This window comes from Raphanus sativus, chromosome 7 (genome assembly GCF_000801105.2).
Source record: "Raphanus sativus cultivar WK10039 chromosome 7, ASM80110v3, whole genome shotgun sequence".
Lineage (NCBI taxonomy): Eukaryota > Viridiplantae > Streptophyta > Magnoliopsida > Brassicales > Brassicaceae > Raphanus > Raphanus sativus.
In genome coordinates, this window is record NC_079517.1 from 24,668,549 (window position 1) to 24,728,182 (window position 59,634).

Consider the following 59,634-nt stretch of genomic DNA (forward strand, 5'->3'; position numbering starts at 1 on the left):
AAGTTGCTGACTCATAGAGAGGCGAAGAAACTATAGAGAGGTCTCAGAACTGAACTGCTGTTTCAAAGTCTTCTATTGTGGAAGAATCACGTTCTGCAACAAGTGTGATCACACTATCACCGGGTCCAGAAGCAGTTGTTTCAGAAAATCATGTCAAGACCTCGTTAGGGAATGCAAAGATGGAGTTGTCTGATCTAAATGGAGCAGAGTTAGCTTTAACCTCAGAGAGGTGTTTGTGTTTCTCAAACTCAGCCAGAAGCACCCAAACTGCTTGATAGATTGTCAGTGGGAACAAAAAGGTTGGAAAATAGGAGCAAGAAGACGACGATTCCAAAGACTTGGTGGTTCAAATTTAAACGTCAAACATTGACATTGGAGTTGACTGTTTCTGATACTATGTCTGCTGGTTCTAACAGTGATGTGATGTGGAAATGTATGTTCGAGCAGGCTATATTGCAGAGCACTTGGTGCAAAGCAACAACATGTGTGAAGGAGAAGAAACATGCACACAAACTGTTTGGTCCAATGATTCAAAAGGTTCAATGCAAGAAGCAGCAGAAGAACCGTAAATGCTGGATGTTTAAATTCAAAGGCAAGCTAGAGAAGAAACGAAGACTGGACGTTCAACAGAACGCAACTGTAGACAACGATAATCAAGTCACAGTCCACGTTTTTTGACTTGGTGTATGATAAGCCTGAAAGTCCGGAGATAAAGCAGAAGAAATTTTCCAAAAGTCGGTGGTTCAAATTCAGAAAGAAGCGATCCAATAGTTTCATTAAACTTTTTCAGACTGGAAGTCATGTTTGTGTTACAGTGCTGAGTCTGAGATACAAGTGGTGTTTGAGCATTGGAAGAAAAATAAATGCCCTAAATCATGGATGTTCAAGTTCAACAACAGTTTAGAAGTGAAGGAGTTACTACAGAATAAGCTTTTGGTCCTTGAGAACGTTGAAGCTGAAAGTCATAATTCTGAGGTAGAGCATGATGGTGCTGTGACTAGGAAGCAAGCGTACATAGGCAAGAGGTTCCTGACTATATCAGAGTTGGTGCTGTTAAAACTGGTGGTCATTTGCTACTTTCCAAGAGGATATGGATCAGGAGTAGAAAGAGGTTTTAGTGTTGATGCTGGTACAACTGCAGTAGTTGCGTATATGGGCTGTGTGAAACAAATATTGCAGACATAAATCAGGTGGAGGAGAACATTTCTAAGCCGTGCTTGTTCAAATTTAAACAGAGGGTATGTTTACAAGAGAGATTGGACAGCTTGTTCACGAATTATTTTTTGTGTCACTTGGGAAATATGGCAAGGAGAGTCCACTTTTCTGTGTGGCATTACTGGAAAAACAAGACACTGCAGCAAGTTCCTCACAGCTTATACAGTTGGTGGGATTGGTTTGTTACAGATGAGATGAGGCCATTACAAGTGTTCCGCAAGTGGAGAAAGGTTCAGCTAATGATGACAGATCAAGACACTGACCAGATAAAAGAGTTGCTCAGTAAAAGTCTGCAGACAACTGATACGTCTAGAATTGACAATGAATACACACTGAATACAAAAAGAGAACGAGTCAGTCTCTTTTCTATATGGCACAGATGGAGAACCAGAAGATGCGTTCCCAGACAGTGTGGTGTTGCAGCAGCTCTATTCACAGCTCGTGGTGAAGCTAGCACTTGCAGAGCTTTAGGTAAAGCCAGACTTTGCAGAGCTTGAGGACAAGCTCTATTTGAACCGGGGGGTAATGATAGATACCCAATACAAGAGCTGACGTGGCTGTTGGTTGCTTATCAAACAACTTACAAAGTAAAAAGACATTGAACTGAGAATTATATATGTTACTTGACTCGAAAGAAGAATAATTATTTTTCTAAGAAAGAAGAAAAAAGGACCCAACGGCCAAAAGAAGTCCAAGAAAAAGACTATGAACTACAAGGCTTAAAGAACTACTTCTGCTCGACAACCACAGGTATACTAAGACTGTGAGATGGATGGATTGAACGACCAATTGCTGAAAAGGGTCTCCTAAGATAAGGTGGTTTATTTTTTCATTGGATGGAAAGAACGACCAATTCTGTGGAATTAGGTCCTAAACCTAGACTGAAACGAAATATGTTCTTTATGGAAGAAAAAAGATCCAAGGAGTTTATGTATGAAAAGAAGGTCAATGGTTTAAAGAAGTGACAAGGCAAAAGTTCTTGACAAAGATTGTGATTTTGTTGTATGGAAAAATGACTGACGGCTTAAAAAGTAAGGCAACGGTTATTGTAAATCGAAAAAGTTATTACTTAATCACACGGCTTAGACAGATTATTATATGTCAATGTAAAATATGAATCGAAAGCAGGTTCATGACTTTACACCACAGCTTAAAGGTGTTAAGATAGGATTGAAAGTCTGTAGACAAAGACTATATGGGATCAATTTTCGATTATTTGGATGGAATGGAGGGTAAACGGAGGGTTAAGAAATTCTTTAGACAAAGATTATGAATCGGAAACATATTCCAATATTCCATATAGTCACCACAAGGCTTAGAAAAAGTCCTTGGATGGAAAAAACGACTAAAGTCTTAAAGAAGACTTGTTGGGTGGTAAATAACGACCAACACACGTCTTAAGAGTTAAGACAAGGAATGTAATGAAAAAGCAAGGTTTCCTTACTTACTTTAAATACCCACGGCTTATAAAATTCTCTAGACAAAGACCCATACCTAGTCTGATTTTTTTAGACATGTGATACGAGCCGTTTGTGATCTCGTAACTGGTGCCGTGATTACACGTGAACAAAAGAAAGATAAATAGCTAAGCTTCCTTTAACCCTAAGCTCTCTTGGAGATTAAGGTTAATTGTTGGAAGTTCCCTCTTTATTCATCATAGAGAACCATTATATAGGTTATGACATATCATAACCTAAATAAATAAAAAAATACTTATAAGTTTAATTAAAAGGAAAACACCTAAATCTTAATCTAACGTAAAACATAAACCATTAAAACCATAACTCTTGTTCTAAACCATATGTCATATCATTACTCCCCCCCTCGACTAGGAGCTTGTCCTCAAGCTCCAGGTATGCCTCTAGCAGCTTCTCTTCTTCCTCCCACATATTCAGCAAACTCTTCTTCATTGAATGGTTCATCCTTTTGATCATCCCCGTCTGTGACAGGCATTATATGAAAAAGGACAGGGTTACAAACATGATCTCTAGTGTAGAGTTCATCGCAATTGAAACAAAGTCCTTTTGCTTGACGTTCTGCCATTTCTGCTACAGTCAGTTTCTTCCAGTATTGTTATAATACATCATTCCATACGAGTCTCAAAACCACACCATTTAAAATGGTTTATGGACGAGAATGATACGAGCCGACTGCGCTCGTGTAACTGGAGCCATGATTAAAGGTAAGAACAGAGATAACTTGATTGCAAAGCTTCCTTTAACCCTAGTCTCTCTTGAGAATAAGGTTAATGCTGGAAGATGATTCTTTATTGATAGTTAGATGTCTTTATATAAGACTTACAAATCGTAGCCCTACTCAAGAATGGAAATTCACTTAAAACATTTTAAAGGAAAAACACCAAAACTCTATTCTTCATGCTTTAATGGAAAACTACTTCTTCTTCATATGGTATGTAATACCGTAACGCGTATCATTACTCCCCTCCTCGACGAGGAGCTTGTCCCCAAGCTCCATTTCTGGATATGCTTCCAATAACTTCTCAGCGTCTTCCCATGTCGAGCTAGTTGATTCATCCTCTGTCCATTTAACCAATATTTGACGAGCTCCTCCGCGCATGCGTGCTCTCAATAGCTTGATTGGTTTTGGTGGCATCACTCGTCCTTGTAGAATCGGTGGTAAGTTAGGATTTTCTTTTCGGTGTTCCCCTTTATGTTCCTTAAGAAGTGAAACATGAAACACATCATGAATTTGTGTTGTTTCCGGAAGACGAAGCCGGTACGAGACGGAGCCAATACGAGCTAAAACTTCAAAGGGTCCATAAAACTTGGGGGACAGTTTGTTGAAAGACTTCCGAGCTACTGTCAACTGTCTATACGGTTGAATCTTCAACCAAACCCAGTCCCCAACCTTGAACTCCAACGCCCGATGATGATTGTCATATACTGTCTTCATTCTGTTTTGAGCGTCCAACAAACGTTCTCTTGCCATGGCTAGGAACTCATCTCGTTTCTCTAAAGCAACATCGACCGCTTCCACCTGAGAACTCCCTGCATTATAATCCAAGAGTCGGGGTGGTTCTCGTCCATAAACCATTTTAAATGGTGTGGTTTTGAGACTCGTATGGAATGATGTATTATAACAATACTCCACCCACGGAAGCCACGTTAGCCATTTCTTTGGTACGTCGCCGGTGACACATCGTAGATACATCTCAAGGGTCCTGTTAACAACTTCTGTTTGCCCATCTGACTGGGGTCTGTAAGCCGTCGTGAAACACAAGTTAGTGCCCAGAAGTTTAAACAACTCTCTCCAAAAGATGCTGCGAAAAACCTTGTCCCGATCAGAAACTATTGTTTCTGGAATTCCATGTAAGCGAACAATATCGCGAAAGAACGCCTCTGCGACCGAGACTGCTGTATAGGGATGACTTAAGGCGATAAAATGAGCATATTTTGAAAACCGGTCGACGACAACGAGGATCACTGTTTTTCCCGAGACTTTTGGCAATGCTTCGACAAAGTCCATTGAAATATCTGCCCAAATTCTCGTTGGTACTGATAATGGCTGCATCAATCCTGCTGGTTGCAGCGTTTCCCACTTATTTTGTTGACAAACTTGGCAATTACTTATGAATTCTTGAACTGACTTCTTCCAACCTTTCCAGTAGAAGTCGCGCCGGATACGATCCATCGTTTTCTGCACCCCTTCATGACCAAAGTTATGAAAGCTAGAAACCACTTCCTGAACCAAAACAGAGTCGGCATCAATATAAGCTTGCCCCTTCCGAAAAATAAGACCATTGCGAGCTTCCCAAATTGTTGACTCCTCGCCTCGAATGATCCTATCTCTCAATTCCCCGAGCTTTGTACTCTGATCGATTTCTTGACGAAGTCTTGTGAGAATGCTTTTGTCTGGGCTGTGTAGAGCATATACCTCACATGATTCGTCTATCGTGGTCTCGTTCCGTCGTGATAATGCATCAGCTAACTTATTGGTCATACCCGAACGAAACTCTACCCCAAAGTCGAATCCAAGTAATTTGCTGATCCAATGAATCTGCGGAGAAGTTGATAGACGTTGTTCCAATAGAAACTTAAGACTGTAGTGATCCGTCCGTATCACAAAATGTCGACCCCAGAGATATGGTCGCCAATGAATTATTGCTTTAGCCAACCCAATCAATTCCCTTTCGTAAGCAGCCAGTTTCATGTGTCGTTCTGCCAGCTTCCTACTATAAAATGCTATCGGGTGTCCATCTTGTTGCAAGACTGCCCCGATGCCACTTCCTGATGCATCACATTCGACAATAAAATCCCTTGTGAAGTCAGGAAGTGCTAAAACCGGAGACTCAGAAAGCGATTTCTTTAAGGCTAAGAAAGCTTCTTCCGCTTCTTCATTCCAACTGAATCCAATTTTCTTAAGCAGTTTAGTCAAGGGAGCAGCTATAACTCCATATCCTTGAATGAATTTCCTGTAATACCCGGATAGCCCAAGAAATCCTCGCACTGCTCTTACTGTCTTTGGTAGAGGCCACTTCGTAATTGCCTCGATTTTTGACTGATCGACTTTAACTCCCTCGTTCGAGATCACATGGCCTAGATATCCCACTTCTGTCTTTCCAAACGAGCACTTTGATCGCTTAAGTAGCAATCCATGTATTCATAATATCTCAAACACTTGCTGCACATGCCTTAAGTGGTCCTCCCATGTCCGACTGTAAATTAGAATGTCATCGAAGAATACTAACACAAATTTCCGAAGCACTGTCCGGAACACTGAATTCATAAGGCTTTGGAAAGTAGACGGGGCATTTGCAAGACCGAAGGGCATGACTAGAAACTCGTAATGACCATGATGTGTTCTGAATGCTGTTTTCTCCACATCCTCCTCAGCCATGCGGACCTGATGATATCCTGCTGCAAGATCCAGTATGGTAAAGTAGCGTGCTCCGTATAACTCGTCAAGAAGCTCGTCAACTACCGGAATTGGGAATTTATCCTTAACTGTGATCTTGTTGAGTTCTCGATAATCTATGCAAAAACGCCACGTCTTATCTGACTTCTTTACTAGCAACACCGGTGAGGAGTATGGAGAATGACTCGGACGTATTATTCCATTCCTGAGCATCTCCACACACTGGCGTTCTATCTCATCTTTTAGAAGGTGCGGGTACCGATAGGGCCTTACAGCCACTGGGTTGGAGCCTTGAAGGAGACGAATCTTGTGATCACAATCTCTTTTTGGAGGAAGTTTAACAGGTTTATCAAACACCTGATCGAACTGCTTTAATACTCGTTCAAGTTGATCTAGTACCGAATCCGCATTAAGGGTCCAAATCTGTTGAGAAAGTCTAGGTTCCTGAGTAGACAAGGAAACGTCATACTCTCCGGGTGTCGTAAATACTTCGTCCATATCTTCTGAGAACCAATCCTCCAACTGCCTAGTGTCGCCGCGAATGGCGTGCAGAGAAGCCTCCCCCTTCCCCCGAGTTATGGCTTCGCTGTGCCATGTTATCTTCTCCAGCCCGTGTTGAAACTCAACTGTTTTGTTCGGACCGTCCCATACAACTCTTCCCAAGGCGTTTAACCAGCGGATACCAAGAACCACATCAAACCCAGTCAAGGGAATAGCAAAACAGTCGGCTTTGAAACGGTGTCCTTGCACGTTCATTGATACTCCATGACACAGAGCTGCAATTTGGCACTTGCCCCCATCGGGAAGCGATACAAACCGTCCTGGCCGTCGATTCATTGGGATGCCTAGCTTCTCCACCAGACTACTCTTAATAAAATTATGGGTACTTCCTGTATCAAGTAAAATCCAACCAACATCTTTGTTTATGTCCGCTTGAACCTGAAACGTTCTCTCGGTGTGCTCCCCATTCATCGCATTTAGTGAAATCTCAAGTTCCTCATCGTCTACGAGTTCATCATCTTGGTTCTCTCCATCCCTCACTATCACAATATGAAATAAAGCCGGACTACAGACGTGCCCGGGATTGTAAAGGTCGTCACAATTGAAACAAAGCCCATTGGCTTTTCTTTCAGCCATCTCCGCAGCTGTCAATTTTTTCCAAAATTTCTTTGGTGGCGTAGCTGGTTTTGGCGCCAATGGTCGAGTTGTTTTGATGTCACGATTCTCCTGCCTTGCTCCTTGCCCATAGTTTTTGGTTGGCGGAGCTAGATGGCCCCCGAATGTCCTGGTCCTTTTGTCACTATCGATCTTATATTCGTTATCACGAGCGAACTCCATTGCCTCAAAAATTGTTTCTGGTCTCAAGTACTCAACCTCCTTCCTTAGACTATCAGTTAATCCCGCACAGAACTGCCATAGTTGTTGATCACCCGAAAGCCTTGTTTGTCGGCTTAGACATTCTTCAAACTTACTGCAGTACTCATCCACTGTTCCGGTGTGTCTAAGATTTGATAATTCTCCGACGGGGTTTACTGCATCTGCTTTTCCAAATCGACTTTTGCAGGTCTTTTTAAACTCTTCCCAAGACAGCCTATGCGTTACCAATCGTCGCAAGTTGAGGTTCCAGTGGTACGCTTGCCCTGTTAAAACAAAGGTTGCGTGTCTCACTTTCGCATCATCACTGAATATCCTTTGATCAGCAAAGAAATCATCACACTTTTGTAACCATTCCATAGCATCGGTGGTCCCATCATACGGTGGAAACTCTATTTTGGCTGCTTTCACACATCTTCTTTCGAAATTGTTGCTTCTGTCCTCATAGGTGTCGTGATACCCTCTCTCCATCAACCCTTCTGAGTTCCGATAGTCTTGAAAATTTGGATATGAATCGTGTGGTGCAGCTCCAATTGGTCTGACATTCCAGTCTCCTCCTCCATCTTTTCTCCTATTCCCTCGTTCTCTCCCTACAGCTCGGTTTGGCCATGGTCCCCCGGAGAATCCATATTGTTGGCCTCATCCATAAGCAAGGGTGTTCTTACACGAGTGAATTGGTGCCTGGGGGATACCAGCTTCAACTGTTTGAAACAAGACCCCTTTACTTCCCTTGATCCCACTCAAATTTTCAACTTCGGACAGCTCCTCTGTTGAGAATTTGACTGCAGATCCTTGTTCCTGAAGAACTCCCTTCTTCTTGTCATCCCGCGCTGAAGGTCGTGCTTCAAGAATGGCGGTATGACTCTCCACTATTTCCGTCAACGAACTCAACTTTGCATCGATCTTTTCCACCATGCTCGCGAGCTGCTTCAATATGTTGCTATCATCTCCCATTGAATCGTTCGGCTCAGATACCAAATTGATACGAGCCGACTGCGCTCGTGTAACTGGAGCCGTGATTAAAGGTAAGAACAGAGATAACTTGATTGCAAAGCTTCCTTTAACCCTAGTCTCTCTTGAGAATAAGGTTAATGCTGGAAGATGATTTTTTATTGATAGTTAGATGTCTTTATATAAGACTATTACAAATCGTAGCCCTACTCAAGAATGGAAATTCACTTAAAACGTTTTAAAGGAAAAACACCAAAACTCTATTCTTCATGCTTTAATGGAAAACTACTTCTTCTTCCTATGGTATGTAATACCGTAACGCGTATCATTCGGCACCGGTTACGAGATCACAAACGGCTCGTATCAATTTGGTATCAGAGCAAAACGATTCTATGGAGGCCAAGCTCGATAGTATACTAGCACAATTGGCGGCTCTAACGGAGGAGGTTCGATCAACAAGAGCGAAAGTGGATGAACATGATAAGCTGTTGGAGAAACTCGTGGTAGAACCAAGAGGTGCACTTGCCGCCAAGGTGAACACCACAAACACTGAGCAGAGATCAGCCGTCAAGTTCTCTGCCGACGAACTAACAGACGTTCAAATAATGAGTGGGATTAAAGGTAAAGGGGTTACCACACAAAACGAAGTCGTTGGAACCAGCTCAAGAAAGAACTTACCCTTCAATAGAGAGAATACGATGAAAGAACATCAATATGGCTTCTCAGGGGGTCCTTGGCCGTCTAGGGCAGTGGGCAGAGAGCGGGGACATCAACGTGCTGATGGAGGAGGAGACTGGAATGTCAGACCTATTGGAGCGGCACCACACGACTCTCATCCAAATTTTGGAGATTTTCGAAATTCGGAAGGGTTGTTGGATGGAGGATATTACGAAACTCGTGAGGAAAGAAACAACAACTTCGAAAGAAGATGTGTGAAAGCAGCCAAAATAGAATTTCCACCATTTGATGGGACAACTGATGCTATGGAGTGGTTACAAAAGAGTGATGACTTCTTTGCGGACCAAAGAATATTCAGTGATGATGCCAAAGTTAGACAAGCAACTTTTGTTTTAACCGGACAAGCGTACCACTGGAACCTCAACTTGCGACGATTGGTTACACATAGGCTTGGATGGGAGGAGTTTAAAAGGATCTGCAAAAGTCGATTTGGAAAGGCAGATGCAGTAAACCCAGTGGGAGAATTGTCAAATCTTAGACACACTGGAACAGTGGATGAGTACTGCAATCAGTTTGAAGAATGTTTAAGCCGACAAACAAGACTCTCGGGTGATCAACAGTTGTGGCAGTTATGTGCCGGTTTGACCGATAACTTGAGAAAAGAAGTGGAGTATCTTAGACCAGAGACAATTTTTGAAGCAATGGAATATGCTCGAGACAATGAATACAAGATTGATGGTGATAAACGAGCTAGAACGTTTGGTGGACATATGGCTCCACTATTTGGACATTTAGTCCAAAACACTGCACCAAAAATGCTAGAGAAGAAAGAGCATGACAAAGAAGCTCATCAGACCCGAAAGGAAGAAGCTAAACATGCTCTACAAAAACAATATTGGAAGAAACTGACTGTAGCAGAAATGGCAGAACGTCGAGCAAAAGGACTTTGTTTCAATTGCGATGAACTCTACACTAGAGATCATGTTTGTAACCCTGTCCTTTTTCATATAATGCCTGTCACAGACGGGGATGATCAAAAGGATGAACCATTCAATGAAGAAGAGTTTGCTGAATATGTGGGAGGAAGAAGAGAAGCTGCTAGAGGCATACCTGGAGCTTGAGGACAAGCTCCTAGTCGAGGGGGGAGTAATGATATGACATATGGTTTAGAACAAGAGTTATGGTTTTAATGGTTTATGTTTTACGTTAGATTAAGATTTAGGTGTTTTCCTTTTAATTAAACTTATAAGTATTTTCCTTTTTTATTTAGGTTATGATATGTCATAACCTATATAATGGTTCTCTATGATGAATAAAGAGGGAACTTCCAACAATTAACCTTAATCTCCAAGAGAGCTTAGGGTTAAAGAAAGCTTAGCTATTTATCTTTCTTTTGTTCACGTGTAATCACGGCACCGGTTACGAGATCACAAACTGCTCGTATCAACATGGTAGATGGAAAAAACAACTAATGTCTAGAACAATACTTTGTTGGATGGGAAAAGCTATACAAACGGCTTAAAGAGTCTAAACGGCTTACCAAAAGTCTTTAGACCAAGACAAAAGGGGCTTTAGACAAAGACCAAATGGGTTGGCTTTTAGGCATGCTGGAAGGAAGAAACGACTAATGGCTTGGTGGACAGGGAGAAAATGACCAAAAGCTCAAATAAGTCTTAAGACAGACTGAAACGAAAAAACAGTTTCTTACTTTACTTACTACTTACCTATGTCTTTAGACCAATTGTCTAAAGCAGTCTTAAGACAGAGTTAGTTAAAAAACAACTAGAGCTGATATGTATTGTCTCTAATTGCTTGATAATGAGCTCAAAGATTATAAGAAAACTCTTTCTTATTATCTTTAGAAAATCAGTCAAAACTTAACATACCCAAGTGGCACTGCAACTGCTCATCTTATCAACAGCTTTCATACTCCTCAAGGAGCCAAAATAGCCAAGTATGAGATTTTCACTTTCCTAGCTTTTCATTGACTTGGGCTCTGTGTGTCAGGAGCGAGTAAGTGTGTTGGGAAATTCTTCTCCTTAAGCTTCTTGTGGGGTTTCTTTCAATGGTTCTTTACTGCAGGTGAAAACTGTGGGTTTAATAGCTTCCCTACCTTTGGACTCAGATTATGATATTACCTGAAGCATTGTGTTTGGCTTATTGTCCTGTCTTTGAATCATAAGCTGGTTTATTGTCTTGACAGGTTCTACTTTAATTTTTCAGCAACATATGTGGGTGTTGGTATGATATGCCCATACATAATCAACATATCTCTGTTCTTTTGGGTGGATTTCTATCTTGGGGACTTATGTGGCCTCTTACTGAAACAAGAAAGGGAGATTGGTTCCCTTCTAATGTTGACTCTAGCAGCATGAACGGTACAAAGTGTTCATTGCTGTTGCTATGATCCTAGGAGATGGTGCATACAACTTTTGCAAGGTGTTGAGCAGAACCCCTTCAGGACTATTAAAGCAGATCCGTGGTAAAGCCTCAGAAGAGCCTCCTGCTTCCCCATTGACTCCAAAGATATCTTATGACGACCAACGTAGAACAAGATTCTTCCTTAAAGACAAGATACCTTCATGGTTTGCTGGTAAAGGATATGTGGTTATAGCTGCAGTATCTACAGCTATACTCCCTCTGATCAGCTTAGATGGTACTACATTCTAGTCATTTATGTCGTTGCTCCAGTCTTAGCTTCCTGCAATTCGTATGTGCCGGGCTGACTGATTGGTAACTAGCATCAACCTATGGGAAACATTCCATCTTCACGATCGGAGCATGGGCTGGTTCAGACCATGGTGGTCTTCTTGCTGGCTTAGCGGCTTGTGGAGTCATGATGAACATAGTATCAACAGCTTCAGACCTGACGCAGGATTTCAAGACAGGTTACTTAACACTGTTGTCTCCAAGGGCCATGTTTGTGAGCCAAATGATTGGAAAAGCAATGGGATGTCTGGTTTCTCCCTGCACCGTTTGTAACTGTGTACAGAAGCATGGCCAAAATTGGTGTTGAAGGTGTTTCATCTCTTCCAAGAGACAGCCTTGTGTTGTGCTATGGGTTTTTTGGTGTAGCCATACTGATAAACATAGTTAAAGATGGTCTTGGGAACAGATGGGGAAGGTTTGTTCCTCTTCCCATAGTTAAAGCATGTTTTATACATAGCTCGGAGAGGAGAAGATATACTTTTCAAAACATGATGAATCCATAGCCGGAACACTTTCTAACTAACGGTTAGCCAGTGAAGTGATTGCCAGTCTTGTAGCAATCTCTCGTTCCACTAACACAACGTATAAGTAAATGAGCATCAATGACGGAGCGGAAGTACCGTCTAGTAACCGATAATGCAAAGGTAACGTTGATTCTTCGAATACCCGTTAGCTAAGCCTTCTTAAGTCTGTTGAATCCTCAAGGATTAACCAGAAACAAGGATTCAAGAGTTTGTATAAAACAAAAGCTCTGAGTTTATTAAAATTCAATGATCAAAAGTTATCTCTCTTACAAGCCAAGAGATCAATATATATAGGTATTGAAAATACTAAAACCAAAAGAATAAAGGAAAAACAACACCGACATGAAAAAAGGAATGCAAAATAAAAGGCAATAAGAAACCTAAAGTAAAAAAGAAATAGGATGCTACGCTGCATCAGCCCCCCCCCCCTATGAGAGATTCGTCCACGAATCCGGACAGTAGGACATCATCGGGCTCATGCTTGAAGAGGTGTTTAACGTTAAAAACATCGGCCGTATGGATGTGAGGAGGCAACGCCAAACGATATGCATTTGCATTGAGCTTCTCAATAATCTCGACGGGTCCAATCTTACGTGGTTTTAACTTATTGTACTGACCCACCGGAAAACGTTCCTTAGTAAGAACTGCCCAAACAAAATCACCAACGTCAAAGTTTACCTCACGTCTATGTCTATCGGCAGCACGTTTGTATTTGATAACAGTTCCCTGCAAATTGTCTTGAGCTTTCGCATGAATGCTGGTTATTTCGTTGACAAGGTCCATAGCTCTTCCATGGAACTCGCCCGGTTGAGGAAGAGATGCTAATGACAAAGGTCCACGAGGAACCACCCCATAGACGACCTGAAAGGGACTGAACCCGAGGCTTCTATTATTAGCGTGGTTGTGAGCGAACTCTGCTTGACACAAAACCGAATCCCAAGTCCGTGCGTTATCTCCCACCAAGCAACGTAACATGTTGCCTAAGCTCCGATTGGTTACCTCCGTTTGACCATCAGTTTGTGGGTGGTAAGCGGAACTCATGTTTAAGCTTGTCTTGAACAACTTCCAAAGCGAACGCCAAAAATGGCTAATGAATCTAGAATCCCGATCAGAAACAATAGAAACAGGAAGGCCATGTAATCTATATATTTCGCGAAAGAAAAGCAAGGCAACCTGAACGGCATCCGTCGTCTTCTTACAAGGGATAAAGTGAGTCATCTTAGAAAACCGATCAACCACCACGAAGATTGAATCGAAACCACGCTGAGTGCGGGGAAGACCAAGCACAAAATCCATGCTAATGTCACTCCAAGGTTGAGTAGGTATCGGTAATGGCAAATAAAGACCAGCATTGGTAGCTGTACCCTTACCACGAAGACATGTAGTACAACGAGCCACAAACCTCTCGACGTCACGACGTAAGGAGGGCCAAAAATAAGAATCTGTAACGAGCTTAAGAGTCCTGTCCCGACCAACATGACCTTCATTATGCAATTCTTTAATAAGCTGAAGACGCAGACTGCAGTCAGGGACACACAGTCGATTGTTTTTGAAGATAAACCCATCCACCAGTGTATAATCTGAACGGACTGCATGTGTTAGATCCATCCAAATTGGCGCAAAGAACTGGTCTGTTGCATAAAGTGTGGCAAAGATCTCAAACCCTGGAACAGAGACAGAAAGAGTCGACACCAAGGCATGGCGACGGCTCAAAGCATCAGCGACCTTATTTAATTTCCCAGATTGATGCTTGATGACAAAAGTAAACTGCTGCAAGTATGCTGTCCAAGATGCATGCCTTGAAGAGATTTTGTCTTGCGTGCCAAGATATTTTAGAGCCACATGATCGGTATACAAGATGAATTCTTTGTGTGCCAAATAGTGACGCCAATGTTTGACGGCCTGGACAATAGCATAAAATTCGACGTCGTAAGTGCTGTAACGTTCACGAGCTCCAGCCAACTTCTCACTATAGTACGCAATAGGCCGACCATGCTGACTTAACACAGCTCCAACACCAAGCTTGGAAGCATCACAATGTAATTCAAACAGTGCCTCAAAATCTGGAAGGACGAGAATAGGAGCAGTGGTGAGTTTCGCTTTAATAATCTCAAATGCCGCAGCTGCTTCTGATGACCATGAAAACGAGGTTTGCTTCATGCAGTCTGTAATCGGAGCCATGATAGTACTAAAGTTAAGGACAAATCTCCGATAGAAGGATGCAAGCCCGTGGAAGCTGCGAACCTCTGTGATAGTGGAAGGAGTCGGCCAAGAAGCAACGGCCTCGACTTTAAGGGGATCAACTCGTAATCCTGCTGCAGAAACCACATAACCAAGAAACAATACTTCCGTCACCCCGAACTCACACTTCTGCTTGGCGATGAAGAGCTTTTCTTTTCGTAATGCCATTAAAACATCACGCAGATGCTCCAAATGTTCAGCTAATGTCGTACTGAAAATAAGAATGTCATCGAAGTAGACGACCACAAAACGCCCAATGAACGGCCTTAAGGCTTGATTCATCACTCGCATGAACGTACTGGGCGCATTGGATAATCCAAAAGGCATCACCATCCATTCAAAAAGACCTTCCCGCGTCTTAAACGCAGTTTTCCACTCGTCACCTGGTCTAATTCGAATCTGGTGGTAACCGCTCTTAAGATCTAATTTGGTAAAGATGGATGCTTTTCCTATTTGATCCAAGAGATCATCAAGGCGAGGGATGGGGAAGCGATAGCGTGTTGTAATCTTGTTGATAGCACGACTGTCCACGCACATACGCCACGACCGGTCTTTCTTAGGAATGAGTAACGCTGGAACAGCACACGGGCTCATACTCTCGCGCACGTAACCTTTACTCAGCAATTCCTCAACTTGACGTCGCAGTTCCTCGTGTTCCTCCGGACTCATTCGATAGTGAGCTCTGCTCGGTAATGAGGCATTAGGAATGAGATCTATATGATGCTGAATATCCCGAAGCGGAGGTAAACCCGCAGGTAACTCGTCTGGGAAGAGATCCTCAAACTCTCGTATTAATGAAGAAAACGCTGGCGGACAGAGAACTGGAAGGGATGGAGTTGGAGTAACCGCAACCAAAGCAAATAATGGTCGTTCCTCGCATAGTTCCTGCTCGAACTGTGATTTGGAGATGACCAACAAATTGTGTTTAGGCACGGCTGGAGGAGTGGTGACGTTCTTTGCAGGTTCCGTGTCTGGTGAAGGGAGGAGGGTGATCTTGCGACCCTCAAACATAAATGAACTTGTGTTTGTCTTGCCATTATGGATTACTTCCCGATCATATTGCCATGGTCGTCCGAGGATAATATGAGAGACATCCATGGGTGCTATGTCGCAGTATAACTCGTCTTTGTAGAAAGACCCGATCGAGAGAGAAAGAAACGTCCGTTTAGAAACGTATACTTCGGCCCCTGTCTGCATCCACAGTAATCGGTAAGGATGTGGATGAGGTTCAGCCTTGAGAGCCAATTTTCGAACAGCTTCCTCCGACACCACGTTTGCAGAGCATCCGGAGTCAATCACAAATCTACACACCTTGCCTTTGACGGTGCAGGTAGAGCTGAACAAGGCAGTTCTAAGCCAAGCTTCATCTGTTTTGGGGGCTAAACAGTTGCGACGGATCATTAGAAAAGTTCCGGTGTCTCCACTGACTTGTTCTTCTTCCACATCTTCCTCCTCTGTATCATAAATTGGGTCACCTATAGCGTCTTTCTCATGAGCAACTAAGCCGCGACGACCCTTTTGAGGACAAGCTGTCTGTATATGACCTCTTTCTCCACAAGTGAAACAGCGCAGAGCATTAGGTCGAGAAGGACGTGTCTCGGCTGCCTCTGAAGTGGCTTCGGTTTGTTGTTGAGTAGCTCGAGGCCCTGCTGTTGAATCACGACCTGCAGATGGTTTTGAATCATCGGTAGTGGAGTTGCGGTTTCGCGAACTGGAGGGCCATTGGTTGGACCCAAGGCGGGTTTGTTGATCTACCAGAACGGCACGCTGTCGTGCTTCAGAGACAGAACCCGGGTCAAATTGGTGGAGCATGTTTTGGAGTTGAGGACGTAGCCCAGCTATATAACGAGCAACGAGCTGATCTTCCGAGTCGTGAATATCCACTCGTGTAAGCAACTGGTAGAACTCATTAGAGTAATCGTCCACAGAACGCGAACCCTGGCGTATGTTGTGAAATTTTTGAAACAAAAGACGCTCAAAATTATATGGGATGAATGTTTTCCTCATATGTTTCTTAAGCTTGTCCCATAGTATTATTTTTTCTTTACCGCGCCGAGAACGTGAGAGCTTAAGTTGGTTCCACCAGGAAGCGGCGTGACCACGAAAACGAGTTGTGATCAGAGAAACTTGTTTATTGATTGGTATATCTTTGAACTCCAAGAATTCATCGACAGTGACAAACCAATCAAGGAGGTCTTCTGGTTGAGAACCGCCGTGAAACTCAGGAAGTTCGAGTTTGACACCCGACATCCAACGATTATCCTCGGCGTGTCCATGTTGATGACCACGATCACGGTGATGTCGTGGATGGTTGAGATGATCACCAAACGGGTTTTCTCCATCTGTGTCGTCATCCTCGTCTACATAAGCAGGATTGCGGCGGCGGTGTTGACGCTGGGGAGCTGCGTCGTTGTTGGCTGGATTGGCTGCGTTGGCTGCAAAGGCAGCTTGAACACCAGCCTGAACTCCATTCTGAATTGCATCCGCCATTGTACGGCGAAGGTTGTCGTGAAAGTGTTCCTGGAAGTCTTCCAAGAATTGCTGGAATTGAAGCCAGTCGTTGGCTGGTTCTTTTCCTGGTCGGGGAGGCATGTTAAGATCGTAACGACGATAAGAATCGATGTTCCAAGTCTCTGATACCAATTGACGGAGCGGAAGTGCCGTCTAGTAACCGATAATGCAAAGGTAACGTTGATTCTTCGAATACCCGTTAGCTAAGCCTTCTTAAGTCTGTTGAATCCTCAAGGATTAACCAGAAACAAGGATTCAAGAGTTTGTATAAAACAAAAGCTCTGAGTTTATTAAAATTCAATGATCAAAAGTTATCTCTCTTACAAGCCAAGAGATCAATATATATAGGTATTGAAAATACTAAAACCAAAAGAATAAAGGAAAAACAACACCGACATGAAAAAAGGAATGCAAAATAAAAGGCAATAAGAAACCTAAAGTAAAAAGGAAACAGGATGCTACGCTGCATCAATCAACCAAACAAGTTAAATGAGAAGAGTATTGAGCTGCACTACTGTCTACTACGGTTCAGAAAACAAGAACACACCGCTATGTTTACAAGGCAAGTAGAACATAAGCATACATTATTATTAGGAAAATATGCAAAAAAAAAAAATCAATTGTAAAGAGTAAACTAGTTTTTATTGATGGAGTGGGCTAACGCTGCATTTGACAAACGGGTTAAGTCTCTTCAACCACTTGGATTTCCTCTTTTTCTCTCCTGCTTCACTTCTTGTTTAACTCATCTTTCTCTTCTTGCTCTTTCTCTTGCTCTTATCCAACCCAAAGCAGCTCGGTGAGGATACATTTTCATAAACACTAGACTCTCTCGATGACTGCAGCGCATACACTTGGCGGTCAAATTAAGTGAGAAGTTCAAAAGCTTCTCTGAAATTTTGTTCACCGCGAAGCAACTCTTCCTGCGCCATATCTCTTTCCAAGTTTGCGGTCACGAGCTGCGAGACTAACTCGTCAACGTTCTGCTTATCACAAGCTGTGATCTGCGTCTGTTCAAAAGACAAGATGCTCTCAACTTCAGAACTGATGTCTGTATCATTGTCATGAGAAACAGGTTTAGGGTTTTGTTGTTTGGCTTGGTTGTAACGGTTCAAGAGAGTGGCGTAACCGTCAGAGAGATCTTGACAGAGTGAGAGAAGGAGAGGACGTCTCTGGTAAAACCATTCAGCACGCTGAGAGAAAGTTTCACCGGTTTGGTTATCTTCAAGAGCAGAGATGCGCATTACTTGCATCCGAGACTCAATCTCTGTGTTCATTTTAACAACAACATACGAAAATAAATTGAACATTACATAGAGAGATATATAATCACACACACACATAAAGAGAATTTGAATAAGTGTACCAGAGAGAGAAAGCAATTGTGGAAGAGAGGTATCCATGGATGTTGTTTAGAGGAAAACAGAGAATGTGGGGGAAGCTTCAAGAAAAGTCAAAATCCCACATGTTTGGAAACTATAAAAGAAAGAATAAGCAGAAGGCATAAATCAGTGAGATGATGATATTAATTGGACCTAATTGCCATAAATATCCAGAAAAGGTAAGATGCAGTAATATCAATTTAAATTTTTACAGTTTTAAACAGTTTTAATTTACATTTTTACGTTCAAATATATTTTTCTTAAATTCAATAGTTTAAATATTTATATATTTAAAAAAAATTATTTCACATATAAATTTTAGTGCATTGTAAATGTTCGCATTAATGTTCTGGATATATTTTAGATTGTTTAATATTTTTTGGTGTATTGTAAATAATTATTTTGTGCTTTCAGATATAACTAGATCTTTGTCCGCGCTACGCGCGGATTATCCTATTATATATTTTGTAACATATATAAAACTACAGCATTGTTTGATTACAAAAAAAAAATTGTTTGATTAGTTCCAGCGAGTAACAAATTTTGTGTTTATTTAAAGCAGCTTATTTTATGATTTAAAATAAAGTTATTTACAGTGTTCTTTTCACTATTATTTGTGTTTTTAATATGTTATTTATACTATTATTTGAAAAAAAAAATTTTCTTCTGTGTCACGTCCTCCAAAATTTTATAGTTTTACTTATTTATCATATTCTCCATTATTTGATAATTTTATATATTTATCATGTTCTCAATAATTTTAATTATTAATTTTGATTATTATCATATTTTAATTATTTTTATCTAAGTTATTAGTTTGAATAGTCTGTATTATTATTTATCTTTATTAAAAACTGTAAACATATGATGTAGGACAGCCAATCTATATTGTTTTTACTATACATTTTTCTAATATATATTGGTTGTTTTTATTTTGAATGTGTGTTTTCGACTAAAATTAATATCTAACTGATATAAGAGCTAAGAATCTTTTTTTTTGTATTCGAGAGTTTATATTAAAAATCAGAATGACTTACGTTGTTGTTATTATTAAAGAATAATTATATTTATTTATTATCTAGTTGATCATAAATAAATAAATTAGTTAATTATAATAGAAATTAAAAATAAGAAAGGGAAATACGTGATGATTTTAATGTTTTGTTAGATGTATTATGTTGGAAATCATTATATATCTATCGAATAAATTAAAAAATATTATTAGTATTTCAACTTTCTTTTCTTATTATTTTTTTTAATTAGTGTAAAATTTTATTTTTCTAATTTTTTAAAAAAAATTTACTGTGTTTTCAAAATTTATTTTAGTAGTTTCATGCGTAATTATAGTTTAGAAAGGTAATTTACAAATGTAATGAGAGTTTAAAAAATGAAATTTTGATTTCTTAGTCTTTTTAGTATACTTTATTGTATGTTTGATATGTAGCTTAATCTTATAGATTCTAGTGGTGTTTTAAAAATATAATGAAACAGAAAAATAATCATAGAAAATTAAAATGGTTAAAAATTAAAATTTAATTAGTATGGTAGTCTTTAAATATATAATGCATATTTTAATAATTATTTATAAAATGATTGAGTCCGCATATGCGGGCATAGCACTTAGTTGTTTATTATCGTGTCTATATAATTATCTGTATTATGGAGTTTTCAAATTTAATTTTTTTTTGAATATAAATATTTATTCAATTTAGAGTGATATTTGTTACTCCAAAAATGATATTATGTTTCAAAAATATCTTTATTTCCTTGTATTCATTTATATTATATTTTGGTACTTCAGTGGACGTCGTTAAAAGTATTTATTAAATTCTGTTTATATGTTTTTATGACAGTGGAAAAAAATCAGTTTTGATGTACTCATACAGTCAGTTTTTTTTTTTGCCAATTTGTCTTTTCATCTTTTCAGTTTGATGACTAATCATGCTTAATCATCGTTCATGCATCTAAGAAACGAAACATACACTTGCTTGAAATAACATTGTTTAAGAACTCTGATACTAAATTATACTCTATATAAACGCTTAGTATATCACATGGGAGAAGCTAGAGTCTGAAAGTAGAAACTTAAAAAGGAAATTACAGCGACCATGAAGGCACATTGACATATGAAGAGTATTTGTGACCTGACTACAAAAATACATTAGACATGCCTGTATGAAAGTAAATGTGATCTTTAAGCTGTTACAGTCAAATTGCGAATGTGGCAACATACCTGGGTAGCAAGTTAATCATATAAGCATTCATCCCCGACTTCTTCACCTTTACTGGAGGCTGCTCTTAGTTCGTTATGTTCACATAATTGTCTCTTTCAATACATAGCCTTTAAACAACCATCTAGATAGATATCCACAAGCAGAGTATGAAGTGGGCAGAGAAGCACGGTAAAATGTGATACTAACATGTTCTGGTGTTGTCTATGTTGTGGGCTTGATCCATATAGTATATGGTGTTTTGTATGGTTAAAAGATGTGACACACTGCCGTCAAAAAGGAATCTAACACCCCGAGAACTCAATCCCCAACCATCAACAATATCTTCAGGATCAGACCATAGGAGGTGACATAGCACCATCATGTGGTACTTATTGCTTGCTGTCTTTTGGCCTGATAAGCCATACATGAGTACAGCTTAGTCGATTTGATTTAACCAACTCTACCAAGTATTAGCTGATATAAAACATTGAACATCATGCTATTTATAATTTTTCGTTCGCTGCACAGTGAGGCGAGAGATCAAGTTTCGCTTATACAACGGTTCTGATATCGGTCCTAAATCATTCCCGATGCTACCACTGTTGCTGCCTTGAAGGAGACTGTCATCTCTCAGTGGCCAAGAGGTCGGTCTGTTCTTATTGTCTTTTGAGATTTTGTAAAGGCTTGAATGTTTCTTGGATCAATGCTTCTAGTTTGATTAATATGAGACATCATGCCCTCTCGAGTCTTGAATAGCTAGAAAAGGATCACTGTCATAAATAGCAATGTTGTGCTCAACCAACTCTTTGTTACAGATCAACCCTACTTGTCATTTGTTCTGTCTGTGCTTGATTCGAGCTAGAGAAGGAAAATGGACCGAGGGCAGTGAAAGAGGTCAAGTTGATAAGTGCAGGGAAAGTTTTGGAGAACAGGAAGACGGTTAAAGACTACCGAAGCCCTGTCTCTACTTTAATAGACGCTGTTACCACAATGCATGTCATCATCGAACCTCTGTTTAAAATAAAACACAGCCTCTACTTAAAAGCTTTTCAAAACTCATTTCTCGACTTGACATTTGTTTCTTTTATATATGTTTGGAACAGAAAAGAAGCCTAAAGATGGTGATCCCAAGATGAACAAATGTGTATGCTCAATCATGTAAGAGAGAGTGACAGATTTGTTGTTTGGTTTTAGATTGTTTACTGATGCAGGATCAAAAAAAGTGTTGAACGTTTTTTTAAATATAAAAGTATAAAATCAAATCTCTTTTCTAGCTTGCTGCAAGTGATGATTCAGAACTTGTTGAATACTAAGAGACACAAGTAAATTACAAGACCAAATCGTTTCTATATTCTTAAAACACTGTTTTATTCCATCATCTTCGTTGGTCTTTTTAACAGCACCAACAGAGACTAAGAACTGATCAAGAGAAGAGAGAGTTCTCATGTCATCCGGAGGAAAATAGCTTGCAGCTTTACCCATCAGTGAAGTGAAGAGAATAGAGAGGGAAGGAGGACGGTTTACATATCTTTCACCTAGAAGATCATCCAGAAACCCAAATGCAGCTAGAAACTCTGACCTCCCTGCGTTTACCGGAGCCTCGAAATGAGCTGGTATTATCTTCTTAAACCTCCACTCACTCGCTATCTCATCAATCCAGTCCCTCGCCTTCTCAGGGACTTTGCTAAAGACCAGAGTGTTGACAATGGGCGAAACGATCAGCTTCTGTGACATCTGTGCAAAGCTTGCATTTGGTTCCAAGAGATTCGAAGGACCAAGAAACAGGATTTGCAGTACCATTCTCTCCCATCCTGCATAGTTATTAAGTTTAACAAAGAGAGGCTACATCGAGATATTTTTGTTTGAATTTGAAATTCAAGAAAGTTGTTAGCAGAGAGACCTTTTTGGCGGGTGTTTGGGGTATCAACAACAGGGTCATTAGGTACTTGTTTGCCATTGCTAAGTATCTTCACAGCTAGTCCGTTCTTAGCAGAAGCCAGCAATGATTCGCTGCTGATACTTGATGGCGGCTTCCTCGGGACGAAGATCACAGCATCAGTGACTAACAGAGTTCTTGAACGTTTATGGTAGAACGCTACTTCCACATACGGTCCAATTCCTGTTTATATATTATTATTATTATCCCATAAGTATATGATTTTTCAACAAAGAAAAAAAACAAAGATTGAAGGAACGTACGTACCAACTTCAGGAGAGCTAAGGGCTTTCTGCTCGATCTCGACATCTCCAACTTGTCCTTCCCAAAATGAGCACAACTCCATAGCTTTTATCCCTGCTTTTTCTCTTGAACCTCATCTAAGTTTCTTCTTCACTGCTAGCACAAACGGCTTCGTGTTTAAGTGCCCAATCCTCTTCACTCTTATCTCCCTCCACTCAACAAATCCTCATTCTCATTCCAGAACTGCCACATCAAAGTAATATGATTAGTTAAAATGGCATACAGATTTATATTGTTTTTGTTTTGTACCTTAATCATCTCTTTTCGAGCCTCTTGAAACTCGTCGTTCACCTTTTGCTTTCTCCGAGTTGGGATCGTCGATGGTGAGGCCGGAAGAAACACCGGTTTGCCGATGTGTTTGCTCGCACCGGAAGAGGAGTCCGCATCGTCGCCTTTTGCTTTACTCGAATTAGGATCACCGGAAATCGTCGATACTACGTAGGAACTCATCACAGTAGACTAATGAGAGAGACAACCAAGTTTGATCGAAACAAAATTCGGATTAAGAGTTTTATAAAGAAAAACGGAGTGAGAGAAGAGAAGAGAATCCATAAATGAGATTAAAGGGAGAAACGAAGTGGAGTGTGTATTGATTGATCGTAGACCAGATCGTGAAACGGAATCGAAGAAGGGGAAGAGGAAAGGATTTCAGGAACGATCTACGAAATTAAGGTTTGGAGAAAATGAGGAAGAAGGATCTCGCGTTTATCTTGATGGGCCACCATATGTCGAAGCCCAGAAACGAAATGCGGTTGAAGCCCATCAGAGCTAAATAACGGATCTGACGTGGACGAAAGCTCCTCTCCTATTGGTCTGAATTAACTTGCTGACGTGGACGTCTTCTCCTTTGATCTTATTAGCCTTTTAGTATAGTATAGATTTTCGTATCAAGTTTGTTAATCCGAGACAACTAATCTCATTACAACAGAGTAATAATTAGATTAGGCTACAGCAAAACTGACAAGTCTTAGTTTGAGATCAAAGTTAACTTTTGGGATCAAATTTAACTTGAATACTAGATTTTGATCCGTCCTTAAAAAAACGGGTATATATTTTGTTGGAAAATTATTTTACATAATAAAAATTATGATTTTTGATAATTTATATATTTTAAATTTTTATGAAATTTATCTTAAATTTACTTATATGATTTATTTTTATTATTTTCAATATAACTAAATTTTGGAAGACTCTAAATAATTCTAATCCGTAATATGATTTTATTTATTTAAACCGAAGTTAAATTTATTTTACACTGATTTTTTTAAATTTAAATAAAATATCTTATATCTTCAACATTCTTGTATTGAAAAAATTCATTTGTGCGTTTCAAAATATTTTCTATAATTTTATTAAATTTAGTTTATGTGATTTAGTTTTTATTTTAAATGAAACTATTTTTAAGGAGTTGAGATAATAAAGACACGTATTATGATTTTTTGATTTAATTATTTGTTATTTCAACTTGATTTTATTTTGAGGTTTTATTTAATAAAATGCTATCAAATAATTAATAATGTTAAAGTTTTTTGGAAAGGTATGATGCAAACATTTAGGAAACAAAATTTTCAAAAAGGCTAAAAACTGAATTATATTAACTACTCTTTAATGTAATTGCAAAATAATGACTTTTGATTGGTTGCAAACAATGTTGGGAAAAAGGTACATACAATTTTTGTAATTACTTAAAAATTTCAAGAGAAAATTCGTAAACAGTCATCTGCTTCAATAATATAGATAACTAATCTATTGTAGGTACAAACGTAATAGAAACAGTTGATTTTTTTTTGTCACGATAATAGAAACAGTAGATACAAAGTCTATTTTTTATTTTGAAAAAGATACAAATTTTATTTTCATTTACATAATTACTTTTAATTATTGAGTCAATTACATGTGGCATATTTTGTTAACCTGATTAAACAAAAGTGGAAGGAGCTAAGACGTTGTCTTGTTTCATGGTCCAAATTAATTATCAAATTATTTACCCTAACAAAATCAAGCCGGTTAACTATGCATTTTCGAAACTACACTGAATCTATCACGTTTGAAATTTATTGTTATATTACTATTGCATTCAGTTCCAAAAGATTAGAATCTCCACAAAATATGGTAACTATTTATGTAAATAAATAATTAAAATTGTTAACTAAAATAAAGGAATGACATTCTAATGTAATTATCTCTAAAAATTAAGGGTAGAATCCTACGAGGGATTCTGCTTTAATAGTATAGATTATTGAGAATGAAGTTTAATATTTACACCAAGAGAAGTATTTGGAAAATAGGAAAACTTAAAACCAAAGCTATCTAGGAAAACAATATAAAACCCTATCTAATTCATTTTAGTATGATTTCTTAAATCTTGTAGAAATCATATTCCAATACCCCTTCAAATTGGAGCATAAATATTGTTGATGTCTAACTTGTGAAGAAATTGCCGGAAAATCCGAAGAACAACTCCTTTGGTGGAATAGACGAACAAAGAGTGATTAGAGTATGTTTGCGAGAACCCGTGTTTGAGACGAGCCTTAACCAGTTTTGCAAACCAACATCTAGGTGCTTGTTTGAGACCGTATAATGACTTACGGAGTCGACAAACATGGTTGTCGTTTGGTTGAGAGAAACAAAGTGGGAGTTTCATATAGATTTTTTTTTGGAGATCTCCATGAAGAAACGTGTTATGAACGTCTATCTGGTGAATCTCATGATTCATCTTGGCCGAAATATCCAAAAACAAACTAACCGTCGTCATCTTTGCTATAAGAGTGAATGTCTCTGTGTAATCGAACCCTTCTTTCTTATTATTCACAATACTACGAAGCGAGCTTTGCATCGTTCAATAGTCTCATCAGAATGAATCTTAATTGTATACACCCACTTACATCCGAGAGCTTTCTTGTGTGAAGATCCCATGTATGGTTTCTTTCAAGAGCTTCGATTTCAGCTTTCATGGTATCACACCACACTTTGTCTTTCATGGCTTACTTGAAATACTTTGGTCCAATGTTGATTGACAAAGCGATAAATATAGCTGCGATGTTTAAAAGAGATAGGAACCTGAGGATGTCACTGGGATGGAGGACGGGGGAGAGGGAGTAGAGGGGATTGCAGTGACAGAGTTAATGATGAAGTTTCAAAGTCGTGTAGATGGCATGCGTGCCCTATGTCTTCGTCCCAACTGTTCTGGTTCTGTTGTAGGTTTCTCAGGTTGCTCTATTTCCGAAATAACTGAGTCGCTGTCATGCTCTGTTTCTGAAAAAACAGAGTCACCATCGTGTTCTGTTTCGGAGCTCTCTGGGGCAGATGGTAGTGGTGTAGCAGGAACTATAGTATCATCGACATTCTCTGTCTCGTTTCTTGAGGATGGTAAAGAGATGGAAGTCGGGTTTTCCGTTGGTGATGATGACTGATAAGGAAATACATCTTCCTAGAATTATACGTCTCGTGAGATGAAAACAGTTTCAGTTTCTATGTCAAAAGTTTTCATCCCTTAGTCCCCGAAGGATAGCCCAGATAAATACACCGCCGGCTTCGTGTGGCGAACTTGTCTCCCTTTATTTTTTATTATGAGCATAGGCGAGACATCCTAATACTCGGATATGCGACAATCTTAGAGGTTGGCCATGTAATAATTTGAATGGCTTTTTCTGCTCGAGCACTTGACGAAGGTGTGCGGTTGATGAGATGACCAGCGGCTAAGACACATTCACCCCAAAACACTATTGGCAGATTTGCTTGAAATCGTAAGGTGCGCGCTACATTCAGAATATGACGGTATTTACGATCAGCTCGTCTGTTTTTTTGTGGTGTGTGAACACATGAGGTTTCATGAACCACGCCTTGTTCTTTGAAAAATTGTGTAAGACACATGAATTCTGTCCCGTTATAACTCTGTATGGTTTTGAATTTCGTAGAGAATTGTCGTTCAGTTAGCGCTAAGAAGTCTTTAAGCTGTTGAGCCACCATCGTCTTGTTAGGTAAGAGATATAGCCAAACAGCTCGTGAATGATCATTGACAATTGTTAAGAGGTAAAGAGAACCACAAAAAGGCGTTGTTTGATATGGTCCTCAGAAATTACAATGAATTAATTCAAAAATCTCTTTTGCATTTTGAAAGCTAACAGAAAACTTTGTCGAGTTTGTTTAGCTCGAAAACAAATATCACAAGACCAGTATTGCGTGCAGAAGATGAATGTGAGATAATACCGATGGTCCGGGAAGATGGATTCCCAAGACGACAATGCCATAATAATGAATCTTCTAAAACAGTTGTCTGGAGTGACCCATTGACTATATCCTTCGAAATCGGTACAATCCCTCTCCCTCTCTTTCACCCGCTCCAATCAGCATCCTCGAGGTACAGTCTGGTAAAACCATCAATTTATCAGTAACTTGCCCAACTAAAAAATTTTCTATAATGAGTTGTCCAAACGAGATGAGATAATGTGAATCCCGCCACATAGTGTTGGGGCAAAATTGGCTACGACAGAATCGATGTCTGAAAGCTCCCGAGAAACTCTTCTAAAAAGAAAATAAAAATACGAAAAACTAAACCATCATATTTTAAAGAGTATTACACGACAAACTCCTCGAATAAATGATTCCCGAGCATCAAAACAACCAAACCAGCATCGTCTGACCCGTCTGACCCGCCATCAGGTGAGATGAATGAACCACATCAAACTCTCCCAATGGCGAGTTGGAACCAACCAATGGTGAGTTGGAGGAACCTCATTTAACTCGCCATTTGGTAAGTTGGACAAACCACATCCAACTCGCCCAGTGACGATTTGGATCTAACAATCCAACTTGCCATTAGGCGAGTGAATGAAACACATCCCACTCGCCATTGAGCGATTTGGATGCACCACATCCAACTCGCCCAGTGGCGAGTTGGATCAGTCCCGACCAGCTTCTCCTTCGAAACTCGACTACACTATCCCTGTCTCTTCTCGATTGGATTTACCGTTGAAGTTTTACGGTAAAATCCGCAAAGAGTCTTTTTCGTAAAAGTTCAAATTAATCGTATAAAATTTGTAACGGCTAAGGTGCTGTTCGTTAGCTCAGTCGACTGATCCATCTGGGTGAAGGTGAGTATCGATGTTCGTATAGTCTATTTATCTGGTACATCCAGATGGATCACCTGGGTGAGTTTCGAAAACTCAGCTGATTTTTTTTTAAAAGCTGGCTGAGTCTTCACCATGCATCCAGCTGCAGCTGATTCAGTCAAATAAGGTTAATGACAAAAATGACCCTGCTACACATAACCCTAAAGCTGGCTCCCTCATCTCACGTTCTTTCTCCTATGCCGCCAAGATCTCTCTCTCTCTCCCTCTCTCTCTCTCTCTCTCTCTCTCTCTCTCTCTCTCTCTCCTCTCTTCTCTCCTCTCTCTTCTCTCTTCTCTCTCCCTCTCTCTCTTCTCTCTCTCCTCTCTCTCCCTCTCTTCTCTCCCCTCTCTCTCTCTCTCTCTCTCCTCTCTTCTCTCTCTCCCTCTCTCTCCTCTCTCTTCTCTCTCTCTCTCTCTCTCTCTCTCTCTTCTCTCCCGTCTCTCTCTCTCTCTCCTCTCCCTCCCTCTCTCTCTTCTCTCTCCCTCTCTCTCTCTCCTCTCTCTCTCTCTCTTCTCTCTCTCTCCCTTCTTCTCTCTCTCCCTCTTCTCTCTCTCTCTCTCTCTCCCTCTCTCTCTCTCCTCTCTCTCTATCTCTCTCCCTCTCTCCCTCCCTCTCTCTCTCTTCTCTCTCTCTCTCTCTCTCTCTCCTCTCTCTCTCTCTCTTTCTCTCTCTTCTCTCTCTCTCTCCCTCTCTCTCTCCCTCTCCCTCCCCCTCTCTCTCTCTCTCTCTCTCTCTCTCTCTCTCTCTCTCTCTCTCTCTCTCTCTCTCTCTCTCTCTCTCTTCTCTCTCTCTCTCTCTCTCTCTCTCTCTCTCTCTCTCTTCTCTCTCTCTCTCTCTCTCTCTCTCTCTCTCTCTCTCTTCTCTCTCTCTCTCTCTCTCTCTCTCTCTCTCCTCTCTCTCTCTTCTCTCTCTCCTCTCTCTCCTCTCTCTCTCTCTCTCTCTCTCTTCTCTCTCTCTCTCTCTCTCTCTCTCTCTCTTCTCTCTCTCTCTCTCTCTTCTCTCTCTCTCTCTCTCTCTCTCTCTCTCTCTCTCTCTCTCTCTCTTCTCTCTCTCTCTCTCTCTCTCTCTCTCTCTCTCTCTCTCTCTCTCTCTCTCTCTCTCTCTCCTCTCTCTCTCTCTCTCTCTCTCTCTCTCTCTCTCTCTCTCTCTCTCTCTCTCTCTCTCTCTCTCTCTCTCTCTCTCTCTGTCTCTCTCTCTCAGCGTTCTTGCGATTTCAAAATAATTAATATAATAATGTAATTTAAACTTGTTTTATGTGTATTCCCAAGCATCAAAACAACGAAACCAGCATCTTCCGACCCACCATCAGGCGAGATGGATGAATCACATCCAACTCTCCCAATGGCGAGTAGGATCAGTCCCGACCAGCTTCTCCTTTGAACCTCAACTACACTGTCCCCTGTTGATAGAACCAAAATCGAGCACCGTCCTTTTTGGTTCACGGACACGGTCCAAGGTGGCAACCTTGTCGACCAGCTAGACCTAGCCGAGGTTTTCTCATCAGATTATGCCAATTCCCTTATCATCTATGCAATCTTGGATGAGCTGAATACTCAAGTGAGCTGGACTGACACTATCATGGACGAGCTGAGCAAGTTGGTTCAATCTCCCGAACTGGTTCGACCATCAAACCACCCGAGAAGGAACACAGACATACGTTCATTGTTCGAAGCATATCTTCTAAACCATGATGTTTCTTCGCGTAAAACCACTTGGAGAATGTGCTCAACTCAATTACGGAGCTCCTCGACGAAGAATCAGATCAAACGGAGTTCAGATGTGGAAGTTATGCAATTTACAAATCAGGTGATCTTCAGTTCTCGCGAATTCGGGTTATGTGGATCGTCCGGCGTGCATCCTAATCATTCCCACCATGGACCAGCACGACCAGCATGAACCTGGACATTTTTCTGAATCTGGACTAGTCAACATCAGAATCCACACTTTGACTAATCTTTCTTTTTTTTCCACACTTTGACTAGATCTAGTCAAATTTCGATTTTCTATGCAATGTTTTTCCGCACTTTCTTTATTTCTTTCTTTGACTCAAAGTAGTATAAATATGTAAACACTTTGATCATTTTAATCACATTGATTTTCCTTTCTTTTGAGATTTTCTCTCTTTGTTCTTGGTTGAACATTTCTTAGTTTCTTGGTGAGGTTATCTCCAAGTCTCGATCCTTCTTTTGTTGGACCGGTGCGTCACATCCGGCAACGATCGAAGTCTGGTAGTATCATTGGGCCTTTCCGCATCCCATTGTGTCAACATTCATCCCACCAGTTCTCTATCCTTCCGGATCAGAGTCCATATCTCCCCTTACCGGACGAGTGCCTTTCCTTGGGTCTATCATTTGGTATCAGAGCCACTCTTCCGGTAACTCTATTTCTATCTATTTTTCTCATCTCTCCATTACTTCTAAACACTTCTTCATCTATCTATCTTGAACCCGGGCCCCTCATTACCCCCATAAAAAAAATAAGATCTAAGTTTATGCAGTAAAAAAAAAAAAAGAAAAGATTATAAAAAAAAAAAAGTTTCAAAGTTTGTTTGTTTGTGGTGTGGTGGTGGAAGAGAAAGCCTGCTGGCCGAAGAGAAATCCGGCCTTTGAGGTGGTTAAGGCGGGTTCCCCTTTAAATCTCTTATCTTTCTATCTTAAACACTTTGATCTTGCTTGGATTTGCCCATTGGGATTCTTGATCTGTTCTCTTAGAACCTTGAGAAGAAACTTGTGTGATCACCATAAAGTCTGAGAGAAAACACTTGAGTGGGTGAGATTAAACACTTGAGAGAGTGAGGAATTTTATCTACTAACTTTTGTGTTGAGATTTTCAGGTTAAAATGTTTGGTCTTCACCGGAGAAGTAGCAAGGAGAAGCCCCCACGCCATTCTGTCTCTCAAACTCCATCTAAATATCCTTTGAATAATTTTGATGAGTTTGTGAGTGTGCAGGAAAAGCCAAACCAAAGATGTAGAGAGCATTCTAGACCATCTAGAGATGTGGCTGATCCAAAGAGGCGATTGCTCCAGTTTGATGTCCAAGAGTTTTGTAATAACTTTGAGAAGGGAATGATGAAAGCCCTCAAGGACATCAACCAGGTCCATAAGAAGAGCACATCCACACGTGCACATGTAGCTGAGCCATCATTGTTCATCAGTGAAAAACCTAAAGGTAAATCTGAAACCCATGTTGAAGAGTTTAAAGATTTTTCAGATTCTTTGCCTATCTTTGATGAACCTAATGAAGAGCCAATTGAAAGCTTGTTTTCTTGTGAGAAAAATTGTGATCTTCCTTCTATTGAACCTGAGTTTATTCTTGATAATGAGCAGACTATTGTAGAACTAACCGTTTTGCAACCAGAGCATCCGAGTAGTCTTATTTTGTCTCCACAGGTTTTTGAGGAAGAGCCACTGGACTATCCACATCAAGGGCCACGTCTTGACTCTAGAGAACTCTTGGATGATGATCTAGGCCCCATCTTTGATGAGGGAGACGATCTTGATCCCATCCTTGATGAAGAAACCACAAGCACCACCTCCATCGCCATGGAGAGCCATCTTTGTTTTGATCCCGGCCCTTTGTCTCCTACCCCTTTGTCTCCTGATCTTCAAAAGCACTGTGAGAAATCTGATCTAATTAATTTTCTTCCTGATATGTTTGTGAAGATCAGTTATCATGATGTAACTCGTTTTGGTCTTGAAAAGATTAAAGAATTTTGTGTTTCGAAATCTGTTTTTGAAAACATGTTTAATTCTTTTAAATTTTTTAAACCTGATGACCTTCTTGATCAACAATGTTTTCAAAATGTCAATGGCATCAAATCTGGAATTATTTTGAGCTTTGATCAGTTCTTGAAACATAACAAAGGTTTTCATTCTCTTGAAAAGTCATTTGATCATAATTTGCAACAAACCGATTTATGTGCTAGAAAATCTTTTGATTCGTTTGTTTTCAAAGGAAAAGACTTTGATCTGAGTTTTTCTAAACATGCACTGATCACTGATAATTTATTGATTCGTTTGTGATCAAAGGAAAAGACTTTGATCTGATTCGTGTATGCTTTTGTCTCTAGAATGCTCATACGCAAATTTGAAATAAAGATCTACTGTTTTCTAAATTCGTTTTTTATCTTTTCGTATTTTTTGCATTTATTTGGTCATTTGTCGTTGGTTCTAGCTGAGAATCTGGGACCTCAAGGAAAATTAAGGTTTCCTAGCTTTACTTAATTTACGGAAATCGATGGTGCGAATTTTTGTTCCCACACATAGTACACATTCTCAATGTGTAGCTTCGGTGTAAGTTAGACGGTTCCTTGTTTAGAAGCCATTGCCTCAGAATCTGCAGGTAAGAGTACTGGTATATGTGTAATGTCGTGTTTATTCTCCATTGTGTCAAGACGGCCAGTCATATGGTGTGTAGCCTGTATCTAGGATCCATACACATTCAGTATTTCTACCCTTTAGATGCTCATTGATTGTTCATTTGTTTATTAAATTTTGAAAAATGTTCCATTGTTCATCAGTGATTCCACTTAGACCTTGTCGATCTGCATCAGTAATAGTTACGTTAGCTTGGACCTTTGCGGCGTTTGTTTTAGCAACAGTCCCCGTATTAGCCTTTGGCATAATGCCTTTTACTAGTTCAACTTGTTTTGTTGTTGTTGATCGGTTAGGAACCCTGGGTTTTTGACTTCCTTCCCACCAGTCGGGATAGCCAATAACCGTGAAACAACCTGAACCTCATGTCCTGTTCGGCCACAGACAGTGCATTGTCGAGTATGATCTTTGTTGACTGGACAAGATGAGTTTGATTTTGTAGATTGTTGTCGACCTTGAGAAGCAAACCCCATTATAGAATTTTCTGGAGTTATGGAAGATCGGATGATTTCATTTTGTGAGACTGTTTGATAAACGCTATCAAGATCAGGAAGAGGTGAGATGGCGAAAATCTGAGAGCGTATTTTTCCATGTGTAGCATTGTCCAATCCTCATAGGAAATCATGAACTCGTAGCATGTCTGTTTCTTGGTCCTTTGCTGAGTTCAAGTCATCTTCGCACTTGCCACAGCTACATTGCTTTGAGTTCATACAATCAGTGATCCCGTCCCATAAACGGCTGAAGTACTCATCAATTGGAGACCCGCTTTGTTTGCAATTTGCTAACGCGTTCTGTAGTTGTTGAAGTTGTGCTCCGCTTTTGACTGAGTTTTTGATTATGTCCCATAATTTTTTTGCAATCTCCTGAGATTAGATAGATGATCTGATCTTTGGTTCAATAGTTTGTTTTATCCACCCGACGATGAGATGATTGTTTGCTGTCCAATCTTCAAGGTGAGGTGAATCGGCTACCGGTTTTAAGAGACTGCCAAGAAAGCCATAATTATTCCGTGAACTAATTATCATAAGAAAGTTTATGGTCCAATCACCGTAATTCAATCCATTGAGAAGTGATTGAGAGATAACAACTTAGGGATTGTCATTCGATGATAAACCGTATGGTGAAATCGTCTTATATTTGAGTTCGCTTGTTGCAGGGGTAATCGACATTGTTGATGATGAGAGGATGATTGATGTTTTCGATGGATGGTCTGTATTTCAAAGATCACGAAAAGCAGACGATGAAGAAAGATGTGTTGTACTGCGATTTTGGAACGAAATGATGATGATGAATGAATTTTTTATGTAGTTTTGTTTGGTATTTATACCAAGAGAGTATTTGGAAAATATGAAAACTTAGAACCAAAGCTGTCTAGGAAAACAATATAAAACCTTATCTAAATCATATTAGTATGATTTCCTAGACCTTGTAAAAATCATCAATACTATTAAAGTTGAACCATGACCAGTTAATAAAGGTTATGTCCAACTATTTATTCTCTTAATTTAAAAATCATATATTATTCTCTTTATATAAAGATATACATATTAATCGTAGGCAACTGTATAACCGTAACCCACTAACCCTATATTTCTTTTTTTTCTGTAAACTAACCCACTAACCCTACGTTAAAGGAACATATGTTAGATATATCAGAGCAAAAAATTATAATAGGTTAAACTTTACCATTAATTCACGTACTATATCAATATCAATACTGTTAAAAAACAAACTATATCAGACATTGTGGACATTATGAGATTTCGTATTATGTATTTTTTACAGAGGAATTAACTTTCATAGATTATAATTAGAACTGCAATATTATAAGTAGACAACTATTTGTTTTGTGAGAATTTTGAAAATGAGGTCTAAATAACAAAAGTCACTAGAACAGGTTTTGATTAATATTTTAAGTTCTAAAATTACAATCTGAAATATTCAATACAAAAAATAAATAAATTTGGATATATAAACAAAATATTAAAAAAAAAATTTGCCAAAGTTTTTATTAATAACAAGAGAAATAATAAGAAAGAATTATCTTATTTAAATTTTCTAACTTTAAACATAAACTAAAATTAAGAGAAATCACTTAATAAATGTATTATTCTACTTTGATACAAATATAGTAATACAAATTGTTTGATCCTTCTTAAAGATTTAAGATTTATTTAAAAGAACCTAGGTTATTGAGTAAAAAAATATCATATTAAATTTATACTAACTGTACAGGTGAAAATTAGCAGATCAAAAACTAAACATTGTGAACAATGAAAATTATATTTAATAGGATAAAAATTTGATTATATATGATAACATAAAATATATTCTCACCTTCTATTATAGATATAAAATAAAAAACTAAACCTTAAAGACAATAACTCTATAAATATTTACATAAAATAATATTATGCTTTTTGAGGGTCAAAACTCTCACCTAAAATCTTAATACATCTAATAGACAAACTAAAATAGTTCATGAAAACATTAATCAATACTGTTAAAATAGGATCATGACCTATTGATATAGGTAGGGTCCAACTATTTTAATATTATTGATTAAATCTTTTTATAATCATTTTAGAAAAAAATTGTATAAAAAACAAAAATATGGTTAGAAAATACAAATATAATTTTTTTTTTAAAAGAATTATAAAGTTCAGAATAAATATATGAAATAGTTTAGGGGTGGGCGTTCGGGTATCCATTCGGGTTCGGTTTGGATCTATTCGGATTTTGGATTTTCGGGGACAAAGATTTCAGCCCCATTCAGGCATTTATAAATTTTGATTCGGGTTCGGTTCGGATCCTTGCGGATTTGGTTCAGGTTCGGATAACCAATTCAAACTATTTTAAAAATTTTAAAATTCATTATATACTTTAAACTTCACAAAATCTATAAATAAAATAATAGATTACATATAAGTTTGAATAGCATGTGTTAAAATACCAAACTTAACATATAAATTGGTTTGATTTGAATATTTGGATAGAGAATCAATAAATATTTTAAATATTTTTGGTGTTGTAAGTATATTTTAACTATTTAGACATGTACTTTTAACTATTTGTATATATTTTCAAGTATTTTGGATAATTTAAAAGTATCATATATATTTGGATGCTTTTTAATATACATTAAATCTAAAAATAGTTAATATATATAGGTATATTAATTTATTTCGGATACATTCGGGAACCCGAAATATTTCGGTTCTGATTGGGTTCGGTTTCGATTTTTTAAATACCAAAAATTTAAACCCGTTCAAATATTTAATCAATTTCGATTCGAGTTTGGTAGTATCTTTTTGGATCGGATTCAGTTCGGTTCTTCGGGTTCGGTTTATTGGCTATGGCACACATGTATAATATTGCAACATCTCCAATTCAATACAATTTTCAAAAAAAACTTACTAATATTTCTTTTAAAAAACAAATTATGCAAAAATAGTTATTAACTTAAAAAAAAATATTATTCCAAAGAAAAACACAAATATAGTTACCGAAAAATACAAAATTAATTTTCTTACAAAAAAATATTTAACAAAAAGTATACCCTCTAGTACTCCAATAAAAACGCATTCACGTTTCCAGCTAAGTCTGGTTAGTTGATTTGCTGAGATAACTAATTTTAAGGTTTGGTTCTAGAAAACTAAAACAAGATGTTGATGATGTATCTGGTGAAAATGATGAGCTTGATGGGACAATGCCGTGTCAGAGTTTCCAACCAGATATTCTATATTTAAAAAACACGCATTTGGGTTTGGTGGGTGGGGCCGTAGGTTAAAAGAAAAATTGGAAGGACAAAAGAAATGAAACCTTAAGAGTTGGTTGGTAAAACGTTTGAAACAGAGAGCAAGAATCAAGATTTGACCAAAAGCATTCAATGGAGAGAGTGAATCAAACGTTCTTCTTATCTCATGGCTCTCCTACATTGAGCATTGACGATAGCTTGGAAGCGAGACAGTTCTTCAAGTCATGGAAGGACAAAGTTTTGCCACAGAAACCCAAATCGATCCTGATCATCTCCGCACATTGGGACACAAAAGTTCCAACCGTCAACACCGTTCTCCGCAATTCCACAATCCACGACTTCTATGGCTTCCCTGATCCCATGTACAAGGTCGCTCTCTCTCTCTCTCTTCCTTTTTTTTTTCTTACAAGAAACCTAACTTTTGTCTCACCCAGATTCTAGATATTATTCAGTGGCAGATCAACACATCAATTTTCAACCTTTGTGGTCAATTTTAACAAAATTTTTCAATCTATGTGGTCAGTTTAAATCAAAAGTTCCAATCTATATGGTCGGTTTGTATCTTAAAGTTTCAACCTACGTGGTCAATTATATCAAAAGTTTCAATCTCTGTGGTTACTTGCATCAAAAGTTTCAAGTTTTATCATAAAGGGTCACTTTTTGAAATTTACAGCTGAAATATGAAGCACCAGGAGCTATTGAATTAGGGAAGAGAGTAAAAGAACTGTTAATGGGAGAAGGAGGAATGACACGTGTTGATGAAGATAAGAACAGAGGACTTGATCATGGAGCTTGGGTTCCTCTTATGTTGATGTATCCAGGGGCGGATATACCTATTTGCCAACTCTCTGTTCAGTCATCTCAAAATGGGGCTTACCATTACAACATGGGCAAAGCATTGGCTCCATTGAAAGACGAAGGTGTTCTCATCATTGGATCAGGAAGTGCTACTCACAACTTGAGGAAGCTTGACTTTAATATTGCTAATGGCTCAGCTGTTCCTTGGGCTTTGGCTTTTGATCACTGGCTCAGAGATTCTCTCCTTCAAGGAAGGTATAATAAATTAATAATCTTTTTTTCCTGGTTAATGTTAGAAAGAATGATTGTGTTATGTTTTGCTCCAGATATGGAGATGTAAATGATTGGGAAGAGAAAGCTCCAAATGCGAAAATGGCGCATCCATGGCCTGAGCATTTTTACCCGCTACACGTTGCATTGGGTGCAGCAGGAGGTGATGCAAAGGCAGAGCAAATTCACACCAGTTGGCAGCTTGGTACTCTGTCTTATTCTTCTTATAGCTTCACTACTCCCCTTTGAAAACATTTTCATGACTATCTCCTTCACTTGTCGTGTGTGTCTACTTTTAATGTAAACCGGTCTATTTCATCTATCTTCAATAACTCAGATCCTTGTATGCAAATAAAAAAAATCATCTTTGTGATATGCAATGACGAGAAGAAAACTAATTTGTAAATGGTTTCTTTATACCTTATTGGATTGCGTTTGATATATGAAAATGGATGAAATGTTAGAGCACATCCATTGCTTAGAACTTTAAAGGAGTTCTCAAATAAAACAGTATTAATATCTTAATATAATTCAGACATGTATCTAAGTTTAAATATATAAAAAAGATAACAATCATAATAGTGTTTTTATGATTTTTTCACAAAGTTCTCATATAAAACATTTTGTCAACTCTTTTTCTTCTTTTTTGATTATCTTTTTTTTTTTTTTATTAATAAGAATTTCATGTGAGAACTTGGAAGTGCTTTTATGTATGAGTGGAGAATTTTGGTTATATGTCACTACAGAGAAGCAGATCTGTGTAACACTTTATCTTAATCTAGGCACAGACAAGTCTCCTGTGTGTGTTAGGTTAAAAAAGTAATTTGGAATTCTCAAGATCTCAAGTATATAATCTGGGAAAACTAATCTCAATACAGAAAACACAAAAGAACGAATAAAGATTAGGCTATATAACCAAACACAGTCACAATTTCACTGAGTTGGATTAGATAGTTGTTGACTTAAGCTTAAACATTAAGCTAACTTAGTGTGCAAGTAATAAAGACCTAATCCTAATGTGTTGAGGTTTTGTTTGTGTTATAGGATTAGGACTTATCTATAAGCTATATATATGATGATGTCGATGAGGAGTCAAGGTGTGACTTTCATATAGCTTTTGTGTGCTTGATACTTTGTGTTTGAGTGATTGAATAAGAGAAGGAATTCTTATTATTTTGCTTGAGTCTTTACATTAGTTTGCTTGTGATTCTATATTTGGTATCAGAGCCATTACAAGAATCTCTCAAAGCTTGCTAATACATAACTATGGCGGAAGTAAAAGAGGAATCCACCTCTAACAAGGAGACAGGACAAACCTCCGTGAAGTTTCCGATGTTGACTACAACTAACTACACGGTTTGGTGCATGAAGATGAAGATTGCGTTGAAGGTAAGTGAAGTCTGGGAAACAATTGATCCAGGGATCAAAGACCAGAAGAAAAACAATATGGCAATAGCTTATCTCTTCCAGTCTATACCAGAAGCACTTGTCCTGCAAGTTGGAGATTTGGAAACAGCTAAAGGAGTATGGGATGCAATAAAAGCTCGACATCTAGGTGCTGAGAGGGTTAAAGAAGCAAGATTATGCACCCTTATGTCTGAGTTTGATAAGTTAAAGATGAAAGATGGAGATACTATTGATGCCTTCGTTGGAAAGTTATCTGAGATTTCATCTAAAGCTTCTGCACTAGGAGAAATAATTGAGGAACCGAAGATTGTTAAAAAATTCCTTAAGTCTCTACCTAGGAAAAGATATATTCAGATAGTGGCCTCCATTGAACAGATGCTAGACCTAAAAACTACAACGTTTGAGGATATTGTGGGAAGATTGAAAGTATACGAAGAAAGAATTAGCGAGGAAGATGATGAAGCAAACGACGACCAGACTAAACTCATGTATGCTGATACTCCGCATGAGAACTATGGTGGATACACCAATAACGGACGTGGACGTGGAGGGAACAGTAGAGGATCATGGAGAGGAAGAGGTCGTGGTCGTCAAAGTGCGTTTCAATCTCAAAGAGAAGCTTACCGACATCGAGCAAGTGGAGATATCTCTCATATCACTTGTTTCTGGTGTGATAAACTTGGTCACTATGCATCTGACTGTCCAGATAAGCAACTTAAGCTTCAAGAAACGACTGAGAAGAAGGACGAAGATACTCAAGAAGCAGATGAACTGATGATGAACGAAGTGGTGTATCTTAATGAGAACAAAGTGAACCCAACAACCTTTGAAGCTGACTCTGATGAGATGAATGTGTGGTATCTAGACAACGGCGCCAGTAATCACATGAGTGGAACTCGTGTATTCTTCTGTGACCTTGATGAAACCATCACTGGTATGGTCCGGTTTGGAGATGACTCTCGAATTGACATAAAAGGAAGAGGCTCGATTAGGTTTATATTCAAAAGTGGTGTGAAGAAAGTGCTGAATAATGTGTACTATATTCCGGGTTTGAAAAGCAATATAGTGAGCTTGGGGCAAGCTACTGAGGTTGGATGTGAAGTACAGATGAAAGCTGAGACGTTGACTCTGTTTGATCGCAACGGTGACGTGATGGTGAAGACAATTCGATCCAAGAACAGACTATACAAAGTCGTGTTGCAATCTGATCAAACCCTCTGCTTACACACATCCTCAGCAGGTACATCAACGATGTGGCATGCTCGTATGGGCCATATCAATAAGGAGAAGATGAAGATGATGATTAACAAAGACATAGTTGGTGGATTACCAAATATCACAGTTGAAGAAGAAACATGTGTGTCGTGTCTACGCGGAAAGCAAACGAGGAGATCGTTTCCACAATCAACTTCGTATAGAGCATCTGAGGTACTTGAGCTAGTCCATGGTGACCTATGTGGACCCATATCACCGATGACACCAGCTCAGAAACGATACGTATTTGTACTCATTGATGACCATACTAGATACATGTGGACAATATTGATGAGAGAGAAGTCTGAAGCGTTTGAGAAGTTTAAGATTTTCAAGAAGATGGTGGAACAAGAAACTCAAAGAAAGATTAAAACTTTCCGAACAGATAGAGGCGGTGAATTCTTGTCTAACGAGTTTAAAGATTATTGTGATAAGAGTGGAATCAAGCGTCATCTCACAGCTCCCTACACTCCGCAACAAAACGGAGTAGTAGAACGACGCAATCGAACACTTCTGGAGATGACAAGAAGCATCTTGAAACATATGACTATTCCGAACGAGTTCTGGGGGGAAGCGGTGAGACATTCCACATATCTTATTAATAGAGTTACAACGAGATCACTTGATGGAACAACTCCATATGAGGCTCTACGAGGACGCAAACCAAACCTAAGTCATCTACGTGTATTTGGCTGCGTATGTTACGCAAGAACTGAAGCTGCAGGAAGGAAAAAGCTAGACGACAGATCAAGAGAACTCGTACACTTGGGAACGGAACCTGGTTCCAAAGCTTATCGTCTACTTAATCCTTCAACTAGGAGAATCGTAGTGAGCAGAGATGTTTGGTTCGACGAAAACAGAGCATGGAAGTGGAACAGAGAAAATAAAACAGAGAAAACAGAGCATGGAGGAGAGTTGATTATTAGGACTAAGCGAGTGAGTGAAACAAGTGATCAAGAAGAAACTGTGAACAATGACATCTACGAGATTGATGAAGACGATGAAGAACTTGATGGTGAAAACCGAGACGAACTTGATAATGAAGACGAAGGAAACATACAACCACAAGTAAGGAGATCACAAAGAGTAACTACTAAACCGTCGTATCTAGATGACTATGTTATTCTCGCAGAAATAGAGTGTGAACGACTACTGATGCTCGTGAACGATGAACCATACGACTTTGGAGAAGCCAAGAATTTGAAGGTATGGGTTGATGCGTGTAAAGATGAGCTTTTCTCTATAGAAAAGAACAATACATGGGTGCTTGTTGACTTGCCAAAAGGAGTAAAACCGATTGGGCTTAAATGGATATTCAAGATTAAGCGTAACGCCGATGGCAGCATCAGCAAGTATAAAGCAAGATTAGTAGCAAAGGGGTATGTTCAAAGACATGGCGTTGATTATGATGAAGTATTTGCTCCAGTGGCGCGCATTGAGACTATACGGTTGATCATCTCTATTGCTGCATCTAATGGATGGGAAGTTCACCATCTAGACGTCAAAACGGCTTTTCTACATGGTGAGTTAAAGGAAGAAGTGTTCGTAGAACAGCCAGAAGGCTTTGTTGTAAAGGGACAAGAACACAAAGTGTACCGACTAAAGCGAGCTCTCTATGGTTTACGTCAGGCTCCTAGAGCCTGGAGCATCAAACTAAACCAGATACTACGAGAACTGAAGTTCCAGAGATGCTCTAAGGAGCCCTCACTGTATCGAAAGGAGAAGAACGGAGATCTTCTTGTTGTAGTGGTATATGTAGATGATCTACTTGTGACTGGATCATCACTCAAGCTCATATTGGATTTTAAAGAAGAGATGTCAAGGAAATTTGAGATGAGTGATCTTGGCAAGTTAACCTACTATTTAGGCATAGAGGTTCATCAAAGCAACAATGGTATTATCTTAAAACAAGACCGATATGCACGCAAGATACTGGAAGAATGTGGAATGGGCTCGTGTAATGCAACACTTGTTCCGATGGAGATGAATGCAGCTTTCTCTAAAGCTGATAAAGAAAGCAAGATAGATGCAGGGCAGTACCGACGCAGCATAGGCTGTCTCCGATACCTGTTGCACACACGGCCTGACTTATCATTCAGTGTAGGAGTACTCAGTCGTTATATGCAAGACCCGAGAGAGTCTCACGGGGCCGCTTTGAAACAGATATTAAGATATCTACGAGGAACCTGCACTCTTGGTCTTTGGTTTAAGCGTGGAAAAGGACTAATGTTGGAAGGTTTCAGTGACAGTTCTCACAACGTTGATGCTGATGACGGGAAGAGTACGACGGGCCATATATTCTACATAGGTGAGAGCCCTATCACTTGGTGTTCTACAAAGCAAGACGTGGTAGCTCTATCTAGTTGTGAGGCGGAATTTATGGCCGCTACGGAGGCTGCGAAGCAGGCAATTTGGCTACAAGAATTGCTAGGTGAAGTTATAGGAAAAGCTTGCGAACGAGTGGTCATTCGAGTGGATAACAAGTCTGCTATTGCTCTGACTAAAAATCCTGTTTTCCATGGTCGGAGCAAACATATACATAGACGGTTTCACTTCATTCGAGAGTGTGTTGAAAATGAGTTGGTTGAAGTCGAGCATATACCGGGAACAGAACAAAAGGCAGACATTCTTACAAAGGCGCTTGGAAGAACCAAGTTTAAAGAGATGAGAGAACTGATCGGAGTTCAAGATGTGAGTGAAGAAAGGATTAAGCTTAAGGGGGAGAATGTTGACTTAAGCTTAAACATTAAGCTAACTTAGTGTGCAAGTAATAAAGACCTAATCCTAATGTGTTGAGGTTTTGTTTGTGTTATAGGATTAGGACTTATCTATAAGCTATATATATGATGATGTCGATGAGGAGTCAAGGTGTGACTTTCATATAGCTTTTGTGTGCTTGATACTTTGTGTTTGAGTGATTGAATAAGAGAAGGAATTCTTATTATTTTGCTTGAGTCTTTACATTAGTTTGCTTGTGATTCTATAATAGTTGGCTGAAGAAAATTAAAATAGTGTTGGTGAAACGTTTGAATAAAAGAAAAAAAACTAATGGACGATTGAACTTGGTCGATTATAGAAACAAACAAAATGTAGATGATGGATGATGAATCTGATCTGAAGGGATTGTCTTGATTCTATCATCAGTTGTGTCAGGTGGGTGTTGTGTGTGGCCCCTTCCTTTTTTCTTCCACCCACATAATAAAATATGAGTGGGACAAAGGCAGAAAATACTCAGTTGGGTCAGGTGAAACGTTTTGAAAAAAAGGCAAGAATCAGCAAGAACACACCGAGAGTAAGATAGATAGATTCAATGGAGAGAGTGTATCAAACATTCTTCTTATCTCATGAGCATAGACGACACCTTGGAGGCTAGACACTTCTTCATATCATGGTCCAAAAAAGTTTTTCATCACAAACTCAAATCTATTTTAGTCATCTCTGCACACTGGGACACCGAGTTTCCATCAGTCAACACTGTTCTCTGCAACTCAACCATCCACGACTTCAGTGGTTTCCCTGAATCCATGTACAAGGTCTCTATCTTCCTTCTTAGTGTTAGAGGGTCATTGAAGAAGACGATGTAACAAACTCTTTCTTTTCTTATTGATTGCTAAAGAAGGAATGTTTTACATATATAGAGAAATGATAACCGGTTAACGTAACAAACAATTGAACCGGAATCAAATCACACAATAGCTAAACCAATCGTACAATGACTAAACCGGTTTACTCTAATATTCCCTCTCAAGATGGCAAATATAACGACTTGAGAGCCATCTTGCCCACAAGAGAATAGAACTGAGGAGAAAACAAAGGTTTAGTGAAGATGTCTGCAATCTGGTTGTGAGTACGGACATGAAGCATCTTGACATAGCCTGCTTCAATCCGGTCGCGTATTTGATGACAGTCCCGTTCGATATGTTTCGTACGTTCGTGAAATACAGAGTTGTGAGCAATGTGTATCGCTGCAGTTGAGTCACAGTAGTACGGAATAGGACCAGCCTGTGGAGCCTGCAACTCGGCGAGAAGATGATATAACCAAATGACTTCGCGTGAACCAAACTCCATGGCTCTGTACTCAGACTCAGCAGAGGAATGAGACGCAACTTTCTGCTTCTTGGACTTCCAAGATATCAGTGTGTTGCCAAGAAACATACAATAACCAGACGTGGAGCGACGTGTATCAGCACACGAGCCCCAGTCTGCATCAGTGTATGCCTTAAGAACGAGATCTGCGGAGTAGAAAAGTCCCAAGCCAATGGTTCCTTTCAAGTAATGAAGAACCTTTAGAGCAGCTTGAAGATGAGAAGGCTTCGGAGCAGAGGTGTACTGACATAACTTGTTGACCGCAAATGTGATATCAGGTCTAGTTATCGTCAAGTACATCATCTTCCCCACAAGCCGACGATAAGCACAAGCATCCTCAAGAAGCGGTTCAGTAGAGTCTTGAATCAATTTGACACTTGGATCCATCGGAACAAGAGAAGGTTTACTAGCCATAAGACCTGCTTCCTCCAAGAGACCCAGAGTATATTTTCGTTGACAAAGAGAAATGCCTTTAGCTGAACGCGCAATCTCAAGACCTAAGAAGTACTTCAAAGGACCTAAGTCTCTGATTTTGAAGGCCTTTTGAAGATCCTCCTTTAACTGATCAACATCATCTGTCACATTACTAGCAATAATGATATTATCTACATAGACTAAAACAGCTATGTAATGACCATCAATGTTGCGTATGAACAGAGTGTGATCTGAATGGGTCTTTTTGAAACCCAAACGCAAGAGAGTGCTGCTGAACTTCAAGAACCACTGTCTAGAAGCTTGTTTCAAGCCGTATAGAGATTTGTGGAGCTTACATACAACATTTTCTGGCAAAGTTTCCCCCTGTCTTGGTGTGTAACCGGGTGGAAGCTTCATGTAGATCTCTTCATGAAGATCCCCATTCAAGAAAGCATTAGAAACATCAAGTTGCGTAAGATGCCAGTTCTTAGCAGCTGCAACCGCAAGAAGAGTCTTGACGGTAGTCATTTTGGCCACTGGAGAAAACGTCTCTGCAAAATCAATGCCTTCTTGTTGAGTAAAACCCTTGGCAACCAATCTTGCTTTGTAGCGTTCAAGAGCACCATCAGCGTTTATCTTGACCTTATAAACCAACTTACAACCAATAGCGTGCTTGCCTGTTGGAAGAGAACAAACAGTCCAAGTACCATTCTTCTCCAAGGCAATCAATTCTTCATTCATAGCAGCAAGCCATTCTTCAAAACGCTTTGCTTGAGTGAAAGTTGTGGGTTCAGGATAAAGAGCAACAGCACAAATATATGCCTTATATTCCTCAGAGAGATTATCATAAGACAAATAAGCAGACAAAGGATAAGGAATGTCCTTGTCGAGCTCATTGACATTGCAGTAATAATCCTCAAGATGAGAGGGGAGTTTAGAAACTCTCTTAGTAGACGGTACTTGAGCAGTGGAGCTAGAGGCCACATCTGGAGGTTTAGGAGATGCTGCAGGTAGAGAAGTTTCTAAAGAATCATCAGTAGAAGTAGGAATGACCGGAACTGATGACGAAGAAAAGACATCACTAAAGGAGCCATCTTGCCCTTTAGCGTATGGAAAGATATCTTCCTGAAAGATAACGTTCCTGGAGATAAAAATTTGGTTAGTGTCCAAATCCATCAGCTTGTAACCCTTGAATCCTGCTGGATAACCAAGAAAGACACAAGATCGAGAGCGAGGTTGAAACTTGGTTCATTGCTTCGGAGAAGTAGAGCAATATGCTAAGCATCCAAAGACACGAAGACCATCGTAATCAACAGCTTTAGAAGTAAGAATCTCCAGAGGGCATTTATCTTTCAGCAGAGGAGAAGGAAGCCTGTTGATGAGGAAGACAGCAGTCAAAACACAGTCTCCCCAGAATTCCAAAGGCACCTGAGACTGAAACATAAGAGCACGAGCCACATTGAGAATGTGCTGATGCTTACGCTCCACGACAGAGTTTTGCTCTGGTGTCTCAGGACAAGAGTGATACGAAACAATGCCTCTCTGTTTAAAGAAAGCTTCAAACCGCAGCTCAGGAGCATTATCTGAACGCACAGCCTTAACCACAGACTTGTACTGAGTTTCTATCATCTTAAGGAAGTCAGGAAAGATAGATAGAACATCATTCTTAGCTTTGAGGAGATATATCCAAGTAAGGCGAGAATGATCATCCACAATAGTTAAGAAATAACGGTAGCCTTCGATAGTAGGAGTGGAGAAAGGACCCCAAACATCGATGTGCAAAAGATCAAACGGATTGTCTGTCATGTTGTTGTTAGATTTGAAAGGAAGGCGTTTCTGTTTAGCAAGTGGGCAAATCTCACAATGAAAATCACCTTTATTCTTTTGTTTTGCACCAAGTACATCAAGCATTGAATTGGTTTTTAACATAGAGGGATGACCCAATCTATGATGTAACAAAACAGAGTCTAAAACAACAGCAGAGACAGAAACATGTTGATCTTGAAGAGGTCTTGAGACTGCAATATCAGCAACGTCAAGCACATGTAAGTTGGCAATCTGATCACCCTTCCCAATCATCAGACCCTTGGTAAGATCCTGTATCATGCAACAGTCAGGATCAAACGCAATTCTATAGCCCAAATCTTTGGTTGTCTGGCTTACGCTGAGAAGATTGAGTCTAAAATCAGGAATGAATAAAACATTATTCAAGACCATGGAATCACTCAATTTAACTCTGCCAATACCAACAATTTTGACACCAAAACCAGTTGGTAAGGTAACAGAGGTGTTCATTGTATCAGATAACTCTTCAAATAAATTCCGATCATGGGCAACGTGATGTGTTGCTCCACTATCAATGATCCAAGACTCAGTACACAGAGAGTTGCCTGTTGTCCTCAACATTCCAACAAAGTATAGAGTGGAAGAAGAGAAATCCATACCAGGTAACGCGGTGATAGTGCCACTAGAAGAAGTAGAAACACAGTTAACTTGAGCTGGAGAGGAAGATAGTTGAGAGTTAAAATAGGCAATGACACCTTCAATCTGATCCTTAGTGAGAGTATTAAACATGTTTGAAGAATTTTCATCAAGATTAACTTGAGCAACCACTGGCTTTGCAGAAGCCGGCTTCTTGTACTGAGGTTTATCAGTTTGTTGCTTCCCTTTGTGTTTAAAATCGACTGGATAGCCATGGATCTTGTAACAAGTATCCACTGTATGACCATTGTAGCCACAATGTGAGCAAATAGGACGACCCGGTTTAGGAGGAGCCGAAGGAGTAGTAGCAGTGACTTGAAACGCAGTAGCATTATGAACGGGAAGGATATTCCGCTGGTTGTGATCCTAATCCAAGAGGTTATAGATCTCAGATAACTCAGGTACATTTTTCTTCATAATGATCTGACTTCGTATAACTGCATAAGACTCATTCAAACCAGCCAAGAACTTAATAACTTTGGCATGATCAGCCTTAGTATTCATGGCTTTGCAACACTCACAGTTGTGACAAGTAGTCACACAATTAGCACCGTCCAATTCATCCCAAAGAGTCTTCAAGGTAGTATAGTAAGTAGCAAGATCCAGTGAGCCTTGCTGGAGGGACCAGATCTGCTGAGAAAGCTGGTATGATCTAGGAAGGTTCGTGATGTGAAAACGCGTCTGCAAATCCTTCCAGATCTCCGAAGCATCGTTGAACCAAAGAATACTCTTGTAAATTTGCTTAGATACCAAGTTAAGAAGCCAGGATTTAATCATGGAGTTGCATCTAGACCAAATCCTGAAATGAACATGAGATTCCAGAGGTCTAGAAACAGATCCATCGATAAACGCAAGCTTATTTTTCGCATCCAAAGCAATATTCATCGCAATACTCCAGTTATCATAGTTTCTGCCATCAAGTACTTCAGAGATTAACGATAGACATGGATTATCGCCATTAGTGAGACTAAAAGGAGAGTGAATACTGTTCGGAGAGAGCTCGTCGACATCAGAGTCCACCGGAGATGAAACTTCAGGAATAGAAGCTCTCCGAGCTGAAGAAACGCCCGATCGGTTGAGACGACGAGTAGAACGACGAGTTACCACCATCGGATGAGCTCGAAAGTGAATAACAGAGATCCGTGGCGGAATAACCACAAGATCAGAGAAACGAGAGAGAAGATTCGATCGGGAGAGTCACCGATGAATCAAGGTCAAAGAACGAAGGAAAGGAAACGGATCGATTGAGGTTTGAGCCTCAATGCTCTGATACCATCTTAGTGTTAGAGGTTCATCGAAGAAGACGATGTAACAAACTCTTTCTTTTCTTATTGATTGCTAAAGAAGGAATGTTTCACATATATAGAGAAATGATAACCAGTTAACGTAACAAACAATTGAACCGGAATCAAATCACACAATAGCTAAACCAATCGTACAATGACTAAACCGGTTTACTCTAATATTCCTCTTTTTTTTTACACAAACCCTGATTTTTGTCTCACCGACACACAGAAAATCTTAGGGCTTGTCCTTAACCCTAACCAGATAGCATATCGTTTAAGAAACGCATCCGTTTTCAATCTTTGTGGTCAACTTATTTTTTTTGCAGCTGAAGTATGAAACACCAGGAGCAATTGAACTGGGTAAGAGGGTTAAAGAACTGCTGCTAAAGGGAGGAGGAGGAATGAACCGTATCGATGAAGATACAAACAGAGGACCTGATCATGGAGCTTGGATTCCTCTTATGTTGATGTATCCAGAGGCGGATATACCTGTTTGTCAACTCTATGTTCAATCATCTCGAAACGGGAGATACCATTACAACATGGTCAAAACATTAGCTCCACTGAAAGAGGAAGGTGTTCTTATCATTGGTTCTGGAAGTGCTACTCATAACTAGCTCTAACTATTGGGAATATCCTGAAATCATTTGTACTTACTCTTTTTAAAGTCGTAGTGTGATGTTTGACAATCATATAATATTAAGTGATTATATTATTTTGTTAGAAACCGTTTATAATCTATGAATTGAAAATTCATTACTAATATTGTATGATCTTACAGGGTCACACACCTAAGCAAATTAGATCAGATAATATATTAGAGTTATGGAAATAACATTAACAATATATATTATATGTGATATAATCCCCTAGACTATATTTGAGAAATGATTTTGCCACATGTCATCTTTACAATCAGTTTCACAAAAAAAAAAATGACATGGCTACTACAATTGATGACATGGCTTCCGAAAAGTATGACATGGATTATTTCATTTAATGTTGATTTATATTTTTGGTAAACTTTTTAGAATATGGTAATAACTTATACCTTACTTAATATTGATATTTATTTTTGGTAAACTTCTTTAAATATGGTAATATCGCATACATCATCTCTAAAATAAATATATTCATATATAACATTAAAATTTCGAAATTATATTTTATTTTATTTTCTATAATTATACAATTTGTATTGCCACATGTCCTCTCTACAATCAGTTTCACAAAAAAAAATATGACATGCCTACTAAAATTGATGACATGGTTTCCGAAAAATATGACATGGATTAATGTTGATTTATATTTTTGGTAAACTTTTTAGAATATGGTAATAACTCATACCTTACATTTAATATTGATATTTATTTTTGGTAAACTTTTTTAAATATGGTAATATCGCATACATCATCTCTAAAATAAATATATTCATATATAACATTAAAATTTCGAAATAATATTATATTTTATTTTCTATAATTATACAATTTGTATTGCCACATGTCCTCTCTACAATCAGTTTCACAAAAAAAAATATGACATGGCTACTAAAATTGATGACATGGCTTCCGAAAAATATGACATGGATTATTTCATTTAATGTTGATTTATATTTTTGATAAACTTTTTAGAATATGGTAATAACTCATACCTTACATTTAATATTGATATTTATTTTTGGTAAACTTCTTTAAATATGGTAATATCGCATAAATCATCTCTAAAATAAATATATTCATATATAACATTAAAATTTCGAAATTATATTTTATTTTATTTTCTATAATTATACAATTTGTATTACTAAATCTTTAAAAAATTGCTACAATTTTTTAAAAAATTTGATTTCTAATCGTAAAATCATTAGATTCTTATATATCTAGAGATTCTATAAATATTGTTAGTTCAAATTTTTGATAATTATACAATATATTTTTAAATAAAAATCATTTTATTTTAATTTAATATTTAAATAAATAAATCTATATTTAAATATCGGTAAAAATAATAAAATCTATAATATTTAATAAACCTTATTTTAAATATAAATTAAATTTTGAAAAAAAATTTACTGCACATGGTGCAGGAAAACACCTAGTAATAAGTATATGTGTTGTATACTTATCATGTGAAAGAAGATATCGTGATCTCATTCACGTTGGTATTGATATATATATTAATGGGTTTGGCCCATATTCTTCATTATGAGAATTGGGTTAAGTCGAAGTTTGTTATAAAACTTAACGACGTTTATACGACGGAGACGAAGAAGAAAACCCTAACTTGAATATAGAGAGACAAAAGAGTTTGTCCAGGTTTTCCAGTTTGTGTGCGTATGGATATCGGTAGAGGCACGACGTTTGGAGTACTTGGAATCTCGACTTGGTTCATTTATCTTTCGCTGCATAACATCCTATTCGAGAGTCTAAGATCTAGATTTGCTTCAGTATTTGTATGAGATCTTGGCATATGAATTCATAAGTTGATTTATAAATTGTTATAAAACGGCATGAAATTTCAACAGTAATATCAGAGCATACTTGTTTTATACTGAATCTGAATCTGAATAATTGAGTATTTGTTAGATACACAAAACTGCTAAAATCTGTATAAAATGTTCTTAATCGTAATTGGATTATGAGTTTAAGTTACGTTTCATTCATATAGTTTAACTAGGTGTTTTCCTACACTATGTGCAGTAGAAATGTTTCAAAATTTAATTTATATTTTAAAATAGAGTGTATTAAAGATTATAGATTTTATTATTTTTTACCAATATATTTTAAAATAGATTGATTTAGTTAAATGTTAAATTAAGATAAAATAATTTTTTTATTTATAAATATATTGAAGAATATATATGTATATATTTAGATTATAATCTTAGATAGTATTTTCTATCTATTTATATTGTATAAATATATTAAATAATTTGTATAAAACTAACAAAATGATATAAAATTGTATAATTATCAAAATTTTAAACAAAACAATATTTATAAAATTTGTAGATAAAAAACTAATGATTTTACGATTAGAAATCTAATTTTTAAAAAAATTGTAGCAATTTTTTTAAGCTTTAGTAATACAAATTGTATAATTATAGAAAATAAAGTAAGGGAAATTTACCAAATATGACTCAAAACATGATTTTAAATGCAAACATTTACCCGAACTTGAATCAAATGCAAAACTAACATAAAAGTCTTGTGAAGTTATAGTCAGCCCCTTGTGACCAAACAAAAAAATAGAAGCCATTTTTACGAATATAACCCCAGTAAGCCGTCTGAGTCGTCTAAGATGCTGGAAGTCATCTAGACGACTTCCAAGTTAGTCGTCTGATGTAGTTGATCTTAGAAATATTTTAAAATTTTCTTAAAAAATATTTTGACAAGTTAAAAATTAAAATCATGTAACTATAAACAATATAAATGATGTAAATTAAGATATAATAAAATTGAATAGTTTTCAACATAGATGAGTGAAAGTAATTAATCACGATGTTCTTTGGTTGTAGGTGTTTGATAACATATGTTGTAGTATTGTATGTATTCTTAGGGTTAGATTTTGGAAAGCTTGAATGTTTTTTTGAAAAATTATTCTTTTACCTATAAGTGTTTATTTCTGTGTATAGTAAAGACATTTTAAGTTTAATTTGATTTTATGAAGTGTTTAGTTAATTAATTAATCATGTTTAGGGGTTATGTTTAGGGTCTAGACGACTAACTTGTAAGTCGTCTGGTAAATAATTTAAACCAGACGACTTACAGGTAAGTCGTCCAAATATTTCCGCCTAAACGTTTTTAATTTTTTTTCCTGCTTAAATAGTTTAAACTAGACGACTTACTTGTAAGTTGTCTAGGAAGTCTTCTATTTTAGTTTCCCGCTAAAAATATTTTTGCTTCCGACTAAAAATATTAAAGTCTTCTGGGCGACTTACAAGTAAGTCGTCTGAATCAAAAATATTTAACCTATTTATTTTTTTGTCTCCTTATATAAAGAAAATTTTACATTCTCTCTCCTCCTCTCAAATGGCTTCAACAAAAATGTAATGTTCATCATTCTAAAACTCTTCAATTTCTCTCCAATCTCTCTGAACTTATGAACACCAAGCTTTATATCAATTTATTGTTTATGTCTCATGTCTTTCTCACTAATTTATCTTGTTTTTGCAGATTTTTCATCACATGGTTCTCATCTTCCACTCATTTAAAGGTAGATCTATTAATTTTAGATATGTATTTTTGGGTGTTCTATAAAGGTAGATTGATCTATTTTTTTACTCATTTTCTCTGTTTTTAAGTCATTTGAAAGTTTTTGGATAGAGAAATTCTTGGGTTCACCCCCAGAGTGAACCTTTAGGTTCATCCAACCAATAGGATTTCGTTATTTCATATTTAGTATTTTTTTAAAAAGGAAACAAAATATTGTCAAATTATATTAATATTTTTAAACTAAAAAATAAAACTAATAAAATTAATATTAATTGCAAACAAAAATACGTTTTAGAAAAATATATTTTTAATATCATCAGCCAAACACTAAACCCTAAACCCTGAATATTAAACCCTAAATCCCTGGGTAAACCCTAAACCCAAGGGTTTAGGGTTTAGTATTTATGATTTACCCAATGGTTTAGGGTTTACCCAGGGGTTTAGGGTTTAAGATTTAGGGTTTAGGGTTTAGGGTTTACCCAAGGGTTTAGGGTTTAGTATTTATGATTTACCCAAGGGTTTATGATTTACCCAAGGGTTTAGGGTTTACTATTTAGGGTTTAGGGTTTAGTGTTTTGCTGATTTTGTTAAAAATATTAAAAAACAAATCCAAAGTTTTAAGATTTATCCAAGGGTTTACCATGGATTTAAGGTTTATGATTTATGGTTTAGTGTTTTGCTGACGGTATTTTAAATATAAAATCTTTTTTTACGACTACTATTATTTTCTATTTATTTTTTATTTTAAAAACCTAATAAAACTTGACAATATTTTGTTTCTTTTTTTAAAAGATACTGAATATGAAATAACGAAATCCTATTGGTTGGGTGAACCTAAAGGTTCACTCTAGGGGTGAACCCAAGTATTTATCTTTTGGATATGCAGGTTTTTCAGAGAGAAATACTTAGGTTCATCCCTAGAGTAAACCTTTAGGTTCACCCAACCAATAGGATTTCGTTATTTCATATTCATTATCTTTTGAAAAAGGAAACAAAATATTGTCAAGTTTTATTATGTTTTAAATAAAAAATAAATAGAAAATAATAGTAGTCACAAAAAAAAGTGTTTTATTTAAAATACCGTCAGCAAAACACTAAATGCTAAAGCCTAAATCATAAACTCTAAATCTTTGGTAAACCCTAAACCCTTGGATAAATCCTAAATCTTTGGATTTTTTAAAATATATAATTTTTAACACAGTCAGCAAAACACTAAACCCTAAATCCTAAATACTAAACCCTAAACCCTAAATACTAAACCCTAAACCTTTGGTTAAACTCTAAACCCGTGGATAAATCCTAAACCCTAGGGTTTAGGATTTAGAGTTAGGATTTAGTATTTGGCTGACAGTATTAAAAATATTTTTTTTAAATGTGTTTTTGTTTGCAATTAATATTATTTTTTATTTATTTTTATTTTTTAGTTTAAAAATAGAATATAACTTGACAATATTTTATTTCTTTGTTTAAAGATACTGAATATTAAATAACGAAATCATATTGGTCGGGTGAACCTAAAGATTCACTCTAGGGGTAAACTTAAGAATTTCTCTTTTTCAGATCTGGATTTTGATATGCAGATTTTTCAGATCTGGAAGACTTCTCAGACGACTTACTTGTTAGTAGTCTAAAATATAATGCGTTAGACGACTTCTAAGAAGTCTTCCAGACGACTTCCAGGAAGTCTTCCAGGTGACTTAAGTCATATGGACTTCCTGGAAGTAGTCTGACAGAGTCTTCTCTCATGTCTCTCTCTTTCATAACAGATCTGAGTGTTTTGGTAAGTTTTTATGTTTGATTTTTCTTCATTTGGTAACTTCCTGTTGTATAAAGTTCTTACCTTTTTTCCAAACTAAAACTCTCCAAACCCACTCTAATTTTTTTGACTTAAAAATATCAAACCTTATATGATTTTTTTCAGTTTTGTCACATGTCTTTCTCACTAACCTATCTTTTTTTTTGCAGGTTTTTGATCAGATGGTTCTCATCTTCCACTCATTTAAAGGCAGATCTATTAATTTTTAGATATGTATTTTCATGTGTTCAATAAAGGTAGATTTATCTAATCTTCCACTCATTTTCTCAGATTTTAAGCCATTTGAACGTTTTTTGATATGCAGGTTTTTAGTCGTCTAAAATATAATGCGCTAGACGACATCCAGGAAGTCTACCAAACGATTTATATGTTTGATGTCTACCCAATCTTATCAACCATCAAGACTCATTTCGTTGTAAGATGGGCTTGCCAAAGTAAGGTGTCTACAATTACATGAGTGAGGTGGATGGTAACGATTACCATGTGAAATAAGATTGGTTTACTTGACTAGGCTATCAAAACGGTTTTGAGCTCAGAGACATAGGTTGGATAAGACATAAGATGTCGTTTGACAATCAAGAACTATATTGGATATAATTAGCAAAGTGTTGCTTACCTAAATAGCTATCATTCGGGCGATGAGCCAAAACTCACTCGGATTTTAGTGAAATATGGATCTTAGATTATTATATTCAATTTGAGAAAAATGTTTTAAATATTCTTAATTGTTGAGATTTCTCTAATTCCTGAACATCATATTAATATTTACTATTCTTCTATTTCAGCAATGTTAACTTCTCACAACCCATTTTTATTTCGATATGCCCTTAAGAAGGACAAATTGAATGGATCAATTTCCTCCAATGGTATCGAAACCCGAGAATTGTTCTCAAACAAGAGTTTAAACCCCACATGGAAGATCCAAAAAGGAAAAAAACTTTTGAAACATCGTCTACGGGTATTTATGTTATAGAAGTAAATGTTACTACTTCTGGTTCTACTTCTTGGGTATTAGATACCGGCTGTGGTGCTCATATTTGTACGAATATGGATGGCCTAAGCAACAGTATAATTTTGGAGAAAGGATAATTGGACCTACGTGTGGCAAATGGAGCAAGAGTTGCTGCATTATCCGTGGGAATTTCCTTTGTCTTTACCTTTAGGATTGATTTTAGAACTTAAGAATTGCTACTATGTACCTGCTATTAGTAGAAATATTATTTCCATTCCTTGTTTGGATTTGGAAGGATTCCAGTTTTCGATCAAAGTGTTGTTCTTTTGATCGTAATGATATCTTTTATGGTAGCGGTCCATTAGAGAATGGACTTTATATTCTAGACCAGAGCGTGCATGTCTATAATATCAGTACCAAAATATTCAAGTCTTACGACACAAATCAAACTTTTCTTTGACATTGATGTTTAGGCCACATAAATGAGAAACACATTCAAAAGCTTCATAGTAATGGACTTTTGAGCTCATTTTATTATGAATCATATGAAAAATGTGAATCTTATTTATTGAGTAAAATGGCTAAGGCTCCTTTTACTGGATATGGTGAAAGAGCCAAAGACTTATTGGAACTCATACATACTGATGTATGTGGACCAATGAGTATAAATGCTCGAGGAAATTATCATTACTTCATTACATTTACTGACAATTTCAGTAGATATGGTCATGTTTATCTAATGAAACATAAGTCTGAATCTTTTGAAAAGTTCAAAGAATTTCAGAATGAATTACAAAATCAGCTTGACAAGAAAATAAAAGCTCTTCGATCTGATCAAGGTGGAGATATTTGAGTCAAGCGTTTAATGATCATCTGAGAGAATGTGGAATTGTTTCACAACTCACTCCTTCGTGAACACCACAATGGAATGGTGTGTCTGAAAGGAGGAATCAAACTTTATTAGATATGGTTCGGTCTATGATGAGTCATGCAGATCTTCCACCATTCTTTTGGGGTTACGCTCTAGAAACTTCTGCATTCACGCTAAACATATGTCCATACAAATCATTTGAGAAGACACCATATGAGATGTGGACTGGAAAGGTTCCAAATTTGTGTGTTTCTGAAAAATTGGGGGTTTGATGCTTATGTTAAACGTATGTTTACAGATGAGCTTGGACCAAAATCTGATAAATGCTCCTTCGTTGGTTATCCCAAAGAAACCAAAGGTTATTACTTTTATAACTGCACTGAGAACAAAGTGTTTGTTGCTCGTAGTGATGTTTTTCTTGAGATAGAATTTCTTTCTAAGAAGAATAGTGGGAGTAAAGTACAACTCAAAGAAGTTCGAGAAACACAGGTGATTGTTTCATCCTCTCAGGAAGATGATCAATTAGATTTACGAAGAGTCGTAGAATCTACACCTGTGGAACCTGAGGTACGTAGGTCCGAAAGGACATGTCATGAACCTAACATATATGGGGTTTGGGTAACAGATCATCATGATCTATTGATAATACACTACAAGAAAACATGCCTTGAACGACTACAGAATTGGTAGTAAATTGGTCGTTAATGGTGATTTACGACCAAGTTACGACCAATTGCGATTGGTCGTTAATCACTGGTCGTAATCACCAATTGGTCGTACATTGGTCGTAAATGTACGACTAACACAATTGGTCGTAAATGAGTCGTAAATGTACGACTCGGCTGATTGGTCGTAAAGCAGTCGTACATTTACGACTACCGTCTTTGGTCGTAAAACAGATGTAACCTATTGGTCGTAAATTAGTTGGAAAAGGTAGTCGTATATTAGATGTAAATGAGTCATAGATTTACGACTAAAGTACAACGATGATGATGTACATTGGTCGTAATTTAACGACTACGTTGCATCTGGGATAGATGTACCTTAGTCGTTACTTTAAGACCAATTTACAACGCCCAATATTAATTACGAAATTCTTTAAATAAAATAAAAATATTAAATAATTTAAATTCATAAAAATAAAAAAATACGAATTTGATAAATTCCATAAAACATAATATATAACATTCATAAAATTAAAATATTCAAAATACAAAATAGTTAAAACCGAAAAAAACTAAACATTAAGGTTTATATCATCGAAGATTTCAGCAGTCCTCTCATCCGCTTCCCGTTCCAAATTTGCCTGCTGTTCCGGAGTAGGGTCGGGACCGGCAAAGCTCGAACGCATGCTCTGCCACGCTGACGCAACCGACGGGTTGACGTGTGGGGTTGAACCTAACAGCATATCGAAGATGTTAGCCATAACCTTAAATTTGTCGTTGTGGTCGGCTATGGTTCGGTTCGCAGTTTCCAAGTCCCTCCGGAACGAGGAATCTGCTTCCCGTCTAGCAGCGTGTTCAACTCTCGCCCTCGGAACATCGTTCACACTCCCGATCCCTGGTATACGTCCCCTTTTCTTCGGAGCGACCTTCAATTTATAAATATATATTAATCAGTACATATGTAAAAAATATGTAAACATAAATTAAAAATATCGAATATCGAATATTTTACCTGCTCAAAAATTTTGTCTTGTTCGATGGGAGAAAGCTCAACCGGTGCACCATCCGGATTTTCTTGCGTCAGCTGAGTCTGGATCTCTTGAATCCGAGCATCTACATCGTTGCAGAGCTGCTCTGCTCGAGGATGAGAGAAAGTTCCATCGGCATGCTGGTGGGTCAACTTGTAAAGTCGGGCCAGAGTCGGTGGTGCTCCTTCTGCGGCAGCCTATTTAAAAAAAAATGAATTAAACTAGCATCTAATAAATACTTAATTAACATATATGTCATAAAAAATAAGAAATATCAAAAACTTACAATTTCCAGGGCCCTTTGGGCGTGTGGAATCTGTCCGGAAGTATGAGGTATTGGCAGATTACCCTCAGCATCTCGGGTCATCCGGGCCGCAGAGCAAGTGAGAGACCTTTGGACTGACTCAGGCAAATTCCAATAAGCCTTCAAGTTAGTCCAAACGTCCTCGCTGAGGTAGCTTTGTTTGGCGTCATCCCCGTAATGAGTCCACTTTTCCTTCCAGTCGCCAACAATGTTCTTGAGGCGAGCCCCTGCTTTTTTGTAGAACTCTGCCTTGACCGTCTCATTGATCCCAAGAGGCCAATTCCATTTTTGCTACAAAAAAATCATGAAAATATATTAATTAACCAAATTATTGTTATTTAAATCTAAAATAAAAATAATTAAATTTAAAACTAACCGCGAAGACCTTGAACCAAGTAATGCGAACATGGTCCGGTGTAAGAGTCCAGTTCGGATGCGCGTGCCGGAAGTTTGATCTGATGAGATTCCCAACGCTCTTTCCCACCTTATTGGTCGCTTTAAACCTACAAAATTTAAAATAATATATTAATTAATTGTTATATATAAATTTAAAATTTAATTTAATTAATTTAAAATTAATTACCAAGTCGTGCCGGGTCGTAGATCTGGATCGAGGATTGGTAAACCTTCTCGTCCCGGCATCTGGAGAATGTCTTCCACGGAATATCTTGCATATGGTGCATTCGGTGGCACCAACAAATCTGGATGAAGACCGGGAGCTACAGGAACCTGCTCTGGAATCTGGTATGCACCAGCCTGTGGGGCTGGGTGTGGAGCAGGCTGTGGAGCAGGCTGTGGAGCAGGCTGTGGAGCAGGCTGGGGAGGCTGCTGTTGAGACTGTTGTGGAGGCTGCTGCGGCTGCTGATCACGCTCAGGCTCCTCATACGGAAAGTACGAGGCATCATACTGCGGATAGTATGGAGGTACGACTGCAGCAGGATCGTACGCCTGCGGACGCACATAAGGCACGCTGGGAGTTTGGCTCTCGGGGACATAGTCTGAAGAGTGGGAAGTAGAAGCTGATGGATCCAACGTCTGACCGAGAAAAGTATTCCCGTATGAGGTCCCTCCGCCACGGTTTCTAAGTCTCTTTCTACCGCTAGCCATAACAATATCGTCAGTCTGAAAAAAAAAGATGGTTATAAACAATTCAAATAATTAATTAAAATAATCTAAAACAAATAATCTAATTTCATCATAAACTAATTACATCCTAAACTAATTCCAAACCTAAACTAATTCCAAACCTAATCTAATCACCTAACTAACCACCTAGAACTAAAAAAAAAATTACCTAGAGAGAAGTCGATTGGTTGTAAGGGAGAGGGAAGTGAGATGTGAGTGTGCAACCAAATGGCGAGGCGATGGGTATATATAGGATTTTAGCCCTGGTCGTAAATGGGTCGTACATGTACGACCAAGTAGAGACGATTGGTCATAAAGTGGTCGTACATGTACGACCCATTTACGACTAATAAATGATTGGTCGTAAAGGGGTTGTTAATTTACGACCAATGAGGGACTAGTAGTCGTAAAGTGGTTGTTAATTTACGACCAATGAGGGACTAAACCATTTACGACCATTTAGTGACTAACATGACAATACGAAAAATTTGAAGAGGTTTATCAAAT

At 38.0% G+C, this 59,634-nt stretch overlaps 3 protein-coding genes and 1 pseudogene across 4 annotated transcripts; 2 read left to right on the forward strand and 2 right to left on the reverse strand.

Moving 5' to 3' along the window:
* The first annotated feature begins 11,237 nt into the window (after positions 1-11,237).
* On the forward strand, positions 11,238-12,305 carry LOC108815782 (probable metal-nicotianamine transporter YSL8; annotated as a pseudogene).
* Positions 12,306-17,591: 5,286 nt separating this feature from the next.
* Positions 17,592-18,651, reverse strand: LOC108815783 (kinase-interacting family protein-like). Its single transcript, XM_056990537.1, has one exon. It carries the CDS (start codon positions 18,476-18,478, stop codon positions 17,942-17,944), a length of 537 nt encoding a protein of 178 aa, XP_056846517.1. The 5' UTR covers positions 18,479-18,651; the 3' UTR covers positions 17,592-17,941.
* A 3,239-nt stretch (positions 18,652-21,890) lies between these two features.
* LOC108815785 (uncharacterized) lies at positions 21,891-23,603 on the reverse strand. Of its 2 annotated transcripts, none has more exons than XM_018588274.2 (4): positions 23,201-23,603; positions 22,874-23,092; positions 22,571-22,789; positions 21,891-22,481 (listed from the first exon to the last, which is right to left on the reverse strand). In XM_018588274.2, exons 2-4 carry the CDS (start codon positions 22,950-22,952, stop codon positions 21,928-21,930), a joined length of 852 nt encoding a protein of 283 aa, XP_018443776.1. In that variant the 5' UTR covers positions 22,953-23,092; positions 23,201-23,603; the 3' UTR covers positions 21,891-21,927. The 2 variants fall into 2 exon arrangements, with proteins under 2 accessions (XP_018443776.1, XP_056846482.1); XM_056990502.1 differs by having other exon boundaries at positions 23,159-23,603.
* Positions 23,604-36,170: 12,567 nt separating this feature from the next.
* Positions 36,171-37,662, forward strand: LOC108814336 (extradiol ring-cleavage dioxygenase). Its single transcript, XM_018586887.2, has 3 exons — positions 36,171-36,522; positions 36,827-37,206; positions 37,278-37,662. The coding sequence occupies exons 1-3, from the start codon at positions 36,286-36,288 to the stop codon at positions 37,468-37,470; spliced, it is 810 nt and encodes a 269-aa protein (XP_018442389.1). The 5' UTR covers positions 36,171-36,285; the 3' UTR covers positions 37,471-37,662.
* The last annotated feature ends 21,972 nt before the right edge of the window (positions 37,663-59,634 follow it).

What these genes read in the sequence shown, in the direction of transcription:
- LOC108815785 (XM_018588274.2), bottom strand. Translation starts at nt 22,952, where the DNA reads ATGGAGTTGTGCTCATTTTGGGAAGGACAAGTTGGAGATGTCGAGATC. An exon ending in CCTTAGCTCTCCTGAAGTTG is followed by an intron (nt 22,790 to 22,873) that starts GTACGTACGTTC and finishes ATATATAAACAG; the next exon opens with GAATTGGACCGTATGTGGAA. An exon ending in CCCAAACACCCGCCAAAAAG is followed by an intron (nt 22,482 to 22,570) that starts GTCTCTCTGCTA and finishes ATAACTATGCAG; the next exon opens with GATGGGAGAGAATGGTACTG.
- LOC108814336 (XM_018586887.2), top strand. Translation starts at nt 36,286, where the DNA reads ATGGAGAGAGTGAATCAAACGTTCTTCTTATCTCATGGCTCTCCTACA. An exon ending in TCCCTGATCCCATGTACAAG is followed by an intron (nt 36,523 to 36,826) that starts GTCGCTCTCTCT and finishes TGAAATTTACAG; the next exon opens with CTGAAATATGAAGCACCAGG. An exon ending in GATTCTCTCCTTCAAGGAAG is followed by an intron (nt 37,207 to 37,277) that starts GTATAATAAATT and finishes GTTTTGCTCCAG; the next exon opens with ATATGGAGATGTAAATGATT.
- LOC108815783 (XM_056990537.1), bottom strand. Translation starts at nt 18,478, where the DNA reads ATGGATACCTCTCTTCCACAATTGCTTTCTCTCTCTGGTACACTTATT.